Below are 72089 nucleotides of genomic sequence, written 5' to 3' on the forward strand. Positions count from 1 at the left end.
CAACAACAATCATACAATCTTAACAAACGTATTGCAGTTTCAACTTCAACACTTTTTGCAGAAACCTGACAAAAAAATATATAAACTATTTGACAAAGCTTGTTTTATATCAGGAACTGAATTTATGGCATGTTGGTTCTACAAAGTCAGTTCATTCATGTTTAAAAGCAAGGAAATTACGTACACTCTACATTGTAGATTGTATATATTGCTCTTCTCAGACCAAAAGTAAGCCATTTTGTGTAAACTCTTATGAGGGAAGTATTCTGTCTCAGGATAATGGCTCTACCATTATGGGCTGGGATAATGGTATTTTATTAATTTAACTGAACAGCTTTAATGTATCAGTTTCAGGAAAGTGTTTTCTTTGAAATAGTTTGATCACTTTTTCAAAGAGGACATTGGGAATAATTTAGTTGATTATTTTCATATTACCTGCAAGCAAGCTCCAAGCAAAACTTGCCCAACCTTCTAATTTGTAAGCATAACTGTGTAGTGACCTCTGACAGTCAGTTTTGACTCTTCTTTGCTGTTTGGATAAAGGAAGTATTGTTGCTTTTGAGAAATACGATGTAAGTAAGAAGAAATGCAGAGAGGTCATTCAGTAGCATTGTACAGATCAGTGGAATTACTATCGGCCATTGTAATAGTTATAACTATATAACAGAGCAAGTGGAGGATGTGTATTAAAGTGTGAACTTTCCACATTTACACCACACCAAAAATTCTTTGAATTTAATAGAGTCTTGATAGAAGGCGGCATAAGTCTCACATAGGCTGTTGTGGCACATGGAATGATATTTCGGGCATACAGAGAATCGTCAGCACACAACCCAGAATGAGGGTGACAAAACATAAGCATCTAAAACAGAATCAAGATGAGAATGTCTCCTTTATCCATTGGGAGTTAACGCCAGACTCACCTTCTAGATTACTTATAATTTATGAAATAAGCTTGTTATATATGTTGTATGTGTATATTGATTAGTAAAATAAAAACCAAAAGAGGAAAGGAAAAGGATGGGAAGTTGTGACTTTTCTGAGAACACCATGTATACAAAACTAGAGTAAAGAACAAGGAGGGGGGCACCTGGGTGGCTTAGTCTGTTGAGTGTCCTACTCTTGATTCACCTCAGGTCATGATCTCAAGGTTTGTGAGTTCAAGCCCCATGTCAAGCTCTGCGCTGACAGTGCAGGGCCAGCTTGGAATTCTCTCTCTCCCTCCCTCTATACTCCTACTCTGTTCTCTCTTTCTGTCTCTCTGTCTCTCTCTCTCTCAAAATAAATTTAAAATTTTTAAAAATACTTAAAAACAAAGGACAAGGATGAAAGGAGTAGATATTAAGGAAGGATCTTCATTAAATTGGATAAGACCCTCCCTTCCCATTTAATCCTAGTGTTTAATCAGATCCTCCTCTTATTGTCTTCTCTTTGTGATCCAAGTGTGTTTTTGTTAACAACTTTATTAAAATATAATTCACATACTATACAATTTACCCATTTTAAATGTACAATGTAGGGTGCCTGGGTGGCTCAGTTGGTTAAGCATACCACTTCGGCTCAGGTCATGATCTCATGGTTTGTGGGTTTGAGCCCCACATCGGGCTCTGTGCTGACAGCTCAGAGCCTAGAGCCTGCTTCAGATTGTCTCCCTCTCTCTCTGCCCCTCCCCCACTCATACTCTGTCTCTCTCTCTTTCTCAAAAATAAATAAACATTAAAAAAATGTTAATGTATAATGCAGTGATTTTTGTTATTCTCAGAGTTGAGCAGCCATTGCCATAGTCAATTTCAGAAAATTTTTATTTCCCAGAAGGAAACCCCACACTTACTAGCAATCTCTGCCTATTCTTCCCCAATACCTCAGCCCTAGGCAACCATTAATCTGTGTGATCCAGGTTTTAAAAGTTGTTGATTTGAAATTCCCAGTATAAGAGTTTCAGTTAAAGAAGAAGAAAACATTCTGGAGGTAGTTGGTGGTGATGGTTGCACAACAATGTGAATGTATTTAATGCAATAGAACCATATACTTTAAATGATTAATATGTTATATGTATTTTATGACAACTAAAAATATCAGTAAGTTTTATAAGTCAGGATCAGAGAACTAAGGACAATTTATACGTGGCCTGCTCTCCCCCCACCAAAATAATAAAAAGCAGAGAAATTTTTTAAAACTGAAATTCCCATTATAATCAGAAAAATGTGACTATTCTCTTATAAATCAAAAGGACTGATATAAAACTGCATTTTTAGGTATATCTAATTATAGTTTCTTTTTTCTTTTTTTATTTTTTAATTTACATCCAAGTTAGTTAGCATATAGTGCAACGATGATTTCAGAACTAGATTCCTTAGTTCCCTTACCCATTTAGCCCATCTCCCCTCCCACAACCCCTCTAGCAATCCTGTTTGTTTTCTGTATTTAAGTCTCTTATGTTTTTCTCCCTCCCTGTTGTTATATTATTTTTGCTTCCCTTCCCTTGTGTTCATCTGTTTTGTATCTTAAAGTCCTCATATGAGTGAAGTCATATGATATTTGTCTTTCTCTGACTAATTTTGCTTAGCGTAACACCCTCCAGTTCCATCCATGTAGTTGCAAATGGCAAGGTTTCATTCTTTTTGATTGTTGGGCAATACTCCATTGTATATATATATACCACATCTTCTTTGTCCCTTCATCCATCGATGGCGCTTTCCATACTTGGAGTATTGTCAATAGATCTGATATAAACATTGGGGTGCATGTGTCCCTTCGAAACAGCACACCTGTATCCCTTAGATAAATACCTAGTAGTGCCTTGCTAGGTCATAGGGTAGTTCTATTTTTAATTTTTTGAGGAACCTCTGTATTGTTTTCCAGAGTGGCTGCATCAGTTTGCATTCCCACCAGCAATGCAAAAGAGATCCTCATTCTCCACATCCTTGCCAACATCTGTTGTTGCCTGACTTGTTAATGTTAGACATTCTGACAAGTGTCAGGTGGTATCTCATTGTGGTTTTGATTTGTATTTCACTGATGATGAGTGATGTTGAGCATTTTTTCATGTGTCAGTTGGCCATCTGGATATCTTCTTTGGAGAAGTGTCTATTCATGTCTTTTGCCCATTTCTTCACTGGGTTATTTGTTTTTAGGGTGTTGAGTTTTTGGTAAATTCTCTATGGATTTTGGATGCTAACCCTTTATCTGATATGTCATTTGCAAATATCTTCTCCCATTCTGTCAGTTGCCTTTTAGTTTTGCTGATTGTTTCCTTCGCTGTGCAGAAGCTTTTTATTTTGATGAGGTCCCAATAGTTCATTTTTGCTTTTGTGTCCCTTGCCTCAGGAGGTGTGTTGAGTAAGAACTTGCTGCTGCTGAGGTCAAAGAGGTTGTTGCCTGCTTTCTTCTCTAGGATTTTGATGGCTTCCTGTCTTAGTTTAGGTCTTTCATCTATTTTGTTTAATTTTGTGTATGGTGTAAGAAAGTGGTCCAGGTTCATTCTTCTGCATGTCACTGTCCAGTTTTCCCAGCACCATTTGCTGAAGAGACTGTCTTTATTCCATTGGATATTCTTTCCTACTTTGTCAAAGATGAGTTGGCCATACGTTTGTGGGTCCATTTCTGGGTTCTCTATTCTGTTCTATTGATCTGAGTATCTGTTTTTGTGCCAATACCATACTGTCTTGATGATTAAAGCTTTGTAGTATAGCTTGAAGTCTGGGATTGTGATGCTTCCAGCTTTGGTTTTCTTCTTCAAGATCGCTTTGTCTATTTGGGGTCTTTTCTGGTTCCATACAAATTTTAGGATTATTTGTTCTAGCTATGTGAAGAATGCTGGTGCTATTTGATAGGGATTGCTTTCTTGCTTTCTTTTTTAATGTTTATTTTGAGAGAGAGCACAAGTAGGAAAGGGTCATAGAGAGAGGGAGAGAGGGAATCCCAAATAAGCTCTGCACTGTCAGTCCAGAGCCTGATGTGGGGCTCAATCCCATGAACTATGAGATCATGACCTGAGCCGAAATCAAGAGCTGGTCACTTAACCGACTATGCCACCCAGGCATCCCTATATATAATTTTGTTTAAACATGATTTTCAAAAGGTTGTTTTTATCATCAGTATGGACCTATTAAATATGCCCCCCCTTCCCACTCTCATCCTTAACTTGAAGATTCAGAATACTTATTTTCTCTGAATCCTAGAGTTTTCAGACTAAGAGATTCTGACTCATTTTGACAGCACTTATGAGACACTAATGTGTAACTCAGAAAATAAATTTTTCAATATAATGTAAAATATATTTGCCTGGGGGATTGGACACTGTGTCCTCTGAAGAGTACATTCTCTTCCTATAAGTTACAGGGCAAGCCAAAATATCAGTAAAATGCCTTATACATGTGGGATCAGAACAAGGAAGCTGATTTTGTGGTTCAGACATTGAGTTACACCACTCTCGTGGTCAAATTGGTAGGCAGAATAACCCCCTACCCCCCTACCCCCCCCCCCCCCCCACACACACACCGTCCCAACAATGTCTGGGCTCTAATCTGCAGTCCCTGTTACTTTGCACAGCAAAGGATACTTTTCACATGTGATTAAGTTAAGTTCCTTGGATAAAGAGATTTATGGTGAATTTTCTGGTTGGTCCAATATAATCACAGGTTTCCCTATAATCAAAAAAACTCTTTGTGGTAAAAGGTAAATGGGATTATCCAAGAACTAGAGAGACTACAGCACATGGACTCAACCCACCATTGCTGCCTTTGAGGATCATGGCAGGGGACTATGAGCCAAGGAATGCTGGTGGCTTCCAGCAGCTAGAACAGTCAAGGAAGTAGATTCTTCTCTCAAGCCTTTAGAAGGGAATGCAGCCCTGGTGACACCTTGATCTGTACTTTGAGTCTCCCAGTGAGACTCATGTCAGACTTCTGGTATATGAAAGTACATGATAATAAATCTGTGTTGTTTTAAACCACTAAATTTGTGATAATTGGTTACCAGCATTAGAAAACTAATACACAGATGTAAGTTTTTTAATGTGTGGATCTAGATATTGAGCCTTGGATGGCTAGCACATTCTCTCTTAGAATAGTACCTGAGTGGGACTGCCTATGTTTGTCTCACTGACTCTTATTTGTATCTCAGGTACTTCCCTTAAAACCCTTTCTTGAATAAATTATCTATTAAAATACATTTAATAAGAACATAGACTTGAGGATTCAATGGGTCTGGTTTTGAATTCTGGCTTTGCCCATTATACTAGTTGGAAACCCTTGGACAGGTGACTTAATATTCTAACCCTTGGTTTTGATGAACAAAGTGAGAATAATCATAATACCTGTACTTTGGGGATGTTTGGATGTTTGGAGGATAAAAACGGATAATATGTGTAAAATGGCAAAATGCTTGTTATATAGTGAGCCCCTAATAAATGATAGCTATTATTTTTGTTACCATCTCTTAAAGGCTATAAGGCATTTGCCGATAGAATGCTTTCCAATACTTCCTCAGATATAAATGTATTACAAACTATATGTACTACGGTACAGCTCTTGTGTTTAGGTGACTATTCCACAAAGTTCTCTCCACAGCCCCTTCTTCCTGATATTGAGCCTCTATCCAAAAGCTTTCTTTTGGATGTTTTAACTGGTTAAAAGATGTTAAAACATCTTTTGGATGTTTTAATTGGTAAGTTAAAACTTTGGCTTCTAGTGTAATATGTAACACCATTTAATATTTATTTTCATCTAAGAGCTAATGTGAAATAGAATGCATTAAGGGAAACCTGGGTTTTTTTTTCCTACAATTAATAAAAATTCCTGACTGGAATTATGTCTTTAATATTTTTAATCCCTAATGTCTATCAAATGGCTGACGCATAATAGGTGGCAATAAATGTTAGTTGAACTGAACTAAACTGAGTTCTAAGCAGTTATTTCACAAGCTCTTCTGAATGTGTCCCTTTTGTTACTACTCTAATTTAAGTCTGTAATTTTTTGTACCCCACCTATGACAGTGGTTTTCAAACTGCTCTTTTTGCTACTTATCTTTTCCCTCTTTAAAAGACCTTCCACAGTACCACCAAACCAGGCAACGACTTTGGTACATTACATCCTCCCTATTTAGTCTTCTTTACCTTCGTCCCATTGCATATTGCCTAATAACCATATTCTTAAACAATCACTTCCCAACTTTTTATGTCATTTTTATGACACTTAGAGTTGATGATATTTCTGTGGCACACTAGGGTAGAAGGGAAATGACCTTATGGCTGAAGGGTTTGGACTCCAAGAGCTAAGCGTATTAACATCTCAGTGTACCTGTCACCCAGTTAGGGCACACAGAACTAGGAAGCTCTATTTAATCTAGCTTTTCAGACTGGATACAATTGGAATGTATCCCTTTACATAGCTATTTAATAAACACCTTAGCCTGTGTGCATGCTAAGCTATGTGGGAAAGGAATTGGGAGCACCAGATCAACTATTTCCTATAGAAACCCTCAGTTCCAGGTAGACAAATCTGTTTATCAGTCTCAAAATGAGACTGCTGTATTTCTTATACTTTTGCTCATGTCTTTTAGTGTTTTGAATGACCTGTTTTATCTTCTTTGTCTGAATCTTTGTACTGTCTTCTCCATGGTGCTGTCCCTAATACAGTTAAAATATGCAGTTTTATATGTTGTATTGTTTTTCATTACATCACTAACTCATTCAGTTTAGTGCCCTCTGTAAAGTTTGGATTAATTCTTAATTCTTGTTCAGTTATTTCCTATCATATTTGTCAATTTTTTCCTGTTATGCATGTTCCTATGGTTTTTAACATGTTTATGACTATTCACCAAAATATTTACCCTACTCCCTTTCCCTACAACTTTATATCGTATAAATTCTGAGAAATATTTAATACTATTACAATAAACATAAAATAATAGTCATTTACAGATATATTTGTTGGATAATAGCAAAAATTTTTTGAGCTCATATTTGGACCAGGTATTCTAATAGCTTTCCATGTATTTAATATATTTAATCTTTTTTTTTTTATTTTTATTTTATTTTTTTTTTTTCAACGTCTTATATTTATTTTTGGGACAGAGAGAGACAGAGCATGAACGGGGGAGGGGCAGAGAGAGAGGGAGACACAGAATCGGAAACAGGCTCCAGGCTCTGAGCCATCAGCCCAGAGCCTGACGCGGGGCTCGAACTCACAGGACCGCGAGATCGTGACCTGAGCTGAAGTCGGACGCTTAACCGACTGCGCCACCCAGGCGCCCCTTAATATATTTAATCTTAACAGCAGCCCTATAAATATAAAATCTGTTTGGTTCCCCATTTTACAAATGAGGAAATTGAGGCACAGATAAGTAACCTGCCAAAAGTTTTGCAGCTATTAAGTATCAATGCCAGGATTAAAATTTAATCAGCTAATGTAGGCACTCTTGATATAAAAGCCCATACTGATAACCATATATAATACTGTGCTGAAAAAAAGACAATTTGTAAATGTATGAGCAGACCAGTAGGTCCTGAGACTTAATACTAAGCTTTTCCACTAAGGTGAGTTAGGCTACATTATAGTTAAAAAGAGAAATAGTTACAAAGAATACAGAATCTGTAGAGTATGGTGAGTGGTCAGTTTTATAAAATTTGTGAGTGCTCAGTATTATAAAAACCTAAAGTTTTAAAGATTATTATTTATGGAGCACCTACTCTGTGTGCCATGAAATGAACTGGGTACTTTACATATATTGTCTCATATATTGTCTCTTTGTGCTGTGCTGCTTCTCTGATGATAGGGTGTTCTGGCAGAAGAGCAGAGCATAGGCAAGCAAGCTATTGCTAGGTTGTAATTAGAGCTGGGCTTAAATTTGGAAAATAGTGCTATGATGATGCTACTTTTCCCTTCAAATTAAAATTTGAGGAAGGAATATGTCAATATTCTGGAATAAACCCAGTAAAGGCAATATTTGTTGTTGCTAAACTATTACCTTGTGATCTTGTCTGAGTTTCTTTCCCTTTTTGTGCTTCAGCTTTATCTTCTGCAACCTATATGAGGTTAATAGGCATCTATTTATATCCAGAGATGTTTTATGATGTTAGGAGTAGTGTTTAGACTCTGGAAGTTAGTACTACATAAATACCATTTTTTAGTTCTTAGTCTGAAACACTGACATTTGACACCACCATGTTTTTCCTTTATAGCATCACACTTTCCTCTTTTTTTTTTTCTCCTGACACTAACAAAGAGATTTGTTCATAGAGAACTGAGTCTGAAGATGACAACTTTTCGTTGTGTCTCAATGGCTTCAGCTCCACATGCGGTTTCTTCTCTGTCTTTAATTAAACTTGTTTTTTTCCAGAGTTGTAGCTGGGAGCACTGTGTTGACACAACTCACTCTTGTACAGAGCAGATTAAAATGTCAGTGTTCTAATGTTCTCATCTGTGGGAAAAAGAAAATATTTGGGGTATTTTATTTATAACTTTTAGAAGGCTTCTCTGTGGAGAAAGATTACTTGTAAGATGGAAAACCATTTGACAGTTAAAGGGGCAGAACTCTAATAGTGGTCTAACAAAAAAAAGAAGGAGAAAAAGCATGAACACCTAATGACACTCTTTTCTAGGATTTAAAACACGTCTATTTCCTTCTTAATTTTCACTTAATTGTATTTAATTCCCTAGTGTCCTGCTTAATCTTTCCAGATGCGGTATATGCAGAATATTGACAGTTTCCGCAAAAGGCAGTTGGTCAGTCATTACAGGAAACATATTTTATGTGGAAGGGGACTACTAGTCAAGGGAAATGGAGTTGGTGTGTTGAGCCTTTAACCTTCACATCATAAGTCTGCATGTATCTATTTTTACAATGGAGTCATTAATATTTGCTAGTTATTTATTGGTGAATAGACCAACAAATTCATCATGCTTCAGCTTGAGACCCTTGTCGGCCTATCAGACATTCACAGGGTTTAAATGACATCAGTTAATTCTGGGTGCCATGCAAATTTTGGAAGCCGTAGTAAAGAGATGTATTTGATGTAAATGTATACAGTAGGGACCTAATAAGGGATATAAGGTATGAGCTAAGACTTATTGAACCCTTGCAGTGTATCTGAAATATTTGTGTTTATATGTATCGATGTATTGACTAATCTTCACAGCTCTATGAATAGATAATTTCATCTTGATTTCACAGATGGGAAACTGAGGTCTGTAAATGTAAAATAACTTGCCCCAAGCAACACAGGAAATAGAGAAGCTGAATTTGAATCCAGGGGATCTGATTCTATAGCTTCGTCTATTAGAGAGTTTCTGAAAGTAATGAAAGTCTCTGAAACTTTTGATACTGCAGTTTGGAAACTTTTACTCTGGCAGTGTTGTTAACTGACATGCAATATTGAGTAGATGAAGAAGATAAGTATTTAAATGACAAGGCACATTTCTTATGTTCATGTGATAGGGGTGGCAAGGCAAACTTTGGGTTTATCTTAATTGGCATAGGAATTATGAATTGTTGTGGTTTGCCCATATAAAGGCAAAAGGTAGCTTTCCAGAAAGGCAGACATTTAGCATTCCAAGTGCCCGCTCCATACTCCTGGTTTTGGAAGTTAGCTGCCCTCTAGCAGAGCATCTGCCTTTCAGACCTTATTTAGAGATTTGCCTGATTTGAGTTGTCCCCTGGGTTAACAGCTGCGGAATCTGTATTTCTTTGGCATTGCTCCCTTCTATGTAAATTACAGATGTTCTGTAATGCCCTTTTGGGCTGCATTTGGAAGAAGAGGAAAGATTGCAAGTTTTTTTTTTTCTTTTTAAAGTGACCTATCCTAGGTTCTCAGTAGGAGGAAATACATTTACTGAGTTTTTTTTCAAACCGTTTATGTTTCCATTCAATTGTTGAACTACTGTCTATAGCCCTGGTGCAGTGGGATCAATTTGTTGGCAAGGGTTATTCAAACATGAGCAGAATTTGTGTCCTCTTTGGATTAAAGTGCTAAAGCCAACAATAACAATTTTCATGTGGGAACTGGTGCTGGATACCCAAGTCAGATTGTACTTGGTGGTCTGTAATTTACTCTAAAAAACATGTATTAGAGGGGAAGGAGGGTTCCCCCCCACCCAGGTTTTTGTTTGTTTTCATTTTCAGTCTTTTGTTATTTTTTAAAAATATCTATTGTTTTTAAACAGACATTAGAGGTCCCTTGCATTAAGTCTCTTGATTTGGAGGTGGGAGTGTAGGGTAAATGAAATGAGACATATAATAGAGTTATTTTTTTAATTAACACTATATTAAGATACAATTTATATTTTAGTAAATAAATCTGAAGTGTACATCTTGATGAATTTTTGTACTGATTTCTTCTCCCATTTACATTTTATTTAACTTTTACTCTTTTAGGCTCTATGGTTGGAGGGAAAAATGATAGAATCTTGAAGACTGCTATTCTTAGTTTAGATTTTTGGATTTCAACTTCATTTGGACCCTCTTGTATCACATGGCACTTTTGCTCTGTGTTTCTAGTTCAGCTTTCCTCTTCCATTCTTTCAACAGTTACTTTAAGTCTGCCACTATCCTCAGGGCTTCTTTCTTACTATTTCCATATTACTTTTTAGCATGTGACCTTACCTCTTACTTCACCAAGAAAGTGAAGGCAGTCAGGAGAGAATTCCCTTATCTCCTATTAACCCCTCCTTTCTCCCCTGCATTTTAGAAACCATATCCTCATCTATCCTTCATGTCTGAAACTGTGCTTTCATCCCCTTCAATCTTTTCGGTGATTGCCTTTATCAATTTATCCCCATTTTCCCCTTAGCATCTCTATCGACTTCTTTTTCTAAGTATATATGCATAATTCAGAATTCTCAATTTAAAAAATTTTTTTTTCAACGTTTTTAATTTATTTTTGGGACAGAGAGAGACAGAGCATGAACGGGGGAGGGGCAGAGAGAGAGGGAGACACAGAATCGGAAACAGGCTCCAGGCTCCGAGCCATCAGCCCAGAGCCTGACGAGGGGCTCGAACTCACGGACCGCGAGATCGTGACCTGGCTGAAGTCGGACACTTAACCGACTGCGCCACCCAGGCGCCCCAGAATTCTCAATTTTAAAAAAAAGGTAATATAAAGTTTAGCTTTGACCCTGTACCATCCTCTAGTTACTATCCAACCTTTATCCTTCCCATCTGTTTCCATTTCCTCCTCTCTCATTTGTTCTTCTTCAACTGCAGGATGGTTTTTCCTGAAACCAGTAATGCCAAAACTAGCAAATACCTTTTGCCAAATCTAGTAAATACATTTTTGTCCCTTTTGAAATTCCTTTCTGTTGGTTCACAAACTCTGGAGCTTTCTGGGTATGATCTGAAACTGGCCACCTTAAGAGAAGGGCAGGAAGAGACCAAAGAAGTAGGAAGACCACACCAGATTGGTAGGTGGCAGTTTTAATAAGCAAGGAAATTTACTCATGGGCCTCTTCTTGAGCAGCCACAAGATGGGTAGACCTTCACACCTACCCACCAGAGACTTAAAATTATATAGAGGCCATAACTGGGTTCAGACACAGGTCAGTCCAGGTGGTCTCATCACCTTTCCCTTGGAAGGCTATGTCCTTGGAACAGTTCCCACTACAAGAATGGTAGGCAGTTCATACATTCCAAGGACTGGGAAGGAGGTGATGACCATCTGATTGCCCAGGTCCAACCAGAGGGTCAGCCCGTAGTCACAACCTCTTGATTATCTCCTCTGACACTTTCTTGATGTCATTTTTGCGATATTTCCTTCTTCCTCTCTAATCCCTCCTCAGACTCCTTTTGTGAACTCCAGTTACTCTGCCCCTTCCTAAATGTACATTTCCAAGATTCTGTTTTTTTAATTTTATTTTTTATTTTTTAAAATTTACATCCAAATTAGTTAGCATATAGTGTGACAGTAATTTCAGGAGTAGATTCCTTAATGCCCCTTACCCATTTAGCCCATCCCCGCTCCCACAACGCCTCCAGCAACCCTCAGTTTGTTCCTCATATTTATGAGTCTCTTTTGTTTTGTCCCCCTCCCTGTTTTTATATATTTTTGTTTCCCTTCCCTCATGTTCATCTGTTTTGTGTCTTAAAGTCCTCACATGAGTGAAGTCATATGATTTTTGTCTTTCTCTGACTAATTTCACTTAGCATAATACCCTCCAGTTCCATCCATCCACGTAGTTGCAAATGGCAAGATTTCATTCTTTCTGATTGCCGAGTAATATAACATTGTGTGTATGTATGTATATATATATATATATATATATATATATATATATATATACATACATACATACATACATACATACACACACACACACACACATCCATTGATGGACATTTGGGCTCTTTCCATACTTTGGCTATTGTCAATGGTGCTGCTATAAACATAGGGGTGCATGTGTCCCTTCGAAACAGCACACCTGTATCCCATGGGTAAATGCCTAGTAGTGCAATTGCTGGGTCATAAGGTAGTTCTATTTTTAGTTTTTTGAGGAACCTCCATACTGTTTTCCAGAGTGGCTGCCCCAGCTTGCATTGCCACCAACAATGCAAAAGAGATCTCTTTCTCCACATCCTCGCCAACATCTGTTGTTGCCTGACTTGTTAATGTTAGACATTCTGACAGGTGTCAGGTGGTATCTCATTGTGGTTTTGATTTGTATTTCACTGATGATGAGTGATTTTGAGCATTTTTTCATGTGTCAGTTGGCCATCTGGATATCTTCTTTGGAGAAGTGTCTATTCATGTCTTTTGCCCATTTCTTCACTGGGTTATTTGTTTTTAGAGTGTTGAGTTTGGTAAATTCTCTATGGATTTTGGATGCTAACCCTTTATCTGATATGTCATTTGCAAATATCTTCTCCCATTCTGTCAGTTGCCTTTTAGTTTTGTTGATTGTTTTCTTCGCTGTGCAGAAGCTTTTTATTTTGATGAGGTCCCAATAGTTCATTTTTGCTTTTGTGTCCCTTGCCTCGGGAGATGTGTTGAGTAAGAACTTGCTGCTGCTGAGGTCAAAGAGGTTGTTGCCTGCTTTCTTCTCTAGGATTTTGATGGCTTCCTGTCTTACATTGAGGTCTTTCATCCATTTTGAGTTTATTTTTGTGTATGGTGTAAGAAAGTGGTCCAGGTTCATTCTTCTGCATGTCACTGTCCAGTTTTCCCAGCACCATTTGCTGAAGAGACTGTCTTTATTCCATTGGATATTCTTTCCTGCTTTGTCAAAGGTGAGTTGGCCATACGTTTGTGGGTCCATTTCTGAGTTCTGTATTCTGTTCTATTGATCTGAGTGTCTGTTTTTGTGCCAATACCATACTGTCTTGATGATTAAAGCTTTGTAGTATAGCTTGAAGTCTGGGATTGTGATGCCTCCTGCTTTGGTTTTCTTCTTCAAGATCGCTTTGTCTATTTGGGGTCTTTTCTGGTTCCATACAAATTTTAGGATTATTTGTTCTAGCTCTGTGAAGAATGCTGGTGTTATTTTGATAGGGATTGCATTGAATATGTAGATTGCTTTGGGTAGTGTCGACATTTTAACAATATTTGTTCTTTCTATCCAGGAGCATGGAATCTTTTTCCATTTTTTTGTGTCCTCTTCAATTTCTTTCATAAGCTTTCTATAGTTTTCAGCGTATAGATTTTTCACCTCTTTGGTTAGATTTATTCCTAGGTATTTTATGGTTTTTGGTGCAACTGTAAATGGGATCGATTCCTTGATTTCTCTTTCTGTCGCTTCACTGTTGGTGTATAGGAATGCAATCGATTTCTGTGCGTTGATTTTATATCCCGCAACTTTGCTGAATTCATGAATCAATTGTAGCAGTTTTTTGGTGGAATCTTTGGGGTTTTCCGTATAGAGTATCAAGTCATCTGTGAAGAGTGAAAGTTTGACCTCCTCCTGGCCGATTTGGATGCCTTTTATTTGTGTTGTCTGATTGCAGAGGTTGAGACTTCCAATACTATGTTGAATAACATTGATGAGAGTGGACATCCCTGTCTTGTTCCTGACCTTAGGGGAAAAGCTCTCAGTTTTTCCCCATTGAGGATGATACTAGCGTTGAGTCATTGTTTTGTTTTTTTTTTGTTTTTTGTTTTTTTTTTTGCGTTGAGTCGTTTATATATGACTTTTATGATCTTGAGGTATGCTCCTTCTATCCCTACTTTCTTGAGGGTTTTTATCAAGAAAGGATGCTGAATTTTGTCAAATGCTTTCTCTGCATCTATTGAGAGGATCAAATGTTCTTGTCCTTTCTTTTATTGATGTGATGAATCACGTTAATTTTTTTGTGGATATTGAACCAGCCCTGCATCCCAGGTATAAGTCCCACTTGGTCGTGGTGAATAATGTTTTTAATGTATTGTTGGAGCCGGTTGGCTAATATCTTGTTGAAGATTTTTGCATCCATGTTTATCAGGGAAATTGGTCTATAATCTCCTTTTTAGTGGGGTCTCTGGTTTTGGAATCAAGGTAATGCTGGCTTCATAGAAAGAGTTTGGAAGTTTTCCTTCCATTTCTATTTTTTGGAACAGTTTCAAGAGGATAGGTGTTAACTCTTCCTTAAATGTTTGGTAGAATTCCCCTGGAAAGTCATCTGGCCCTGGACTCTTGTTTTTTGGCAGATTTTTTTATATTACTAATTCGATTTCCTTACTGGTTATAGGTCTGTTCAAGTTTTCTGTTTATTCCTGTTTCGGTTTTCGTAGTGTATATGTTTCTAGCAATTAGTCCATTTCTTCCAGATTGCCCATTTTATTGGCATATAATTTCAGATAATATTCTCTTATTATTTCTGCTGTGTTGGTTGTGATCTCTCCTCTTTCATTCTTGATTTTATTTATTTGGGTCCTTTTCTTTTTGATCAAACTGGCTAGTGGTTTATCAATTTTGTTAATTCTTTCCAAGAACCAGCTTCTGGTTTCATTGATCTGTTCTAGTTTGTTTTTGGTTTCGATAGCATTAATTTCTGCTCTAATCTTTATTAATTGCTGTCGTCTGCTGGTTTGGGGTTTTATTTGCTGTTCTTTTTCCAGCTCCTTAAGGCATAAAGTTAGGTTGTGTATCTGACGACATTCTTCCTTCTTTAGGAAGGCCTGGATTGCTATATACTTTTCTCTTATGACCACCTTTGCTGCGTCCCAGAGGTTTTGGGTTGTGGTGTTATCATTTTCATTGACTTCCATACACTTTTAAATTTCCTCTTTAACTTCTTGGTTAGCCCATTCATTATTTAGTAGGATGTTCTTCAGTCTCCAAGTAGTTGTTACCTTTCCAAATTTTTCTTGTGGTTGATTTCGAGTTTCATAGCGTTGTGGTCTGAAAATATGCACAGTATGATCTCGATCTTTTTGGACTTACTTAGGGCTGATTTATGTCCCAGAATATGGTCTATTCTGCAGAATAGACTGCACTGGAGAAGAATGTATACTCTGCTGCTTTAGGATGAAATGTTCTGAATATATCTGTTAAGTCCATCCGGTCCAGTGTGTCATTCAAAGCCATTGTTTCCGTGTTCAAGATTCTGTTTTTATCTGGCTCTTCAATTTTATGACAGTCTGGCCCATGTGTACAAGAGTTTAGTTATTGCCTGTGCTTTTTATGTCCTGATACTTACTAACGCTATTCCAAGTCCCTGTCTTGATCTACAACTTTCTGCCCGACAATTGTATTTGGTTGTGTCATAGACACATAGGAAAAACTGACATTATTATCTTACCCCAACATGGCCCTTTCCTAAACTAAGCCTACTTTCCTTCTCATAGTCTCTATCCTAGTTGGTGGCACCTTCTGCATTCATTCTTTAATTCAAGAGCTTTTTTTCTTTTCTTTCTTTCTTTCTTTTTTCTTTTTTTTTTTTTTTTTTTTTTCCTTTTTAATGTTCTGGGCAGGTCCTAAGTTCTGGAGTATAGAACTACAAGGACATTATCAGGTCCTTGCCCTTAATTACAGGGACTAATTAAAGAGACAGACACAGGAACAGAAAATTACATTATAACGTAGTGAATATAGCAGTAGAAGTGTGTCATATGCATTTGTAATGTAATACAGAAAGGGACATACTATGCAAATTGTAGATTTAGGAAAAGCTTCTTGGAGAAAGTGATGCTAGAGTGGAGTTCTCAGAAGTAGGAGCTTACCACAACTTCTCCCTTTGCCTTTTCCTTTCTCCATTATTAGCTAAGCCTAATAATTCTAGACTCTTAGTATCTCCCAAATGTATCCCCTCTTTATCACCCCTGCTACTGCCCTTGTTTTCAGGCATTATCCATTCCAGTGGATTATAGCAGCAGTCTCCTAATGATCTTCCTTTCTCCATTCTCAATATTCTCCCTAACCCCATCAATTATCCACATTGATACTATAGTAAATCTTCATAAAAAACAAAACAAAACAAAACAGAAAACAAATGCACAATACAATCGTGCCCTTCACAAGAATATATATCAAGTAACATATCATTGCGTGTATCACATTTTATTTATCCATCAGTTCATGGGCATTTGGGTGTTTTTCTATTTTTTGGCTATTAATAATTTGCTATGAACATTCATGTAGAAGGTTTAGTGTGGACATATTTTTTTCATTTCTCTTGGATTTATACTTAGGAGTGCAATTGCTGAGTCATACATCCTTTTAGGCACTGCCAGACTATTTTCCAAAGCAACTGCTGCATTTTATATTCCCACCAGCAATGTATAGGTGTTCTAGTTACCCACATTCTTGCCAGAATTTATTTTCCTTTTTTTTTTTTTTTTTAATTTTTTTTAACGTTTATTTATTTTTGAGACAGAGAGAGACAGAGCATGAGTGGGGGGCGAGTCAGAGAGAGAGGGAGACACAGAATCGGAAGCAGGCTCCAGGCTCTGAGCTGTCAGCACAGAGCCCGATGCGGGGCTCAAACTCACGGACCGTGAGATCATGACCTGAGCTGAAGTCGGACGCTTACCCGACCAAGCCACCCAGGTGCCCCTATTTTCCTTTTTTTTATGGATACCAGCCAATGATACTAATAGTAATGGATGTGAAGTGCTATCTCATGGTGTTTTTGATTTGCATTTCTTTGATGGCTAAGAATTTTGAGCATCTTTTTATGTGTTTGCTAGCCATTTGTATATCTTCTTTGGAAAAATGTCTACTGAGATCTCATTTTTAAAGTTGAGGTATTTATCTTTTTATTATTGAGTTATAAGAATTTTTTTAATATATTCTGCTTGTAAGTCTTTTATCAGATATTTGGCTTGCAAGTATTTTCCCCTTTTCTGTGGAATTGTGTTTTCATTTTCTTGATAGCGACTTTTGAAGCATAAAATTTATAAATTTTGAAGAATCTCAAAATACTTTTTTTTTTTTGGTCCTATGTACTTTTAGTGTCATATCTAAGAAACCATTGCTCAACCCAAGATCACAGAGTTTTATCCCCAAATTTTTTTTCTAGGAGTTTTAGAGTTCTTGTATTTAGAACTATGACCTATCTGTAAGTAGTTTTGAATATGGTGTGATAAAGGGGTCCAACTGCACTCTTCTGGATATCTAGTTGTTTTAGCACTCTTTGCTGAAAAGACTGTTTTACCCCCCCATTGAATTGTCTTGGCACTTTTGTAAAAAAAAAAAAAATCTATTGACTGTAAATATAAAGATTGATTTATGGACACTTAAATTTTTTCAATAAATCTATACATCTATCCTTATGACAGTACCGCATTATCTTTATTACTGTAGCTTTGTGTTAGGTTGTGAATTTGGAGGTATGAATCCTCCAATTTTGTTCTTTTTAAAGATATTTTTGGCTATTCTACATCTTTTGCATTTCCTTGTGAGTTTTTGGGTTAGCTTTCCATTTTATGGGAAAAAGCAGCCAATATTTTGATACACATTGAGTTGAACCTGCAGACCTATTTGGGAAGAATTGTCATCTTCACGTTGAGTTCTTCACTCCACTAATGTGGGATGTGTTTCCATTTATTTAGGACTTCTCTATTTTTTTTTGACAGTGTTTTATGCTTTCACTGTATGTTTTAAATTCTTTATTTCAAAGTATTTTATTCTTTTTGCTGATATTATAAATGGAATCATATTAATTTCATTTTTGGATTTTTCATTTTACATTTATTAGAATTGTATATATTATATAATAGATTTTTGTATATTTATCTCACTGAACTGGTTTTTAAGATCTAATAGATTTTCTTATCTTAGAATTTTCGATATACAAGATTATGTCCTCTACAAATAGGGATAGATTTACCTTTTTGCTTTCAATCTGGGTGCTTCTTCTTTTCCTGATTAATTACCCTGGCTGGAGCTTCTAGTAGTGTTAAATGCAAGTAGTTAGAGTGGACATCCTTGTTTTATTAGGGAGAATGCTTTCAGTCACTCATACCATTATGTATGATGTTAACTGTGCATTTTTCTTGGATTCTTTTTATCAGGATGAGTAAGTTCCCTTCTATTCATAGTTTGTTGAATGTTTTCTTTTTAATCATGAAAGGATGTTGGCTTTTAACAAATGCTTTTTCTCTTTCTATTTAGACAATTGTGTGATTTTCCCCCTTCTCTTGATACTGTGCAATTTGTGTATTACATAAATTGATTTTGGGATATTGAGCCATTCCTACATTGATATGATATAATATGACATATATATATATATATATATATATATATACACACACACACATATGGTATATATGTGATAAATATATAAATAAACTGGGCATCATATGTAATCCTTCCTATGTAGTGCTGGATTCAGTTTTCTAGTTTCCTCTTCTTTTTTATAGTATTTCTAGTATTTTAATATAGAAAGTTGATCTGTTGATTTAAGATCTTTTTTAATAGAGGCATTCATTATAGCTATAAACTTTTTTTATTGAAGTATAACTGACATATAATGTTATATTAGTTTCTGGTGTACAACATAGTGATTTGAGAATTCTATGCACTATTGGGCTTACTATGATAAGTGTGATTACCATCTGCCACCATACAAAGTCATTAGTGTTATTGACTATATTCCCTTTGCTGTATTCTCATCCTCCTGGCTTACTTACTCACTTTACAACTGAAGTTTGTATCTCTCGATTCTCTTTACCTATTTCCCATCCCCTAACTGATGGCAACGATCAGTTTTCCATATTTATAAATCTATTTTGATTTTGTTTCTTGGTTCATTTATTTGTTTTTTATATTCCACTTGTAAATGAAATCATATGGTATTTGTATTCCTCTGTCTTACTTATTTTGCTTAGCATCATACCCTCCAGGTCCATCTAAGTTGTTACATGCTTTAATGACAAGATTTCATTCTTTTTTATGGCTAATATTCCATTGTGTATATATATACTTCATCATCTTTATCCATTCATCTATTGATGGACACTTAGGTTGTTTTCATATCATGGTATAGCTGTAAATTTCTTTGTTAGCATTGCTTTAGCTGCACCCCATAATTTTCCCATATTTTTTTCTTTTTTTTGTTTTCATTATCATTCATCTAAAAGTATTTTCTAATCTCGTTTGTTATTTCATCTTTGATTAATTGACTATTTAACTGTGTTGTTATTTTTTGCATATTTGTGAATTACACAAAATTTCCTTCCATTACTGGTTTCTAATTTCAATCCACTCTGTATGATTCAGTCATTTTAAATTCATTGAGTTACTTTATGCTCTAATGTATGGCCTGTACTAGAGCATGTTCCATGTGTACTTGAGAAGAATATGTATGCTCTGTTGTTGGATGGAATGTCTTATAGATGTCTGTTAGGCCGTGTTAGTTGGTAGTGTTATCCAGGTCTTATATTTCCTTGTCATTGTTTATGTAGGTGTTCTCTCTCTTACTGAAAATGAGGTATTGAAGTCTCCAAACACTCTTTTTTAATTGTCTATTTCTCCCATCAGTTCTGTCAGTTTTTTTACTCACAAACTTTGTGGCTTTGTTGTTAGGAGCATGTATGTTTATAATTATTAAATGTTCCCAATGGATTGACATTTCTACCATTATTAAATGTTTTTATTCATCTCTAGTAATATTTTGGCTTTAAAACCTACTTTGTCTACTATTAATATAGCAGCTCCAGATGTCTATGGCTTCTGTGTGAATAATATATCTTTTTCTATCCTTTTACTTTCAATCTGTTTAAAGGGTATTTCCTGTAGAGAGGTATAACTGATTTTTTTTAATCCAGCCTGACATCTGTGCATTGTCATTATAATAATACAGCTGTGCAGTAAATTGTTGGTTGTGTTTCATTGCCTAAGTAAATCCCCCAAATATAATGTTGCTCATGGAGGCTTAATATGGAGTACTTTCTGAATTTATTCTTTTTCCTGTCCCTCTTCTAGCATTTTGAATGCTGCCATTGTTAGAAACTAAAGCCAGTGTGCCTCATATCATGTAGGTTGTCTGACTAGTAAAAATGTGAGAAAACTAGGGTGTTCAGTGTTAGCCATTGTTGGATTACATTGAGTCAGTAAAATGTAACATATGTATTATGCAGGACTTTTTTTTTTCTTTACCAGAATTCTCTCTTTTCTAAACCTAACAACGTAACAGTTAGAATTTTGGCTTTGGAGTTGCCAGGAATAACTTTGTTTTACATGTATAATTAACCAGATTGAGTAACAGGGCAAAAGAACAGAATTTATTTCCACACTGTGGTAATAATAAAACTGTTACTAATTTTGGAACTCCACATTATTTCCATAGTTGGATATGTCTTAATAAGGGAGTGGCTTCCTCTCTGTAACTTAAGGTCACACTAAAAAACCTGCTTTTGCATGAAGCGGGTTTAACTTATTTTCTAAACAAAATAATTTTTTCAGCACAGGATGCTTAGGTACTTATTTTTCTTCAGGGTACAATCTAGAATCTGTTAGTAGGAAGGTAAAGTTCAGAGTTCCTGCTTTTGTTGATTCAGTGCTTTACAACCTGAAATGTTCCTTGGGGCAAACTGTTTCTCAATTGCATTTTCCTACCTATGCTCTGAAAATGATAATTATACACCATAGCTGTGAGGTAAATTCAGTGTTATATCCTGCTTATTTAAAACCAAGGATTTTGGGGGTGAGGGGAAGGTACTGGGAAAGAAGTACAAAAATATAATTTAAGCATTTTATAATCCAGACTTTTATGTAGTAACATTTAAAAATAGAACTATAAAGTGGTTTCTGGGTGATATTTTTAGATTTCTGTTTAATTTTTGGTTGAGAATATCAATATTCCATCAGTTTCTTTGCATTTCTTAAATAAAGGCCCCAAAGAGTTCAAATTTTAACACTTTTGAGAGTATTTGTTGCTTAATTATGTATTACCCTCAAACTTTTTTGGTCTGTGTTCACTGAAATTTTAAAGCAAAATTAAAAGAGCACCAAATGCTAAATACTTTATCTAGCAGTACCTGATATTTTTTATGTGGAAAAGCTATGTAGCTTAAACTTGATGGCTGACCACTTTCCCAACAGCCAGGCAACAAGTCCTTCATCTAAGGGGAATCTGTAATGTACCTGACATGGTCTCTCACATCGTGGTTAAAGAAATTCAAGAGCTGCTTGGAAACACAGACTTTTTTCTTCATGTCTGTAAGGAAGAAACCAGAATTAGAAGAAGGAGTAATTGATAGCAGTTAAATACTAGAAAATTTATCATTACATATACTTACTTAAAACTTACTCTAATAATATCTTTCAATATAGTTTATGGTTTATTTAAGAAATATTTGAGGGTCTGTTTAAATGGAGACATTTATCTTCATTTTGGTCTCCTAGAAGGTGAACCTTTTTCTTATATTTGGGGACTCCTCTGTATAAGGCCAAGTTCACCTGCCACTGTAGAAGCTGAATATGCTTATATTCTCAACCTTCTTACAAGGAGTGCAGGCCTATAACCTAAGCTCTGCTAAACAGAAAGAATTTTGGATCAGATCTGCCTGGTGAAGGTCTAGAATTTTTTTTAATGATGGGTTATGGCAGCAGAAGCAGTGAGTAAAGCAACATCTACTTTCCAGGCATAGCAACCCTTATGTCACTAAACTCCATTTTGGTGGTATCAGCTGCATCCAGAGCAGACATCCAGAGCCAAAGATGGCAGTTTTCTCACCAGACTGGTTCTGCAGCATGCTTCTTTGGGCTTTGTTTCTGACTGGGTAGCCTATCTGTTTAATTAAATGGGTTGATGTCTATTGCTTGCCCTCAAAATCCCTGTCTAATATAGCCCACCCTCTACCAAATGTTCTAGGCATTAGGGTTATTATGGTGAAAAGAAAGACAAAGTCTAGTGGGGAGAGACTAACAGTGAGTAAAAATACAGACAATACACCTGGATGGCTCAGTCGGTTGAGCCGCCAACTTCGGCTCAGATCATGATCTCCCCGTCCGTGGGTTCAAGCCCCGTGTCAGGCTGTGCTGACAGCTCAGAGCCTGGAACCTGTTTCAGATTCTGTGTGTGTGTGTGTGTCTCTCTCTCTGCCCCTCCCCTGCTTGTGCTCTGTCTCTCCCTCTCCAAAATAAAATAAACCTTTAAAAAGAAATACAGACAATACAATTTAGTGGCAGGAAGGAAATAAACAGGGATAGATACGGGAGGAGGAGATTGGAGATGGGAGGCAAGGGATCCTTAAAAAGGCTAAGAAAGTGGGGTACCTGTGTGGCTCAGTTGGTTAAGCATCCGACTCTTGATTTCAGCTCAGGTCTTGATCTCATGGTTTGTGGGTTCAAGCCCTGCATCGGGCTCTGTGCTAACAGTGCAGAGCCTGCTTGGGATTCTCTCTGTCCCACTTTGTCCCTCCCCTTCTTGTGCTCTGTCTGTCTCTCTCTCAAAATAAGTTAAAAACAAAAAAGAAAAATGAAAGTAAGATGATTGCCCTGAGACTAGTAGGCTGAGAGGAAGAGTGAGCTGAGTGAAAAGGAAAGGGATATGATGAAAAAGGATTTGCAGCCAGAGACAACCACATTTGCAAAGCAGGTGAGAATGAACTTGACTTAATTATTAAACAAATCAAAAGGAGTATTGTGGCTGTCAGTTATGTTTGTTTAGCTTTTATTAATAGAATTTCTCTTTTTAAAGAAAAATTCATTTGATATGGAAATTTATGCTATAATCGATGTCTCTATTAATTCTCATGTAACACTTTTTAGACCCAAAAGCTACCTTAGTATCACCAGGGAAGCTTTCTGTAAATACACATTTCAGCATTCACCCAAGGAGAATCTAATCAGTCAAGTTTGTTAATCAGTAGTAGTAGGCTATAATGTTATATGGGGTAATACTGGCTGCACAGCAGTAACTTACTTTAGGTTTGGGTAAATCACAAGGGAGTAACAGCTCTGGTTACTACAAATGGTGTGCATAACTCATGCATTTAAGATTGGTATATACCACTTTACTTGACAGACCTAAGGCTTTTACTTGACTAGAAATAAAATGAGAAAGTAGCCTTTCTTTCATTAAATTTTGCCTTTTTATGTAGAGGTCTATGCTAGTTGTCTTCTGCAAAGTGTAAGGTTATTGCTGATAAAAAATCACAGGTGGGGTTTTTTTTTTTTTTTGGTCTTTTTTTTATTATTATGTAGGACCCACTTTTTCTCCAGAGTCTCCAGGGATACTGTGGAGTAGCTTCAGGCTTAGTTAATTTGAAGGAAACCCCAGTCCATCTTTTAATTAATACATATAATATTAAATATATCCTACAAAAGGGTCAACCTAACTAAAGAACTCTGAGCAAAAGGTGTGCTGTGTTTTAATTATGAGGCCGTATGTGACTTAGAGTTCTAAGTCAGAACCAATGCATGCAAGTAGGAGCCATGTTATGCTTATTCTGATCACAGTCAGAAATTAGATAATTTTTCTACTGGAGTATAAAATTTTACCAGAAAATCTTTTGCCAAAAATCCAACATCATATTCAAATGTGAGAAAATTGTTTTCTCAGATCCTTTGTTTGTCATGCTGGTGTCTAGTACATTTTACCACACTTTACTCCCCCGAGCTGGGAATAAACATGGCACTTCTTTCTGAAACAATACTTTCCCTTGATGCTCGTGATATAAATCTAATTTTCATATGGAAACAAATATAGGTGTTTCTGGACTAGGGAAAATATTATTTTTATAAAAATGTGTTGTAAATATGTAATGACTTATTAATTGTTTTAAAATACTTAAGCAAATGCTCCAAAATGTTCCTAGTTTTAATTTCCATTATTGTACATATTAATTGTTGTAACACATAAACAAATTCTTTGGAGCCTCAATAATTTTAAGAGCATAAAGGAAGTCATGAGACCACATAGTCTGAACCACTGGACTAAGTGAAAGACTACTTTGTCCTAACTAAGCTGGCATTTATTTGTAACAATCTTGTCCATGAAAGATATTTATAACTGTTTATTTCAGTTTGACTTTTACTTCTTATTTTCTTTAAATTTTGCAGAGTTCATATAAAGTAAAGACCTGGGCTGAGAATAGAAAGTGAGTAAGGATGCAGGTATGTTCCTATGATAAGAAAATAATTGAAAGTATTAAGAAGTGCCAAAAACTATCTTTTGTTTCTCTGATAGAAATTAGTAATATTTGATACATTATAAGCTTCTTTAAAGAAGTATATTTTGAATATATCAATGTTTTATTTTTCTTTAAAAACATTAAGTTAATTTTTAAGGAAACTGTTTTAAAATAATTTTTAATGGTAACACATTTCTAGTTTTTAGAAGTCATGGGGAGAATGATTGTATTTATATTTGTTTTACTTCTAAGCCTGTAGGAAATGGTTCTGTATATACTTCAAAAGTGATGAGTTGATCATTCATGTTAAACCTTTTTTTTAACTTTCTGATATTAAAAAAAAATAAAACATTACTTTTTAGAAAGATTTCCCACTTCTTTTTTTTCTGAAAGAACTTTAAAAATATAATTGTCAGTTGCAAGAATAAATGTCTCACCAAAACTCATAGGAATATAGACTTTTGAGAATTATTTCACCATTAATTGAAAAATGTCTGTGGAAACACTTGTTAGCATTTCAAGGGGATGAATATTTTTATAGTTTAAGCAGGCATCCTATTCATGAATATTAGGCCTAAGGCTTGAGAACATTTGGGAACTAGTTAAATTTTGAATAAAGTCAAATTCTTCTTTTCCAAAAGCAGTAGCTTTAGTGACCATATGTTGAGAGTCACTACCAAGAAATGACAGGAAGCGTCAATGGTACTGCTTGAGAGAACAACAAATTTCAAAAAACTGTAAGAGGGTAAAGAAGAAAAAGTGAGAGGTGTTTGTGGTGGAGTCCTTTGGTAGTATCTGGTGAAAATATTCTAAATAATTCAGGGCCATTTTATGTTTTAAGAACTAACCAACAAATAGGGCCAGCAAATCTCTACTTTGCTTAGCTGGTTAGCTGGTTAGTCCCCTAGGTCATTATCAATATCATTGATCCTCTGAGTGCGTGGGTGAGGTTGAAAGAGGAGGATGAAGAAATACTTGTTGATCACACCAGCTACATATCAGATGTTCGTTTAAGTGCTTTGATATCTTTTTTTAATTTTGGAATAAGTTTAGATTTATATGAAAGCTGTGTATCTGTTACTACATTTCACTTTCTCATGTTATCATCTTATCTGCTTGCTTGCTTTTAATTCTCGCAACCAATCCTTGAAAGAAGCTACTGTTATTTTGTTTTCCATAAGAAGAAACTTGGGCCGCATTGTGAAGAATAACTTACCTATTAATTCAACAAATTTTGAGGGCATACTGTGTGATAGACATTATTTTAGGGTAGCCATGGGTATATAAGTCTAAGATGTTATGCCTGCCTTCATGGGGCTATAATATTTATATTATTCTTTGTAATACCATATCAAACTAATTTCCTTTTTGTGCCTCTAGGAAGTCCTTGTAAGAAAAGCACTTAAGGGTGAAATAATACTGAGTATCTCCCTACCACCCCACATTTCCTCAAAAACATCTGTATACTTAACCACCTTCACAAACTACTCTGTAATGTTAATGTATGCCACTTAGGATTTCTGTTCATCTGTTATTGATATATGTTGTCATCCTCTAAACATTCTTTGTTATAGCCTAACTATATTGGCTCTTTGGTAGTATAGGTTATATGAAAATATAATTCTTAGCATCTTAAGGTTAGATTTTCAGTGAAGGAATACAACCTCAACTCCTGTTAACTGTAATGGGAATCCCGTGACTACCTTACCACACCCCTCACTGAAAAAAGCTACTATTCCTGAGGGGGTCACTGACCTTTACATCCATTATAGAAGTATGAGAGGAGCGGGGAGGGAGAAGTACGTTAAGTGATAGGTTAGCCACAGAGAGACAAAAGAATAATCAGAAGACTTAGGAGCTGGGGGAAGCTTATGAAAGAATGGGGAAGTGAGATTCTTGTAACAGGGATCCCCGCTGTCCTCTGTTTTCAGTGTAGCAAAGCAAACCAGGCCCCTGTGGACGCTAGTACTAAAGAATGAATTATGGACCTGAATAGTAATGTGTTGGTGCTAATGATTTCATCAGTGACCATGGCCCTTGTCATTCCTTTGTGTGTGTGTGTGTGTGTGTGTGTGTGTCTGGGGTGATTTCTTTTATTAAACAACCTATTTGGCTTAAAAAATGTAGTTTTTCCAGAGTCATTTGGTCGTCATGAATTTGGCAATGTGAAAAATGCACTTTACATATTTTTCTGCAGTCATACTCAGTAAAAAAAAAAAAAAAAAAAAGGTTACATCATTAATTTTTGTGTTTAGTCCCATGCACATACAGCTTTTAGCCTAGCCCTTTTTCTTTCAGTCTTTTAGACCTTCCTTCAAATTATTATATCAAAAACTGAATTTTTCACTTTTCTCTCTAAACTTTTTTTTCCACACTGCTGCTATAATCATTTAATTCATTCTCATACATCAGTTTTTATAACCTTATGTAGGCAATCAGATTTCCTTTTGTTCATATTTACATTTTTTGCAGAAAGCAAGATTTTAATCTTGATACTTTTGAGTAATACCTTTTGTGGCAGTTACGATTTATAATAGACTCCTACTTATCACGAGAGATGTTCTACCACTATTAAGGCTAAAAGCAACAATGAATAATTTTTTGTAGGCCTGTTACTTGTTGTTACTCTGACCAATATCTAAGATTTAATCCAAACTTCAGTTTCATTTTAGAAGAATATATGCTTTTCATGCTCTCTCTTTCCCAACTGCATCTTTATGTCATGAATGTTTTTCCAGAATCTCATGGTCTTCTCAAAACTTATTCTGATTTCATACTACTAACTTCAAAGTTTTCTAAGATTCTCTCTTGGGATCCTTTAAGGAGTTGGTTGGAATGGAGGCAACCAAGAATTATTATTCAGTCTGTTCATCAGTATGTGACATTGGCCAGCATCTTACTGAAGACAAATGATCTCTTAGTTTTAAGTTAAAAATCACCTAATTCTCTTGATACTCCACTAAATTCCAACCTATGAACAGTGGGGATGGAGATACAATGCTATGCTATGCTTTACTATGCTAAAGTACACTACAGTAAATGAAAAGTGCAAGAATGGGCTAGTGTCCTCAATTTGCGTGAAGATGTGTGTGAGAAAAGTGTACCTGGAAGATGTGGCTATCCTCCAAAGAATATCTTTTGTCCCCAAGAGTACCCCTTGGCACTAACAATAAAGAGCAACTTTGAGCTGGTAGTATGCAGTGGAAGATGAAGTACAGAATTAATAATTATCTGTAAGTCTGGATGGTCAACTGGATTCATCTGGGACATCAATCTGTTTTTTTATTCTTCTACCACTAGAGCATGACCTTTATGCAAGTGATAGAATTTGCATTTCTGTTAAGCTTAAGACTTCTAAGAAATCCCCTTTCTTTTCTACACAGGGTCAGTTTAAGATCTCTCACTGAGACTTCTCACATTGTCTTATATACTGAATACTGCTTGCTAAGTTTAGATTGCCAATATCTATCTACTGGTTTTATCTTATAGAAATTGCATAAGCAAATAATTCTGTTGCCATTTTCCTTAAGGTGTGTATATGCCTTTCAAATACTTGGTTGGAAACAGAAGACTGTTCCTGTCTTGCTCATATGGGTAAAACTCATTTACTGTTTTTCCTTTTAAACTGTTAGCTCAAGTGACCTTACACACGAGTCCCAGCTGTGCATTAGCATTGCTTGGGGATGTGTTTGTATCTTTTGTCTAAAAATACCCAGCCGGTAGGATTCATGATCCATGAAAGCTAATTGAAACAATTTCTCTTCAAGTTTTGGCAAGTGAAGCATGCATTATAAGCATTAATATCTATAAATTGAATTGTTAATGAATCTAGACACTAATAATGAATGCAATTTTGCAAGCTTAACTAGAAACACTAAAATTATCAGGATCTGGAGCAGAATTTTCAATCATTTTTGCTTATTAAATAGCAAAGCTATGCTTTTAATAAGCTAATCATTTTTATTTGACCCCATAGGAGTAGCTCAGTTGATTAGAAACAGGTTTCTAAAAGCAAAACAATGTTGTTTTTCTCTTACTGTTTTAACCACCAAAGCACTGAAATTTTAAGATGGATATCTGATCTCACAGTCTGTGTCTTCTAATCACATTTGTACATATATTCAATGCTTTATGAAATATTTACTTATTTCATTTCTCCTATGTTATACTGTATGTCAGATATAGCTATTGATATAGGTAGAGATCTCTTCAGTTTTTAAAACAGTCAGTGTCACACTCAGTTTAAACCAGTGGTTTCATTTCACATGCAAATATCTAAGATTTCATTATCAAGATGATACATTGTTGAGCTTCATGGTTGCCTGATAGTTTTATTGTTTTCTGAGACTTAGTAACTCCTTTGATATATATTTCCATTTGAGTATCAACTCCTATAACTGCAGAGACCCAGTTTAAAAAGCAGCAAAATTTAGTAGGTAATGTTAAACAACAATGAAGTGTTTCCTTCCTAGTGCTTGAGTGACTTGAGATAGTTAAGTCATGCACTTAGGGGCATACTTAGTGCCTTTCAGTAGCTGTACATCATAGAGTTCCCAAGTGGCTTGAAAGAGTTAATGCGCCTTTCTGTGTTCTTTCAGTTACTACTCAGGAATGACTTAAGCACAAGGGGTAGTGAAACAGTACTAACTCGGAATTTGTGACATCTCTTGTGTATATTCTCATAGAGGTGACTGAAATCAGGACTTAAATTACCTTTTCCAGTGGCTTCCTACACCTACAGATTTAAGGATATTGGCCATTCTTTGGCTTTAAACTATGAAAAACTAAGAAGCTGAAGTGTAGAAGTTGAGTCTGATAGTAAATATGGAGTTCTGCTTCAGAGGCTATGGATTGGAACTTTTATGGAAACAGAGGAGCAGGGTTGTTAGGTTTCTTCAGTATTGGTTTTTTTCTTCATCATTACATATTCCTCTGACTACCAAATTTGAGAAACTACACATTAGGAGAATGAAATGTATGACAAATATGTATCATATGGAACTTCTGAGGAATATGGTATGTATTGCATTACAATTAATGAAATTGTTTTCAGGATTTGTCATCCAGCATAGGTATGACAATTACGGCATGCAGGTTTTTTTTTCCCCCAGTAGCTATTCACTTCACTTAATGAAAGCTCATACCTGGATTTTCTTAAAAATGGCTTCATCAAAATGGCACTTGAATAGTCTTACTTAGAGCATTTGTACTGTTCTTCCAAAATGGTGATAAGTTTGTGTATGTGACTGAATCAGCCCAGGAAAAACTTCGTAACCACAAAGCTCAGGAAGAAAAACAAACAGCAAAACAAAAATCTTCCCCAACAAACTGTTCAAAGAACACTCATTTCGTAGTTAATAAACTTTTACTATTTTCTGGGATTTTTAATCAAGATTTTAAAGTGTTTTGTATTGAATTTAGTCTTTCTTTACCTGTAAGAGATAAAATCTGGGTTGCCTATATTTTTTTATACCACTAAGTTTTTATTAAATGATTCCCTGGATTGCAGTCCTGCCTGGATTGGACTACCTAGTTTTATTAACTTCTTAGAACATCTAATGTTTTTAATGTTCTTTTTTTTTTTAAAGGTTTTTTAAATGTTTATTTTTGAGAGAGAGAGAGGGAGAGGGAGAGGGAGAGGGAGCGTGAGTGGGGGAGGGACAGAGAGAGAGAGAGGGAGACATAGAATCTGAAGCAGGCTCCAGGCTCATCAGCACAGAGCCCGACGTGGGTCTCGAACTCACAAACTGCAAGATCATGACCTGAGCCGAGGTCGGACGCTTAACCTGTAGAACATCTAATTTTCAACTGTATAAAAATCTTCTGCAGAATTGTCAGATGGTAACCTTTTGACATGGCTACTTGCAGCAGAGAAATAATCTGTGCTCCTGGATAAGCAAGTTTTTTGCTTATTCAAAACTTTCTGCCATTATTTGGTCAGTTTCATGGAAATTAATTCCGCAGACAAGTCTTAATAGTTAAGATCAACCTGTTATAAGTAAGTATACTTTAGAGTAGCACAGGAATCCTACTTTTCTTTCTTATCCAAATATTTGAAAATTTTTTTCTACATCAGTTCAGTGTTTTGAAGTTTTTGCAATATTCTGTCCATGTGATAGTCTGATTTAGAAAGATGACTCAATATCTTCGTAATAAAATTTATTTCTATTTTTAGTTAGAAGGAAATGTGCTGCATTATCACTGCAATATTTGATTTCACACTAGCTCTGTTTCTCAAAAATGTTTCTTTTTCTATCTGTAGTGTTATATATAGAAGGGCCAAAATATATGTTACACTGAATGACATATTCCATTCCAAGGCAGAGTATAGTTGAAAGGATGTCTCTAAGTGTTTTCTTTTCTTATAAGTGCTTTAGGAATATAGCATCCTATAAAAGAAATTAAAAGCAGTAAATGAAACATGAACATAAGAATAATTCATATTGTGAGCTTAATTCTTAAAATATATTTTTCATAAAATATAATATTACCATCTTCTTAAAATAGCCCTTTGTAGTTAAAATAGTAGAACTTGAGGGTTTGTAATTTTTAAAAGTCTATTTATTGATGCATACTTTAAAATTACAGTATTAATAATTTTATATTAAATCCTGAACTATACCTAAAGGTTATGGTTAAACATGACCAAGAACTAGAATTCTCTTTAGATCCTCTCCTCTGTGCTTTTCACAGTCTCTTCCTATGACTTATATATGATAAAAAATCAGTGGGGAATACTTTCACATTACTTATATGAGGATCCCAGAAATCCAAACATATATCAAAATGGATAATTATGATACTTGGAAGTTATGATTACTTGTTAATAGTGTTCTGAGAAGTTAACTTAAAAGTGCCTTAATGACATTATGTTCCTTATGACATCATTTACTTTCATCATGACCACCTGTTTGCCTCCTTTGCATTATAGTACAGACTTTAAGTACATTGCAAGACTATATCAATTATAATTTTATCTAAAAAAAAAAAAAAAGCAAAATAACTTTATCTAAACTACCATAGATTAAGCCAGTATTTTCTCATAAAATAAGTAGCCCAGGTGTAGACAGTTCTGAGCTGTTCACCTACTTGAGGAAGTCATCAAGGACCTAGGTTCTTTCTGGCAACTTCCTATTCTTTCATCTTTAGTTTGCAGCTTTGTTTTTTTGTATTTGTTTTTGTTTTGTTTTGTTTTTAGTCAAAATGCAGGCATTATATCTACATTCCAGGTAAGAAAAAGGGAGAGATAGCTAAGGAAAAAATTCATCTTGCTAGACTTGTGTTTATCAGGGAAGAGAAGCCCTCTTCAGGAACTTATAAGTCTTATTGCTAGGACTGTCATTTGATCACTACTAGCTGTGAGGGGAATCTGGAAAGGTGAGAATTTTTTTAAATTATATTTTCCTTTTTTTTTTTTAAATATCCAATACATTCTCAAAATGTCAAAGTGTAAATCTATAAATCTGTGAAAACCTCCCTTTCCTATCACATCTCCATTCTTCCACTTAAATGCCTTTCTACCCCACTACCACAAAATAGGGAACAGCTGATGTTAGTCTCTTTTTTCTTCTTCTAAAAATTTTAAAAATGTATACTCAAACTGATTCACATATGTCTTATCCTCCCTTTTTTAATTAATTAATTTATTTTTTAAATGTTTATTTATTTATTTTTGAGGGAGAGGAAGAGGGAGAGACTCCCAAGCAGGTACCACATTGTCAGTGCAGAACCTGATGTGGTGCTCAATCCCATGAACCATTAGATAATAACCTGAGCTGAAAACAAGACTAAAATACTTAACCAACTGAGCTATCCAGGCACCTCTCCCCCACATTTTAAAAAACACAACTGTTGTATGAGGTAAGGATCTTTAATTTTCACATAGCTCCCCCCATCAAACTAAACCAAACAAATAAATGCAGGATTCTTTTAATTCAAAGACTAATAACATCTGCCATGGATTTAGTTATTTTTTGTCTGCATGGAGTCCAGTAGTATCCAGATAGCAGTGAAACTTTTGATTCTTTTTAGCAACTCGTAAAGGCATAAATGTTTTTCAGAACAGATACCTGAATTGTGTGTGTAGCAGTGCTTTGTACAGAGAAGTTGATCAATAAATGTACAACTCAATTAACAAAACTACTATTTGGTAAATTGCTCAAACCAGAAACAAGGGGTCATCCTTGATTCCTCTCTCATGATCCTCCAGATGCCTCTCTTTCTCTTATATATCACATCTATTCAGTAAATCCTACTGGCTTTATCCTCAAAAGATATCCCAAATACCTCACCCATTCTGCCACTACCTCTCCCCTGGGCCTGATGACCATACTCATCTCCCTGCTTCCCTTCTTGCCCCTTTAAAGACCTTAAAAATAAATTATTTCCCTGCATAAACCTTTCCAAAGGCTTTCAGCTATAATTAGAATGAAATCCAAAGACTATACAGAGCCAGTGAAGCCTTTGGGATCAGGTGTTTGTCTACTTCTTATCTCCTATCACTCTAAACTTTGTTTCTGTTGAAATTTGTTGGACGGAAATATTGCTCCTGCCTCAGTGTCTTTGCATTTTCAGTTCCCTTTGCCTAGAATGGTCTTCTCTTAGATGCATGCAGAACTCTTTAGTCAGCACTCAGCTTACATGACACCTCCTCTTGGCAACTTTTTTATCATCTATTCTGCTCTTCCTATTTATACTCCAATATTTTCTATTCCGTTCCTCTATTTTCCTCATGACACTCATACTATCTAAATATTATGGTTTGTATACTTGTTAACTGTTTTTTTCCCCACTAAAATGTAAGGTCCTGAGTTCGGGGACTTTGTCTTATTTACTTATTCATTCTGCATTGTGCCAGATCCTATTTTTTTGTGCTCAGATAATAACAATAAACAGAATGTACAAAAATTATTTCCTTCATGGAGATTTTATTTGTATATGTGTGTGTACATGTGTGTGTATGTAGGAGGATAGATAAAACACAAAGAAGTAAAATATAGAGTACTTAAAGTCCTATGAAGAAAAATAAGAAAAGGAGATGAGGATCACCTGGATGTTGACAGTTTTCAGTTTCTATTTGCTATGTTCACAGTAATGTGTATAAGAAACCACCTAAAAATTAGTGAGTCACAACACCAGACTTTATCTGTGGGTTTTCCACTGTTCAAATGATCCTGGCTAGATTTGGTTGCACTTTATGGCTGAGTTTCAGGTATGTTTCATGTGTCTCGCATTTTTCTGGCATCAGTGGAATACCAGATGATGTTATATTCAATGGCAAAAAGTATGAGTACGTGAGACCAGGCCTGGAAGTGCAAGCCATTTTAAGTCTGCTTGAACCGTGTCTCTTAACTTCGCAATAACCTAGACAAATCATCTGGTCAGGCCTAATATCTAGGGGCAGAGGAGTACATCCTGGCCACTATGAGGTCAGAGTGTGGATATGTAATACTGTTGGAGAAGAGTGAAAGATTGAGACTGAGAACGTAACCTAATGTAAGGCCAAAGAAGTCTTTGGTGTCAATTGAGTCAAGTGAGAAGTGAAGGAGGGAATCATCTGGATATTTGGGGAAAGAATGGTCCAGGCAGACAGAACACTAAACACAAAGTTTTTAAGGTGGGAATATGACTCTCCTGTAAAGAGGAACAGCAAGAATCAGGTCAGTGTATGCAATGGAGTGAGTGAGAGTAACAGACAGAAGGTCAGAGAGACTGTGGAGGATGGAGGGAAGGTGAGCTTGTAGATCAACTAAAAACGTGAGCTTTTCTCAGAATGAGATGAGAAGCCTTAAGAAGGTTTTGAGCAGAAACGTATGATCTGACCAGGACAGAGCCTGGTATAGGGTAATTTCCCAGTATTTATTTGTTCAATGAATGCATGATGAAAATACTGTGACTTCAGTAAACCTTCCCAAAATAATGAAAGAAAAATACTTAGAGTGCAAATGGAGCAAAATAACCAAAGCCTGAGAAATAATAGTTATTAACAATAAAATAGAAATGACACATAATAAGGAGAGATTCTAGTGAGAAAGCAGTAAGGTATTGCTTGCCAAGTGACAGCCTTTGGTGAAATCTTTGAGTGGAACCCAAAGAAAGACCCATTGTGTTTGAAATTGAACTCCTTGTCTAGACAGTGCAAGAGTGAGCTTGGTGGCCATCCTTTAGGAATCTAAAGGGGTTGGAGGGCTTGTAAAATGATGGGAAGGAGGTGATTTTAGATAAGAACATTTCACTGTAAATTGTTAAAGACCTGCACATATAGGAAGCACTTAAATACTTATAGACCTAAGAATATAATTGAATTGCATAGTTTTCGACCCTGACCCAAAGAAATCAGGCAAGACTTAAATCATGTGCTACGGCTCCTGTTACCATATGCAATTAAAAGAAATTTGTCAACTTCACCAACCCATGATTTTAGTTCCCTTCCTGGCCTAATGGGCCAGCTGTTTCCAAAACAACAATTTTATTCTTTTGTCCATCTCTCTTGTGTTTTGCAGCATTTCTATCAGAAGAAGATTCTTTTTTTTTTTTTTTTTTTTTTTTTTTTTTAGCACAAGCAGGGGGTAGGGGCAGAGGGAGACAGAGAGAGAATCTTAAGCAGGCTCCATGCTCAGCTCAGAGCCCGACATGGGGCTGGATCCCATGACCCTGGGATCATGACCTGAGACCAAATGAAGAGTCAGATGCTCAACTAGCTAAGCCACCAGGCGCCCCACTACCAGAAGATTTTTAGAGATAGAAATAGTTTTTGCAAGACATTTACTTTCTGGTTGGTTATCTAAACTAGCCATGAAAAATTTTCCTCAGCACTGTGAAGATTATTTTTCTGAGTATCTTTTGCTTAAGATTTTTAACAAAAGTTAAACTGGTCTGAAAATCTCAGTTCTCCTTTCAGCCCTTGTTTTGTGCTTTTCTTGTTCATCTTTTAAAGATAACAGTTGATCAACAAAGACAATATAAATCACATTTCTTTGATGTCATAAATGTTCTTTAATCAAGTTATACTTTAGTTTCAGAGAGAACTTTGGTTCATATTCAGACTTAGTCTGGTATTAGAGTTTACACTCTGTACACTGTACTGTCACATCACACAAGTTTTTAAACACACAGATTCTTATAATGATTTTATAATCAGTAATTATCTGTAATCACTAACATATCACATTAATATCCTTGCTCATTTTGGCTTTGTTCACTGTTTCCTCTTGGGTTTGATGTTCTTCTTCTTAGAGTACATCTTTAATATTGCTTCCAACAAAGGCTGTGGATAGTAAAATTTTCATTTCTATATGTCTGAAAATACTTTCTCCTCACCCTCTTACTTATATGATGAAATTTAAGTTTGCATTTATTCTGTGCTCCACATTTTAGTAATATTTGTTATTAATGAGACATCTGTTAATCTGATAGTACTTTTTTTTTGTAGATAATGTATTTTCTGGAAAGTAGCTCTTGTTTTTCTCTTTTTTCCTTAATGCTCTATGGTTTCATTACAATGTGGGTCAGAGTGTGATTTTTTTTTTAACTCCTACATGATGCTCGGTAGGAGTTTATACTCTGGCAATTAGTATTTTTCTGTGTTTGGAACATTCTCAGCTATTATCTGTTCATATGCTGCTACTTGAGTTTTCTGTACTTTTTTCCTGGTGCTTCTTATTATGTTAGAACTCTGTATTTTATCTTCCATTTCTACTGACTTCTCATTCATATACTCCCTTTTTATTTCTCTTATTGCCCTTTGGGAGATTTCTTTACCCTAATTTTGGAATTCACTAATTCTCTCCTTAGCTTTGTCTAGTGAACTATTTACTCATATAAATGGATTAAAATTACAACAGCCATTTTTCATGCCCAGTTCATTTTAATATTTTTCTATTTTATGATCTCTTTATTATTTTATTAGCTCTCTTTCTTCCCATTGGCTCTTTGGACATTCATAAATTTAAATTCCCTCTTAAATGTTCTGCTACCACTATCTTCCAGGGCGAATGAAATGTCTTTGAGTTGCCTTTATTGACATCAGACTTTTTTTTTAAGTAGTTGTTAAAATAATCAAATATTTTGTTCATATAAAAGAGAATAAAACATCGATATGTGGCTATAAGAGTAATAGAAAAACATCCACATACATACATACTACCCAATTTAGGAAATAGGACATACCAGGGGCACCTGGGTGGCTCAGTTGGTTGAGCATATGACTTTGGCTCAGGTCATGATCTCACAATTCATGGGTTTGAGACCCGCGTGGGGCTCTCTTCTGTCAGCACAGAGTCCACTTTGAATCCTCTGTCTCCCTCTCTCTCTCTGCTCCTCACTGCCCCCCCCCCAAATAAATATAAAAAAAAAGAAAGAAAAGAAAAAGGACATACCAGTATTTTAAAAGCACCTTTGTGTCAGTCCCCTGTTATATCACCTTTGTTTCCTCAGAGTTAACCTACCATCCTGAATTTTGTTGGAATGAGTCTATTGCTTTCCTTTAGAAGTTATCTATGTATGGATACAGTCTTCAGTTTTGCTTGATTTTGAACTTGATATGTTCAGAAGCATCTTGTATGTATCCCATGCTGCTTTAAGTATACAATTATGTTTGTAAATTTCACTCATGATGAATGTAGCTACAGTTTCCTTTTCATTTCCACTGCTGTATAACATTTATCCATTTCATTATTGGCGGAAAATGAGGCTTTTTTATGGTTTATGCTTTTACAAACAATGCTGCTAAGAAAATTTTTATATAGGTAAATGATGTACACATTCATCTAGGCTGTATTTTCTAGGCTGTGTTCACCTAGGAATGGAATTACTGAGTCAGAGAATAATAAGTGCTTGTTCAGCTTTATTAGAAACACCAAACTTATTTTCCAAAGTGCCTATACTGGCTTTTGCTTTCACTAGCAGTATGCATGAATTCCTCTTGTTTCACATTCTGGCAGAACTTAGATTTGTTAGGATTTTTTAATATTGTCATTATTTAATGAGTCTTACAAGTCTGAAATGGTATCTTTTGGTTTTAATTTGCAGTTAACTCATAATATTGTCATATGTCTACCAGCCATTTGTGTTTTCTCTGAAGAGCTCTTCTCTTTTGCTAACTTTTCTGTGTGTTTGTCATTTTGTGTTGATTTGGGGAATTATTTATATATTTTAGATGTAAATCCTTTACTATTAGATTTATACATATTGCAAACATTTTCTTATGTTGTGTGGCTTATCTTTAAAAGTTTTTTACTATGCTTTGTTTTACAAATTTTCTTAATTTTAATATGATCCAGTTATCAATCTTTGTTTTTCATTTCATTTCATTTTATTTTATTTTATTTATTTATTTTTTTATTTATTTTTGAGATAGTGAGAGACAGAGCATGAGCAGGGGAGGGGCAGAGAGAGAGGGAGACACAGAATCTGAAGCAGACTCCAGGCTCTGAGCTGTCAGCACAGAGCCCGACGTGGGGCTTGAACTCATGACCTGAGCCGAAGTCGGATGCTCAACCGACTGAGCCACCCAGGCACCCCTTTGTTTTTTATTTTTAATAGTGCTTTTGGTCTTTTGTTGAAGAAATCCTTCCCTGCTTTAATATTATAAAATTTTTGTTACGAATTGTCTTCTAAAGCTTTTGTAGTTTGTCTCTCACTTTTATGACTGTAATCTGCCTGGAAGTGATTCACTGTATAGTGAGAAATAGGGAACCAGTTTCATTTTTCTCCATATTGAAACCCAACTGCCCCACCATGGGACTGGTTAGTCTAATAACCTTTCCTTATTTATCATCAGTGCCAGCTGTGTTATAAATGAAGTTTTCATAATAGATGAGTCTGTTTCTGTGTTCTTTTTCTCATTGATCCCTGTGCTACTGCCATTGTGTCTTTATCTTGGCTGTAATAAGTGTTGGTATTAGAAAAAGATTTTTAGTAAAACAGTTCCCCAACTTGTTCTTCTTCATGAGTGTATTGACCATTTTTTGCTTTTTGTTTTTTCGTATATATTTTATAATCACCTGTCAAATTCAAGGAAAAATCTATTAAAATTTCTTAATTTATAGATTAATTTGGGGGAGAACTGCTCTCTTTAAAATACAGAATCTTTCTATCCATAGACATGTTTTATTATCTCTCCATTTATTTATATCTTTCTTACTGTCTTTTAATAAAGTTTTACAATTTTTTCATAAATCTTTTGCATGTTTTTGCTGTATTGGTAGCATATATGTTTTTGTTGCTATTATAAATGGTATTTATTATGAAATATTTTGAATATACAGATAAGAATGGAGAAAAATATAATGAACACCTATGGACTTAATCTCAGCTTTGTGAAATATTAGCACTATACCTGATTTCCTGCTGTTGCTCTTTCTCCTCCAATTAAGCATTGTGAATACAATTACTCTTCCCACTGTGTTCCTCTCCTATCTCATTCTCTTCCTTTCCTCCTTCTTTACTGTTTTACAAATCCAGTGTTTTCATTCTAATATATGTTTTTATATTTCCACCATGTTTATGTATCTGTGAGCAATATTAAGTATTGCTATATGTGGTTTATAATGTGAATAGATCAATGCTTTTTATTAAAGCAGTAGGGTTTGTTTTGTTTTTTTGTATTAGTAGCAAGTTGTCTCTAAAGAAGGTCTTTCTACATATAGTATTGACAGTTCTTCTTTTTCTCCTCGGTTCTTACTAAAACATTCTATCTTTGGAACCCATACTATTTTTCTCTCTGAGAAAGTTCTAGAGAGAGAAAGGTATAAACTTTTCAAATGAAGGAGATTTGATCTTAATCATGTACATTTCCTCACTGACATTTTCATGTCATATGAGAAATAATTGAGTTAATTATTTTAACTAGGTTAAATGGAATTTGCTACCATTGACATTGGGAATTTTGCTACCATGACATTGGGTATATGAATTGGGCATTTTGCCTCATTCACCCATAGCCCCACTTCTCATACACTTGAGCAAAATGAATAAATGATAAGCAATTGACAACCTAAATTACATATAGTGTATTACAAATTCCTTAAACCAAGATAAGGCTGGATTTACACAAAAATTTTCTCTTTAGCTTTGACACTGAAGATAAAGAAGAAAGGCAAAAGTCACTTTTTTGCTTGGTTAGTTGCTATTGTCTAGAAGTAAACTGAAGGATTTTCTTCATTGAATTAGAAGTCTGGTTTAGCTTTCTCTGGTTGTGGATTTATCCTTTCCCAAATTTAAACTAATTCAAGTGATGTTTTTCCTTCTTTGAGCTAAATATCAACCCATTTGCATGTTTCAAGGAGTGATGCATGGATGCATATCTACTTTTGCTCTCTACTACTGTAACGCTTATGTACATGTCTAAAGGAACTAATTACTGCTTTGCCCGAAAAGAGTATAATAGTTTTACCCATGGGTAAAGGAAATCAATGGACATTTAAATGGAGCACTTCATGAAATACCTTAGAATTCATAAGATAAATTCCAAATACTGACTTCAATCACATCACTTTTTCTATATTAATGGCACTGTTAGAACAAATAAATCAAACCAGGATTATTTGTTTTGTGGGTCATTTTAATAAGACAAGTTAGGTGCTTTATACAAAGATCTATTTAAATAGTAACTCAGTGTTTATAGTCTTTTATAAAATATGCTGAACCAAGACTGATAAAATTTATTAAAATAGAAATTTAAACCACACACACACACCCAAAATTACCTTGTTTTAGAAGAAAGTAATAAAATCAGAGAGGGAAACTTATTCTAGAAGATAGAATAGAAACTGGCTGTTTAAAGAGCTGTACATAAAGTCACACTGTCCCCATAGTTCTAAACATAGAGGGTAACTTTAATTTTAAAATCTGAGAATTCAAATATTTTATCCAATGAATAGTAAATATTTTTATTTCCCTTCCTGAAAACTGTCTTTACCTGGGTTCTGGACATAGGGAAACACTACAGTAGCAATTTCTGACTGCTAGCTTTGTGACTACCCTGTGTATGTATGTATGTTGTCATGAAGCAATTACTGCAACATTTCTTTTTGTCTTCATCAGAGATAGAGAGCAAAGGATACACGGTTGCTTAGATGGAATCTGCAGGCTCAAAAAACGATGCCTGAGTTTGGGCTACTTTAGTAGTAAATGGGGATTCCTGTGAGCTTGTCCATCTGTACCTTTTTAATCCCTTTAGGTATATAGCAAAGGCTTCCTGCCATGTTTGCTTTAGACACAACTGTAAGGGTAAAGAGAAAAAGACCACAGAAACTCTTTGTTTCTTCGTTGTCCTATCTAGATAAACAAGGGCTTGCTGTCTCAAAGGAGACTGCATATATAGAAAGCCAAGCTGTCTATATAACCTACCAAGGACCTCTGACTCCAGTCCTTTTTGTTTTATTATACCTATTTATTACCTTTATTTTTTGTGGTTAAAATATTTTTTAAATAGGGAATGTTTAGACAGTATTAAGTTTGAAAGGGAAAAATAGTATTCATGGAAATGTAATACTACCTTTATATGTAAACCACACAGGCCTCTTCTCCAGAAGCAACCACTAGCACCAGTTTCTGGTGTGTTTTTCCACAGATGTTATATGTATATGTAAATATATAAAAATACATAACACACACATACATCCCTGCTTAGGATTCTGTCTCCCTTCTCACTCTCTCTCTCAAAATAAATAAACGTTAAAAAAATTTTTTTTAGGGGAGCCTGGGTGGCTCAGTTGGTTAAGCATCCGACTTCGGCTCAGGTCATGATCTCGCGGTTCTTGAGTTCAAGCCCCGCGTCGGGCTCTGTCCTGACAGCTCAGAGCCTGAAGCCTGCTTCAGATTCTGTGTCTCCCTCTCTCTCTGACCCTCCCCCGTTCATGCTCTGTCGCTCTCTGTCTCAAAAATAAATAAACGTTAAAAAAAATTTTTTTTAAATACATAACACACACACATACATTCTTTAAAAAGCACACACCTGCACTTATGATAGTATCCTTTATATATTGTTGTACACTTTGCTTTTATAACTTAACAAGACATTTCAGTTCATGCCATGTTAGTACCTGTAAAGCTGCCACATTTTAAAGAAAACACATCATGCTATTATGTAGACTTTATGTAACCAGATCCTTCATTTCTAACATTTAAGTTATTTGTAGTTTTTTTTTAATTAATTCTGTTTTGATAGAGATCATTATATGATGGTGATTTTGTGTATGTATGTCTAGTAATTGCTACGTTAAAATGTATGTGTATCTTACTGTTTTTCTCTATTAGTGCTCTGTTTTTCTAATTGAGTGATTTCCAGTCATATAGCCATTATTTCCTACTCTCTGCTTTTCTTGGTTTAAATTTGTGGGGTTTTGGGTGTTTTTTGTTTTTTACTTTTTAAAAAAAATTATTCTGTTTTATTTATTTTTGTCATGTAAGCTCTACAGCCAACGTGGGCCTTGAACTCACAACCCTCAGATAAAGAGTCACATGCTGTACTGACTGAGCCAGCTGGGCACCCTGAGTTTTTCTTATTTATTTGTTGTTTTTACTCTAGAAGCTTAGATAATTGATTTTAAACCTTTTCTTTTTCTAATGAAAGCTTTTAGAGCTATAAATTTCCCTTCAAACACTACTTTAGCTGCATTCTAAATCTTTCAAATATTGTGTTCTTGTTATTCTTCATTTCAAAACATTTTGTGATTTTCCTGGGGTTTCTTATTTGACCTATGCGTTATTTAGAAGTATGTTGTTTTAATGGCAAACACTTGGAGATTTTCTAGATACCTTTTTGTAAGTGATTTCTAATTTAATTCTGTTTTGGTAACAAGTATACAATTCAAATGAAAAATATTGTACAATTTCAGTCTATTTAAATTTTACTGTAATTTGTAAGTATTCACTGAGATACAGCATATGAACTGGTGAATGTACCTTTTGAACTTGAAAAAAATGTATATTCTGCAGCTTAAAGATTTTCTCTTCTATAGCAGTTAATTTGGTCAAAATGGTTGTTGAAGTTTTCTTTTCTCTACTTTTCTTAAAATTTTTAATTCCAGTGTAGTTAACATACAGTGCTATATTAGTTTCAGGTGTAAGATAAAGTGATTCAACAATTCCATATGTCACCCAATGCTATTTATAACTAGTGCCCTCCTTAATACCCATCACCTATTTCACCTATCCCCCCACCCAACTCTTGTAACATCAGTTCTCTATAGTTAACAGTCTATTTCTTGGCTCCTCTCTCCCTCTGTCCCCCCCTCTCCCTCTCTCCCTCCCTCCCTCTCATTCTCTCTCCTTCCCTCTCCCTCTCTCTCCTTCCCTCTCCCTCTCTCTCCTTCCCTCTCCCTCTCTCTCCTTCTGGCCCTCTCCCTGTCCCACTCCCTCTCTTTCTCCTATGTTCATTTGTTTTGTTCCTTAAATTCCACATGAATGAAATCATATGGTATTCGTCTTTCTCTGACTTATTTCACTTAACATTTTACTTTCTAGCTCTATCCATGTTGTTGTAAATGGCAAGATTTCATTTTTTATGGTTGACTCATCCATTGTGTGTGTACATATATCACACCTTCTTTATCCATTAATCTTTCATGGACAGTTAGGCTGCTCCCATAATTCGGCTATTGTAAATAATGCTGTTGTAACATAGGGGTACATGTATCCCTTGGAACTAGTGTTCTTATATTTTTGTAGAAAATACCCAGTAGTGCAATTACTGGATCATAGGGCAGTTCTATTTTTAACTTTTTGAGGAAACCCCCCATACTGTTTTCCATAGTGACTGAGCCACTTTGCACTCCCACCAACAGTGTTCCTTTTTCTCCACATCTTCACCAACACTTGTTATTTCTTATGGTTTTGATTTTAGCCATTATGACCGGTGTGAGGTGATATCTCATTGTAGTTTTGATTTGTATGTCCCTGATGATGAGTGATGTTGAGAATGTTTTCATGTGTCTGTTGACCATCTGTATGTCATCTTTGAAGAAATGTCTGTTCATGTTTTCTGTCCATTTTTAATTAGGTTGTTTGTTTGTTGAGTGTTGAGTTTTATAAATTCTTTGTTTTGGATGCTAACACTTTATCAGATACATCATTTGCAAATATCTTCTCCCATTCTATAGATTGAGTTATAATTTTGTTGATTTTTTCCTTCATTGTGCAGAATAAGTTTTTTATTTGATGTAGTCCCAATAGTTTATTTTTCCTTTTGTTTCCCTTGCCTCAGGAGACATATCTGGAACAAAGTTGCTACAGACAATGTCAGAGAAGTTACTGCCTGTGCTGTTTTCTAGGATTTTTTTGGTTTCAGGTCTCTCATTTAGGTCTTTAATCCATTTGGAGGTGACTTTTGCATGTGGCGAAAGAAAATCATCCAGTTGCATTCTGTTTTGTATATAGCTGTCTAGTTTTCCCAACCCCATTTTTTGAAGGGACTGTCTTTTTCCATTGGACATTCTTGCCTACTTTGTTCTGGATTAATTGACCATAAAATTTTTAGTTTATCTCTAGGTTTTGTGTTCTGTTCCATTGATCTATATATCTATTTTTGTACCAGTACCATACTGTTTTCATTGCTACACCTTTGTGATATAACTTGAAGTCAGGAATTGTAGTACCTCCAGTTTTGTTTTTCTTTTTCAAGATTGCTTTGGTTCTTTGGGGTCTTTTGTGGTTTCATACAAATTTTAGGATTGTGTGTTCTAGTTCTTCTATTCTCTACCTTTTTTGTCTAATTTTCATAACTTACTGAGAAGGGGATATTAAAATTTCTAATTATGATTATGGAATTGTCTATCTTATTCCTGTCAGTATTTTGAAATGTATTTTGAAGCTTTGCTGTGAGGTGGATACATATTTACTATTGTTGTGTCATCTTGATGAATTGACCTTTTATCATGAAGAGATGTCTTTCCTTATCTTTGATCATATTCCTTGTCCTGAAGTTGATTTTGTCTTATCTGAATATAGCCAATTTAGCTTTTTTATGCTCAATGTTTGCATGGTATTTTTTTATTCTTTTACTTTTAACCTGTCTGCACTTTTATATTTAATGTGTGCCCCTTATAAATATTTGTTCTTGTTTTTTATTGTGTCACAATTTCTGACTTTTAGTGAGAATGTTTTGTCACTTACATGTAACCTTTAATATGCTTTGGGTTAAGCCTACCATCTTGTTATTTGTGTTCTAATTGTCTTTTCTTTGTTCTTTTTGCTTTCTTTCTTGCCTCCTTTTGAATTAATTGATAATTTTTAATATATAAAAACTGGCTTATTAGTTGTCTTTTGTATTGCATGTTTAGTGTTTACTCTGGAGTTTACAATGTTCATCTTTAGATTATCACAGTCTGCCATCAAATGATACTATGTTACATCACATATAATTTTACTTCCCCCACAATTCTTTGTGTTTTTGGTTTCATAATTTAAATTTTATTTATATTATAAACCAACTGTACAATGTTTAAAGAAATTGAGATATGGAAGAAAAATACATTTTGTGTTTACCCACACATTTTTCATCTCCAGTGCTCTTCATTCTTTGTGTAGATTTGGTATTTCCTTCAGCCTGAAAAACTTCTTTGAACATTTCTTGCAAGGCAGGTCTTCTGACAACAAATTCTCAGAGCTTTTCTTTGTCTGGAATATCAAATGCTGTATTAGAAAAACATCTTAAACTACAGATTTTAGATAACACTGTTGATGGTTCTAGATAAACTACCTGATTTCCTTGCTTTCCTTACCCCTCTTTATTCCTAGCTCCCCTTGAAGCCAAGTGCTTCATTTCCAAATTACAAAATGCCTTTAATCATTAACCAGTTTGGAAAATGAGAATTTATTAACCCTTTCCAGACTACTTAACTTCACAGCTTTGTTCCTCTTTTGTCCCAGTTTTTAAGGAATGCCAGTGTGTCAAATTCAATGTAGGTGATCTGCTTAGAAGGACTCTAGTTTCGTCTGCTTTGAAGATTTGGTAGGGTGGGCTCAGTTATGTCATTGCACTACAGGTCTTTTTAGGAAGAGGTAACACGAGGGCATGACAAGGCACTCTGTAAGACTAAGGCTATCTTTTGTTTGTAACATTCTCTGTAGTGATTAATAGTTCTATTGTTGGACATGAGCAGTTGAGACCATAAAAGGAATTGAGGGGTTTTCAAGTTAGACAATATTTATTTCCCTAATTTACAGTTTAACATCTTTTATCTCTTGATGTCAAGATAAATAACCTTAGTAGAAGTGTATAGTAACCAAGCTTATCTCCATCAACTTTAGGAGACTGTTCTCCAACTGCCAGTCTTCTCTCATTCTACATGGAGTCCATCAACAAAACTTGTCAGGTCCACCTCCAAAATATATCCCAAATGTGACTACTTTTCTTTACCTGTTGTGCTCCCGCTTAGGCCAAGATACTTTGTTCTCATATGTACACCTCTCTAATAAGCCTCTTACCTATCTCCTTGCTTTCATTCTTACCTCCTGAAAATCTGTTCTCAACACAATAGCTAGAATCATCCTTTTAAAATGAGTCAGATCATATCACTTCTCTGCTCAAAACCGTCTAATGGTTTGCCTTTGCACTTAGAACAGCTTCCCGTCTCTCCCATGGCATATAATGCCCTTCATAGTCTGGTCCCACCTCTCAATGCCCTCCATTTAACCCGTCACTGATTCTGCTCCAGGCACACTGGCCTCCTTGCTTTTCCTTGAATACCAAGTATGTTCCATTTTCTGGGCTTTATGCTTACTGTTTCCTCTGCCTGAATGAATGTTCTCTCAAATAGTCTCAGAGTTCACATCATCTATTTACAGAAGGCTTTGCTCAAATTTATATCACAGAACACTTCTAAAGTAGGAACTCTCCCACTTTGCCCCCTTGCTAGTGTTGCTCTTTATCCCTAATAAATGAAGTGTAATATCAAGAATATAACTCAGGCTAAGTAAGGATTTTTAGCAGAAGTTTTTTCTGGTCATGTATGAAGCATATGTATACATTTTTAGTGTGCATTGTATACTTCTTAAGCAACTGGTTTACTACCTATTGTACATTATTAATTATATAACTGACAAAGTTACTGGAAAACTTAGGCAGTGACAAAAACAGTTATTAGCAAACTTTGTAACCTACCAATAGTAAATGTGTATCCCTACATTATAAATTCATTATTTATGATTTCATTCTGTTTCCACCTTGTTTTTCCATCTTTTGTTTCACTTTGAATTTATTTTCTAGTATTATGTAGTGTTTTTTTTAAACTGTCTTAAATTCTTTCTGGAACAAGGCAGAATATAAATAAATACATCTAGAAGTTACAACATTGTGACAGAAGTGTAGGTGGATAGAAATGCCAAACAAAATTGGATAAGTTCTGTCTTTCATATGGCCAGCAGAAAAAAATGCATAGTGACATTAACAAATTTTAATATATAAACTTATGGAAGAGATTTAACTTTTTAGAGTAGAGAACACCTATGGGATAGTGTGTCCAGTGTATCTTTTCTAGAACTTTGTCTTTCCATTCTAATGTTTAACATATCTCTTGGTCCTAGATGTGCACTTCAGGAATAGCCAGCTATTTGTTAAGTTGGACACAGGTTCCCACCTACCTAGGCATACTTAATATGCCCAGGAACAGATAAATAGCTCATTAGTTGGGCCAGTGAAAATCTTTGCTAAGAATTTTGGATTTGGGCCTGAAAGACTAAGATTAAAGCTGTGAAATGTTTACTTCCTAGCTCTAGACAGCCATATTTTTCTTTATGTGGGAAAAGTCAGACTACAGTGATATAGGGGATTAAGCTGGCCTGTGGAGATAGATGGGATCTGAGAAAGAATGTGTATAGATTCTAACTGTGCCTTGTCCTTCATTTTATATAATTCTTTCTCACACTCCATAAAGACACCCCAGTATTATTTTAGTAAATTCCTCATTTTGCTAAGCCAATTTGAGATAGTTTTGGTTATTTCTAACCAGAAGAGTCCCAACTGATTTAGGTAGTTATAGTTAAGGTGAGTAATATGAAATACATGTGGGTATAGATCCATATCTTTCCCGACCTGAAACTGAGAGTCTGCCCAAAAATACAAAGCTCTTATTTCTAGAATTAAATTATGAAGATATACAAATTGGTGAGTAGTTAAGAATATGTAACAGTTTTCATTAAAGCAGTTTTCTTCAGGTTTAGACTATTTCAGATTTTTTGTTTAATATTCTTATTTCAAAATCTGATGCCTATTCTTTTGTAGGAGGCAATGAAGTCAGAACTAATAATAATATGAGGTTATATTTGGATTAAGAAGCCCTTGTAATAAAATGAACTTTCGTGTAATATACATCATTTCATGTGACTAAATGTTTGCCATGTCCCTAGGGACAAAGATTTTATCACTGGCAGAGTGTAGCAGCAAGAGCTTTCCTCTTCTCTTGCAATCAGCACTTTGTTTAATGTTTAAAAATATTTGGCAAACACAACAGAAGAAAGGTTGTAGGTGTTACCTTTAATTGGACTTTAAAAATTAATATGGTGAAACAGTATGCTTGGGTTTGCCCTTTTGCCATTGACCAGATAGAAGCCTGAGTACATATATGAGCTCTTATTTTGTTCTTAATGAAGGTAGAAATTATTTGTTCTAAATGGTACTGTGACTAGTTACATTTTTAAGTTGTGTGTGTGTATGTACACAATCTATGTTCAATAAAATATAATGACTTAATGTATAACAGAGGAATTAAATAAAAACAGGTGATCACAGACCACATATTTCTACTAATAATCTCAAAAATTTTCCCCCAACAAAGATGCTAGATGCAGGAAAACTGATTAATTTTGTTTGTATCTCCTAAGCCCATGGCAACTTCTAATGGATGTACAAATGAGACAGCAAAACAGAGAATACAAAGTAGTCATGATAACACACAAAGTGAAATTTTAATTTTTGACTTTTTCAATTAACTAAAAAGTCAAAGCACATATTTCTTGTAGCTTCAGAATTAGTTTGATGCGACAAGGTAAATGAGGGTCTTTCTTGATGAGAACTATGACTCTTGACTTCTCTCTGGAATTAATGTTCCAAGCCACCAGTTTATGTCACAGCCAGCTCCATTAAGAAAGCTCTTCTACTCTTTAAGTACTGTTATGATTTCTATCAAGACAGAAAAAGTCTGGGTGATGAACTACTTTTTTCTAGTATATTGGGACTTGGATTCCTTTAGTGGGGTCCAACATAATCCATGCAAAGATTGTTATCTGCTCGTCAGGGCTTTTCACCTAACTGAGGAATTGTTTATAATTCCTACTAAATTTGCATCTGGAATCATGAGCGTCCATTGGGCCTAATGATAAAAGTATAGAGTTAGAATTCCAGCAGAACTGAGTACAAATCATTACTCCTTCTGTTAATAGTTGTACATCCCTGAGAAAATTATTTAGCTTCTCAGTCTTGCTTTTCTTATCTACCACAAAAGGTTGTAATAAGATATTGTATCCAAGCTATTTTATACAATACCAGGCATTTTTAGTATCCCTAACACTGCTTAATTCCACCGTGTTCCATATCTCTATCTTCCTTGATTATGAATCCAAATACTAGCCCCTGTTGTAGTCCTTTTTTTTATCTTAAACTTTCATCCAAGTAATGCTCTGTGCTTGGTCTCATGATCTTTGAATGCTTTTCCTCCTCCACAACCTTTTCATTGTGCCCTGTGGAACTTGTCCTATGAGAAAAAATTACCTTAGTTCTTCAGCCTTTTTATAAAGTTATTCTTGCACTGGTTTCACATTGGGAGCTACCTTAAGAATTTGATTACCCCTGGATCCCTCTTGAGTGGAAACTACTTTGTCTTCCTTGTTGTACATTCACATTTCTGGGATGTTGGTTGCTCAGTATTGTTCAGTTTCCTTTTTTCTGCTTATAATCCACCACTCCTCTATCTTCTGTAAAAAATGATCCCATGACTACAACTGTCTTTCAACAGTCTGACTATCTTGCTTTCTTGTGGTCAACTACCAATCTCCAAATTACTTTTCTATTTTAAATAAGGGCTTAGGGGCGCCTGGGTGGCTCAGTCGGTTGAGTGGCGGACTTTGGCTCGGGTCGTGATCTCTCGGTCCGTGAGTTCAAGCCCCGCGTCGGGCTCTGTGCTGACAGCTCAGAGCCTGGAGCCTGTTTCAGATTCTGTGTCTCCCTCTCTCTGACCCTCCCCCATTCATGCTCTGTCTCTCTCTGTCTCAAAAATAAATAAACGTTAAAAATAAATAAATAAATAAATAAATAAATAAATAAATAAATAAATAAATAAGGGCTTATACCAGGTTGAGGGTCTTTTTCCCTATTTTTGTATTATTTTGTTGTTCTAGATGCCATCGATATACTCATTGGAGATGTCTTATCTGATAACATAATCACATAGTTTCCTGACATCCTTAACTTCAGTTACCTTCTGTATCTTGATGATTCCATCCCTGAAATCTCATCTGCTATTGTACAGTGTATGGAGATATTGTACAAATCAGCCAGTGAATTATTTCCTACATGTATTCCATCTCAGTCCACCCACATGAAAGCCGTTATACTGCTATAGCATGCCAAAAATCACTGACTACTAATTTTGTCCTTTTTGACAGCCAGTTGTGAGTGAATCAACCCCAGAATCTCACCCTCAGATGTACTTTCGGGGACCACTTCTGTCACCACTTCTCTGAGGTGAGAAGAGAAGCACCTCAAGAAAGCAGAGCTTAAGAAAGATTTGTGTGCAGTGACTTTTTAAGAGAGTACTCTTCAAAAGAAAGGAAAGCAGGAAAGGGCAGAGGAAGAAGATAGGCAAAGATGTGATCTCAAAAGAAGTCTAGCCTTAGCTTGATCCCATAGGGAGATCTGGGATGTGAATGGTACCACAGAATTATTCCTTTTATGGGACAGTCCCTCTGCGAGACCAAAATGGAATGGCTTGGCTTTTGTAACCTTGTATTTGTTACTTAACTGTGTGGGCCTCCCAAGTTGGTTGGTTCTTATAACCCAGATATTACTGGGCAAAGAGACTCACTGACAGGAGTTCCAATTTTAATTAGGTTCCTAGTGTTCCATTGTAGGATTGCACTTGTATTGGTTTCCAATTTTTTTCTATGGTAAACCAAATGTTTACAATATAAATCATTCTTTAAATAATGGAGCACATGTAATTTTTTTTAAAGCAATAACAGTTGGCAAATATGAAAAAACCCTAGATCATCAGCTTTTTACTGTGTAATGCCTCTACAGTTAAGGATGATTGAGTTAAACTTTGGTTTAAAAGAAAGAAGTCTGTTGAAGTTGTGTGGATCTAGAGATGAGAAATAGATATTAAGATGGAATCAAATATGTAAGGAAAATCTTGATAACTAAAAAAGTAGAAGTTTAAATTTGTTAGAGAATAAATATAGTTCTTATGTTTAGGTAGCCACATGAATTTTCTAATCCCTTAATTAATATATTGAAATGTAAGGCTTGGCTAAAAAGTAGGTTGAGGGATCCTCTTATTGGTTCAAGTATGTGAAATCAGACCTATATGCCACAATTAGGCCATAATAAGTAATATAAGAATGTGTATATACTCATAAATGAAAAAGAGGCAGCACAAAAGAAAAAAAATACTCTCCAAAAATAATTAAGTTAAGGGAGATGGTTTATAAAAAGAAGAAAAGAAAGTTGTATGTAAAGCTAACACTATGGAAAATTGAAATAAAAATTGTATGCTTTCTTCCAAGATTATTGAGGACGTATCATAAGGTATCTCTGTGGAAAAGTGAAATACTTAGAAAAAAGTATTCTGAAAAACAATACCTCTTACCTATATGGATGTATATATGATTATATAAACAGAAAAGATCATCTCTTTCCATAAAATTCATAGAAGCTCTTATCCCTAAGGGAGAGAAAAAAAAAGCTGTATTTAAGGAGCTATTAACGTTACTGGTAGTGACTTTTTTTAAATCTGGGTAGTGGGTTGTGTATGTTATTTCTAATATTATGTTTTCAGAACACACCTTTAGAAGTCTAATGTGTTTCCACATAAAGATATAATTAAAAAATAGGTTTCAATACAACAAAATAATTTTAAATAACCAATAAATTAAAAAGAAATCATAGTTATAAATGTAAAGGAGGAACAAAATAGTGTTGCCCAGCTTATCTGAACCATGAACTGGTTCAGCTTACCAATTCCAAAATATTTAAAATAGAAGCATTCTAAGTTAATTTATAATTTAATATAACAGGCTATTGTCTGGTAAATCAGCATCTAAAATTTAAACTCATTGCACAACAGAATTTGGAATAAGAAATATTTGATAATTTTATATTACGGACATGAGAACATCATACTGAGGCTTCCATGATGTTCGACCACATTTAGGAAATGTAGAAATGGTAGAAGGGAGAAAAGTGGTTGCAAAAGCATTGTCAATCTTGAGATAAATTGTCATAAAGGTATTTAGCATTAATATTAAAAAAAAAAAAAGCATTGACCCTGAGCATGATTCTGTTAGTCCACCATCAACCACTCCTAAAATAATGAAATAAATACCAAGTGGCAAAAAAGTGGTATATTCTTAAGACTATAGCAAGACTATAAACATTAAGCTGCATTAGAGTTTTAAAAAATGAACAAATCATTGTAGAAGAACTTCATTAATGATTTATAAGAGAGGATACACATCACGTTAATTAAATTCACAGATGATACTAAATTGAATAGTGTTGACAAAACCAGTGAGGACAGATAAAAGGGACCTAAAGTGGTTAGAAATATGGGCAGGAAATGAAATGTGATTCAACCTGGAAAAATGTAGCTGATACATCTGGGAAAAAATAATCAGAAACACAGCCATTCAATTGGCAGGATATATAGTACTTGGAAAGCAGTAATACCCAGAGACTTTGAGATGATAGTGGGTCGCAAATTATATATGATCTTGTAATGGAATATGAGCGTAAAATCAGTCAATGAGATTTTAGTCTGTATATGCAAAAGCTTCATGTCATATGGCTGGAAGATAAAAGTTACTTAAATTGTACTGCTGAGATCACAACACGAATACCAGTTTAAGTCATAAATGCCTCAATATGTAAATTGAGTAGTACTCAAACTAGAAAATAAATGCATAATGGGATTTGGACTCCAAATTAAATTTGAAGGAAAGATTAAAATAACAAAAAAAATATTTGTCCATCTCTAAGTCCAGTTATGATAACATTTGAAAAATATTTGAATAATGTAAACATCATGGAATCCAAGTCATTTTTAAGGGTAGAATAAGGAGTGTATAGTCAAGTAATGGGATGAAATTAAGTAACAGAAACTTAAGACTGAATCTGGGAATTGTTTCCTGACAGTGAAATCTATTAGTCTCTGGAATGGATTCCCTAGAGGAGTGAGGGGAAGTTCCATTGCTCTAGTCATTGGACTAGATCAAGGCTTGGACAACACGTTATTTTTAGAAAAAGAAAAAAAAAAGGTAAAAACTAATTTGACCATTCTGCATTGGCAGGGATGCACACAATAGCATTGCTGGGTCTCATCTAATTGTCGTAGATGGTCTCAGACTTTCTGGACATATCCTGTAATTTTTTAATGAATGATTTCTAAAAGACCAAATTTATATTTTCCAGCTCATGGACTTCAGTTTCCTGGATTATTTTTTCTTCCAAGTCCTAGGAATGCTAGAAAGAAAATACCCCTCCTTTTCCCTGTTGATGAGATATGGCCTTAAATATTCCAAGCCTTTGGGATCAAATCAGATGAGGTAGCTGAAGTCTCACTTACACCAGTGCATTGAAAACATATTTTTACTGCAGTTTTGCAACCACAACTATGCAATATATAAAAATTCATTCACTTCCTTTTCTGGGTTAATCCACAGAGAGATTTTTACCAGATGGTGTCCTGGAGGTACTATTTACTTTTAGCAAAGCAATATAACTGAGTTTGAAAAATATAAAGTATGCATTTCATCCCAACATTAAAACATTCTGTCAATTGTACTCTTAAATTATCTAGGCTAAAGTTTGTCTGTAACTTTATTCTGTGTCATAGCTGACTGAAATGAATGCGGAAGAATACTTGTAAATGACAATTGATTTTAACCCAAAGCGTGATTCTTCCAAGCAAGACAAATTAAAATTAGATTTTGTGCCAGACTTTAAGAGGTAAATTTTACATACATGTATACTTGTTTTAAGGTATATTACACACGCACACACACACGCACACGTGTGCTCACGCACACACCACACTATATTTCACATTAGTCCTTATTATTTCTGTAGAAAAAAGTAAAGAAAATAGGGGCTCCTGTTCTCAAAGTGCTTAACAGCCTAGCTGGAAAGAAATATTTGAAAAGCAAATATAGGCAGTGCAGATATATGTGAGTTATTTAATACAAGCATTTAGATGGAATTGTACAAATTATGTAGAAAATGACAGATTTTATTCTGTGGATTAGAGAATCTGTTGAGTTCTAATAAGAAATAAGCTGGTGAAATGAGACTAAAGTTGTAATAGAGAGTGTATTAGAGTTCTCTAGAGAAACAGAATCAGTAGGATGGAGATTTGTTAGGTAGATAGATCAATAGATAGATCGATAGACTGATCGATAGGTATAAATCAGTCTATGTTTATTGTGATGATAGAGGTTGGCAAGTCTAAAATCTACAGGGCTGTTGTTCCAATTCAAAGGCTTTCAAGCAGAAAGGCCCAGTATTACTACAGATTGAAGGCCATCAGGCAGGAGAATTCTGTTTTCCTTTGGGGGAGAATCAGCCTTCTATTCCATCCAGACCTTCAACTGATTAGATGAGGGTCACCCATTTTGGAGTGCAGTTTGCTGTACTCTGTGTACTGATTTAAATGTTAATCTCATCTAAAAACATCTCATAGAAACACCCAGAATGTTTGACCAAATAATCTGGGTACCACATGGTCCAGTCAAGTTGACATGTAAAATTAACTGTCACAGAGAGTGAGAGGAATTTGAGTTTTAGAGAACAATTGTAAGTCTTTGAATAGGAAAATAACATGATAGAAATAGCACTTGAGAACTATTCTAATAGCACTAAATAGAAAAGACGAGAGAAGCCGACTTGATTCTAGAGAAGTTGGTAGCTTTGGATAAAGAAAGGAAGGAGAAGATCCAAAAGACATTTCTAAAGGGGAAAGGATCACACCTTGTTCATGAACTATGAATGTAAAGGGAATCTACTAATTCGTACTTAAAGATATCAATCTGGTGATTTAGAATTAAGTAGAAATGGGGACATTGAAAAGATTATTTATGCTTTATTTCATTACCAAAAAAGATTTCTTTTGTACACTCCTGAAAAAACAATTTTGAAAACCACAATTTTGTTCCTCTTCACCCTTAAATATATAAAAAAGTATTTTTTGAGAAAAATAAATGATCACATCTGATTTTGGTATAATTAAAGTGTAATGTAATATGTCATATACAATTAAATAATATAATAGATTTTAGGTGTTAATAAGCCATCCAAGTAGAAGCAACATAAATTACATAAGTACATGAGAGTCCAACACTGCACTTTTTTTCTTAAGTAAGTAGTATTGCTCCAGGAATGCAGCAATCACTTTCTACTATCACAGAACTAGGGCACCTGCTTTTTAGTTTGGGGATATTTACATTTTTTTGTTTTTGTTACAAACAAAATTCGAAAGTCCCTAATCCAAATAGGTAAGAAAAAAAAAACACATAAATTAGAGGTAAATCTTGACTTTAGAATCATGCACACTTTTAAACAACATGCCCTTAATCTCCGATCCAAAACTCATATTTGCTAAATAGATATCGTATGTTTGTATGTTACTAACATAAAATACTTCTGAGTTATTATTACAGGCTAATAGCCTGTCGGGTAGCAAACACTTCAACTCGCAGAGTTTTTACTTTGTTGTATGTATTCAATTATTTGTGCTGCTTTTTGCAGGAACTTGTAAATTCTTCTTCCCCAAACCCTGTACGTTCCTTAGATGCCAATACTGAAGAAAGTGCAGGAATCTGAGTGGTAGAGGTCTGAATCTCCACTCAGCTTCAACCAGACCAGATTATTTTTGTTGTATTGAGTTTCTAAAAAAAAAAAAAAAAAAAAAAATTCTTTTGTCCATTCCTGAAAAAACAATTTGAAAATCACAATTTTATTTCATTTTACTCTTAAATATATTAGAAGTATTTCTATATTTGACAGAAATATTTGTCAAAGAATATGCATAAAGGTAAAGCTATATTCTAGATATTTTATAACCTGTATATAGCTCTTGGGAATAGACCCCTTTTAATAACATAAAACCATGATTCCACTTTTTTAAACAGAATTATTGAAATAACATTCTCACACCATTCAATTCACCCATTTAAGGTGTACAGTTCCATGGTTTTGATTATAATCACAGTTATGGAATTATCACCATAATCAATCTTAGGACATTTACATCACCCCAGAAAAAAATCCACTCCCCATTTACCCCTAACTCTGCCAGCCATCTTAGCCCTAATCTACTTTTTGTCTCTATGGATTTATCTATTCTGGACATTTCATATAAAAGGAATCATATAATATGTAGTCTTTTGTGACTGGCTTCTTTCACAAAACATCATGTTTTTGTGGTTCATCCATGTTGTACCATGTATCAGTACTCCATTCCTTTTTATTATTGAATAATATTCCATTGTGTGTATATTACCACATTTTATTTTTATGACATAATTTTCACACATTAAACTTGCATTCCAGGTTTTAGAAACACATGTATGAGGGCAGATTACATGTAAACCATGTAAAATTTTCAGTTGATTCAGAAATGATATGCTAAACATTGTAAGAAAGGCCGAAAGAAAGTTAAATGATCACTATCTTAAGAATACTGTTTTAGGCACATGAAAAGATGTTCAACGTCGCTCCTTATCAGGGAAATACAAATCAAAACCACACTCAGATACCACCTCACGCCAGTCAGAGTGGCCAAAATGAAGAAATCAGGAGACTATAGATGCTGGAGAGGATGTGGAGAAACAGGAACCCTCTTGCACTGTTGGTGGGAATGCAAATTGGTGCAGCCGCTCTGGAAAGCAGTGTGGAGGTTCCTCAGAAAATTAAAAATAGACCTACCCTATGACCCAGCAATAGCACTGCTAGGAATTTATCCAAGGGATACAGGAGTACTGATGCATAGGGGCACCTGTACCCCAATGTTTATAGCGGCACTCTCAACAATAGCCAAATTATGGAAAGAGCCTAAATGTCCATCAACTGATGAATGGATAAAGAAATTGTGGTTTATATACACAATGGAATACTACGTGGCAATGAGAAAAAATGAAATATGGCCTTTTGTAGCAACATGGATGGAACTGGAGAGTGTGATGCTAAGTGAAATAAGCCATACAGAGAAAGACAGATACCATATGGTTTCACTCTTATGTGGATCCTGAGAAACATAACAGAAACCCATGGGGGAGGGGAAGGGAAAAAAAAAAAAAAAAAAGAGGTTAGAGTGAGAGAGAGCCAAAGCATAAGAGACTGTTAAAAACTGAGAACAAACTGAGGGTTGATGGGGGGTGGGAGGGAGGGCATGGTGGGAGGGAGGGCAGGGTGGGTGATGGATATTGAGGAGGGCACCTTTTGCGATGAGCACTGGGTGTTGTATGGAAACCAATTTGACAGTAAATTTCATATATTAAAAAATAAAAAAAAAAATAAGAAAAAAAAAAAAAAAAAGAATACTGTTTTATGGTTTACTAAGCTCCTTCCCATATTTTCTAATATTCTAACTTTAGTATTCCTTGGATAAGCCTCCTGTTGTTAATCCCAAAAAATTAGGACTTTATGCAAGTTATATAACCTTTCTGGGACTCAATTTACTTATCTGAAAAATGAGAATGATAAAAATAGAAAAGTATAAATGAAATAATATGTACAGAGTGTTTAAATGATACCTGAAACATAGTTATTTCTCAATTTAGTACTCTAAGGTCAGAAAACTAATTTATTGCCTCCCAGGAACATGCTTTATAATATAGCCACTAGCCACATTTTAGATGCTCAGTAGCCACAAGTGACTAGTGTCTATTGTATTGGACAGCACAGATAATATTTGTGTCATCATAGAAAGTTCTATTTAACAACACTGCTATAGGAACTTAAAATGCAGAATTATGGATAGGACATGTACATTGCTACCAAACAAGGAAGAAAATTTCAAGGGAATGATTTTGACAGTATCACATATCCTCACAGTGGGTTGGGATGTCTTCCTTCTGTAACAGACAAAGCCTGTGGAGAAGATGCTACTTGAGCCAGACCTTGAAGTATAGGAACACAGAAAGGAAGGGGATTATTTAGTAGTATCAGATTCATTGCGTATATATACCAAAGCATGAGGCATTTAAATGAAGAAAAGGATTAATGGGAGAGTAATGAAAATAGTATTAAGGAATTAAAGAAGGATTATATTATAGAAGATTTTTTCCTTGTGTAAAGTGTTTTGTGCTTTCTGTCAACACTGGAAGTCATCAGATTTTGAGAAGGGAAAGGATGTTAAGTTCTATATGACAAAATGGTTAGGGTGGATCACAGTCCAGAAGAATTATTGAGATGTTGCTACAGGCCAATTTCGGACAGTCAGCAGCCTGAATTATAATAATGACACAAGAACACAAAGGAAGGTTTGAAAGAATACAAAAGAAGAACAATCATTGGTTGGAGTGGGGGAGACTTGATGAATGACTGGGTTTAGAGAATGAGGAACCAAGAAACTAGAAAGATCTGAAGTGTGGAGCCTATAAGAACAAGAAATAAGATGCCACTTTATTTTTTTTTTAATTTTTTTTAGAGCATGAGAGTTGGGGAGAGGGGCAGAGGGAGAGAGAATCTTAAGCAGGCTCCATGCTCAGCATGGAGTCCAAGTGGGATTTGATTCCACGACTCTGGGATCATGAGCTGAGCTGTAATCAAGAGCCAGACGCTCAACCAACTGAGTCACCCAGGTGCCCCAAGATGGGCACTTTCGAGTAAAATATGTTAATTTCAATTTTAGACCAAAAAGGAAAAATTTAGACCTGGGAATAATTTGTTTCTGTCTCAAAGATTAAACTAACTCATTTTCAAAGATGATGGTCTAGTTTTAAAAGAACTAGTATTATTTGAATGCCTTTTATGTAGCAGGCACCATATGGAGTGGTAATATACTTTATCCTTTTTAACACTAACTTATAACAGGGGCACCTGGGTGGCTCAGTTGGTTGAGCATCCGACTTCAACTCAGGTCATGATCTCGCAGTTCGTGGGTTCGAGCCCGCATTGGGCTCTGTGCTGACAACTCGGAGCCTGGAGCCTGCTTCGGATTCTGTGTCTCCCTGTCTCTGACCTTCCCTCCCTCTCTCTCTCTCTCAAACAAAACAAAACAAAACAAAACAAAAAACAAAACAAAACTTTAACACTCACATATAACTGTTTAAGGTAGGAGTATAGTAATTATCCATATTTTATAGAAGAGAACATTGACATTGAGAGAGGTTAGTGGGAAGGAACCCACTACTTGTTAGAATCTTCCTATTATTTTTTTGTTAGTGCAATTCTAATTGTTAAAAATTCTTGTTGAAATTTGTTTCTCTGTAACTTTACAATCAGGTCTGCTTGGGTTCTGTGAAGTAACCAAACAGTGCCATATCCTCTTCCCTCTTCTAAGCCCTCCCTCCCATTCCTTTGCCCCAGCCCAGAAAGGTCTTCACATATTTTAGGACCTTTATGTCTTTTCTTTCATCATATCTTTTTTTTTAATGTTTGTTTATTTTTGAGAGAGAGAGAGAGAGAGAGCGCGCGCGCTCACACACACACACAGACACACACACACACACGGGGGGAGGGGCAGAGAGAGATGGAGACACAGAATTCAAAGCAGACTCCATTCTCCGAGCTGTAAGCCCAGAGCCCGAAATGGGGCTTAAACCCATGAACAATGAGATCATGAACTGAGCCACCCAGGTGCCCCAATCTTTCATTATATCTTCTGATGACTAAGCATCCTAACTTCAACATTTCTTCTTAAAATCTAGGTCTTGTACCATTCATCTTTCTTATTCCCTTCTTTGGATTCACTCTTGTTGGTCACTGCCTCTCCTGAAAATGGGCCCTGAATAAGTCATGGTATTCCTGGTATGGTTTGATCAATGTAAAATTCAGGACAACTATTTCTACTACATATACAGGCATTTAATGTGTTGATGTGTTGGTGACTAAGGGGCGTGTCAAATGAAATTTTGAACCAGAATCAGAAATTTAGCATTGGTACTCTTTTGCTCACTAAGTATTTATTTCATACCTACCATATGGCAGATACTTTTTAGGTGCTCAGAACTAAAGATAGAATTTTAGTGGTAATTGACCTTAGAGAGAGATAAAAATTGACTATATATGCATATATCTTTATATATCTTTAAGGGAAAATAGTACACCAGGGACACAGATTGTTTTTCAATGACTTTCTCTGATAAGAGGGAGCTAGGGAAAAGGAGTGAGAGAAGGATGCTGAGTATCTAAATGAAGCAAAGAAAGAAGAGAATTTCAAGAAGGGGTAAATGGTTAACAGTGTCTGGAACTTCATAAAGGCAAGGGAAATCTGAGAAAATAAAGAGATTCTTGATTACTTTTTGTTTAATGAGAGTGATTCAAGCTTTTAAGAGATTAAAGTTTTAGTGTTAAGAAGAGGGAAGTAGAAATCTTATGAACAGAAAAAGAGAGTAGGCTAAAGAAGATAGTAAGAGACGCATATAGATATTTTTTAGGTAATTTTTAGAATTATCCAAGTTTACTCTGTTGTTTACTTGAAAAATCAAACAAGTGATAATCCAGAAAATTCTTTAAAAGTAGCAGGATGAGGAGAGACTGTCCCCCTCAAATGTTAAACATAGTATAAAGGTAAGTTGATTTAAATAGTGTGGTAAGAACACATGAAACAGTAGAGCAATTGATTAAATAGAAAGTACAGAAGTGGACACAAATACATAGGAAATTTAACATAAAATAAAAAGGTGGTATTTTGAATTAGTGTGAGAAAACTGGATTATTCAATAATAAATGATGTGACAACAGGGTAGCCATTTGTATACATACAAAATGTTGGATTCTTACCTCACACCTCACACCTTACAACAAAATTTTCAAATGGTGCCAAGATTTAATCTTGAAAAATGAAAACATAAAAGTACTAGAAAAAACCTGGGATTTTTTTTTAATTACAGAGGTAAAAAGGACACAAACCTCAAAGTCATAATGAAAAGATTAATTAATTTAATTAAACAAAAAATAAAAGAGGGGTGCCTGGGTGGCTCAGTCAGTTAAGCATCTGACTTTGGTTCAGGTCATGATCTCATGGCTTGTGGATTTGAGCCCTGCATCAGTCTCTGTGCTGACATTGTGGAGCCTGCTTTGGATTCTCTTTCTCTCTCTCTCCCCCTCTCCCCCTCTCCCCCTCTCCCCCTCTCCCCCTCTCCCCCACTCCCCCACTCCCCCACTCATGCCCACACTCACTCTCTCTCTCTCAAAAATAAATAAATAAACTTAAAAAAAATAAAAGACAAAATTTCATGATTAAGAACACCATAAGCAGAGCAAAAAGACCAACTATAAACTGGGGAAATGTATTTATAATTTTATATTACAGATAAAAAATAATGTTAATATGGAAGAAGCTCTTATAATCAATAAGAGAAATACCAACCATCTGAAGAATATAAATAAATGCTGAGAAAGGAAATACAGTGACTCCTAAAATCCTGAACTGATGCTCAGTTTTTCTTAGAAGAGAATTTTGAAATAAAACTACACTGAGATACCATATCTCACTTATTAGATAGGCAATGGTAAAAGTATTGATAGCATTGACAGGTGGTGAGGAGGAAAGGCATTCTCATAAATGGAAGTCAAAGTGGGTAAAACATCAAGAAAGCAACTTGTTAGTAATTCTCCAAACTGTACATGTGCTTGCTGACCCAGGAATTCTACTTTCAGGAATTTATCCCAAAGACAGACATACCCACACATGAAAGGTTCTAAGAAGCATCCTAGCAGCATTGCCTGTAAATACCAAGAGTGTAAATAAGATAAGTGTCCACCAGGAGAAGACTGTTTAAAGACACTCTGATTAAAGTCTGTGTATAGTTTATAACTAAGGAAGTATATTTATCATTATAACAGAGAAGTCATGGTGATTCCAGTGTGATTTTCCCTCGCATGTTAATGCTTTGCACCAAGTAACAGTGGCTCCAAGTGCTTTTTTTGTGCTGTGCTTCCTAGTCTATTGATAATGACTTCAGCTTGAACATTTCCTCTAACCAGCTCTGATTGTTGAGGGGCCTACAGGCTGGAAACTGGGAAGAAGAATGTCTTAGTTTAGGTTCCCCAGAAAAGACTCTCAGATAAGGATCTAGGTACTTTATTTTGGAGGTGATCCCAAGAAACACTGCTAGATGGTGCTGAAAGAAAAGAACAGGTCACTAGTCAATAAAGGATGCAATATCAAGTTAGGAGTCCTGTGTATAAATTCTGTCTAACAGGGGAATATAGATGCTTGAGTTATCCTACTCAGATACAGGGTAGATTCGCACTGAATCCAGTCAGTCTTTGGTTGACAGCTTGTACTTGTTTTTGTTTTTAATCCCCCTGCCCCTCCAGCCTGCTGCACACAAGGGCAGAGTGGCTTAGGAGAAAGTCCTTAGGCTGTACTAAGCCCCCTGTTACAAGCAAGGAGAGGAGTTGTGTGTGGGGAGGAAGGGGCAGGAAGGCAAGAAAGAGGGATAATATCCACTCTGTAGGCTGCAAGATGGGATGAAATCTGCTACTATAGGCTGCGAGAGATAACCAAGGCTAAAAGGACATGGACGGGGAGTTTGCTTAGTCTCCAAGTCTGCAAGCTCTCTTTCTTCAGGATAATTTTCCAACAATATTTTTCTCAGCAGCCTGATTTTGCAGAAACACAGGTATTTCAGAACTGTTGGGGCAGAAATACCTGTATTTGTTGTAGTCATGCTGCTTAAATGAAAGATGGGACTGCCTAGTTCAGGCACAAGTGCCTGTGCAGTGCAGCTGTTTAAAAGGTTTTTAGATGGATCAGCCCTGTATCAACTATTGGAAACATTTCTGAGATAAATGAAGCACACACATACCATGGAATAAAATAGTGTGAAGAATGTGTTTAAAAGACAGCTACTCTCCAAAAATCTGTGCTACCCTTTGTAAATTTGGGTAGGTGCCAAGCCAGGGACTATATTTCCCAGCCTCCCTTGCATCTAAAAGGACCATGGGACTGTTATTTCCAGGGGAATATGTGCAGAGTGACCTGCTGACTTACGGGCAAGGTAGTTGAAAAACAGGTCTTCTCTCTTATTTTTCCTCATTTGCTGCTGAAGTAAAGACTGAAGCCCTGGGCTATGGCAGAACTTGGGCTCTTGAAGCACACATGGAAGGCTGCCTGCCCAGTGAATGTAGGACTGTCATGTGTATGCAAATCAACCTTTGGTTTTGCTAAATCACTGAGATTTCAGGGTTTAATTATTACAGTAGCTAACATTACCTTATCTAAACAGTATATTGATACTTGAATGTTCTATAAAATTGAATATATAAATATATGCTTCCATATGTACAGAATGTGATTGAAAGAATACCTAAGAAACTAGGACTGGTGGTTCATTCTGGGGGTGAATGATGTTTAAGTTCAGCGTATGAAGGAGAGTTACTTTTCATATTCTACCCTTTATATCATATTGTTTATATGGAGTATCTTGCCAAAAAATAAGGATAAATATTTGAACTTAGGAGAGAATGGTGAGAATATTAAGGATACTGGAGGAATAGGGAGGTTTTGAAGAAATAAGTTCCTAGATGTATAAAGTAGAAAACTGAGTCAAAGGTGTATAAGTTGACAGCTTGGAAAAACTTGTAAATGTGTAAGTCATTAATAATTACTCATCATCTGATGTGGGAAATAGCAAAAATAGCAGTTTATGTTTCTAATAACAAAAATACAAGTGAAAACTATACTGACACACAATTTCTCGCCTATCAGATGGACAAAAAAACAAAAGTTTGATAACTCTTTCATTTGGCAAGGCTGTGGGGAAACAAGTATTCTCATGTATCAATCATGAGAGGAGGAAGAATCTGGTAAAATGTTCCCAGCATAACCTTTGATCCAGCAATTCCCCTTCTGATAATCTGTCCTACAGGTAAACCTGCAGAGGTACAAACTGGCAAAATATACAAGGTTATTTTTTGTAGCATTGTTGGAGGAATACCAAACTGGAAATGACTCAATGGTCCAATAATAAGAGATTAGTTGAATAAACAATGCAGCACACACACATGAAAATAAAGTTCTCTATGCCAGTATGGAGATATCTCCATGACCTATTAAGATGGCAGTGGGGGGAAAGGGAGGGACAAAGTATAGACGAATGTGTATTACATGTTCCTTTTTGTAGGAAGAGTGGAGAAACAATTTATACATTCATATTTGTATTTCCTTATATTTTTGAGAAGAAACTAGAAAGATAATCAACTAATAATCAGATGGTTTCCTATAAGGGATGACTTGACAAGAAATGTGGAAATATGAACAGTGAGAATGATATTTCTCTGTTAATATTTTTATATAGGATTGACTATTTAAAATTTTTCATTACAGACATTATAGACAAGAGAAAGTAGAATAATGAACCTTCATACTTATCACCCAACTCCAATATTTATAGATGGCCCATCTTATTTCACTTATAACCCCATATTCCTATCCCTTCACTAGGTTATTTTAAAGTCAGTGTCAGACATATTTAATTTGTAAATATGCATATATATTTCAGTGTGTATCTTTAACATATAGGAAATATTTAAAAAAAATTGTTACACTAAAAATTACAATTCCTTATATCTAAAGGAAATTGAAAGAACAACTAGAGTACATTTTTATAAACATTACCTTATATTCCAGCTGCCCTATTTTATTCTCTGCCTACTGAATCTGAATTTATTGTCGGGCTTTGTAGTATAATTTGTTGATAAATTTCCATTTAGAAATAATTTTAATCTCAGAGTAGAGCTGTAAAAATATTACAAAGAGTTTCTATATTCTGTTCATCCATATAACCAAATTGTTAACATTTTACTGCTTCTGCTTTGCATCATTCCCTTTCTCTATATGAATTATGTGCATCTATTTATGTATATGTAAGTTTTTTGAACCATGTGACAGTATGCAGATATAATGTCTCTACCCCCAAAATACCTCAGTTTGTATTTCCTAGAATATCTTGATACAAAGACACAGGGGAAACTAACAATGCATAATAAATATAATTATTATTTAATCTACAAACCTGATTCTTATTATGCCTATTTTTCCTTGTAATAGCCTTTATAGCAGATAAAATAATATTTTTTTCTGAATCAGGATTCAATTCAGGATCATAAAGTGCAATTTTTGTCCTCTTAGTCTCATTTAATTTGGAATTGTTTCTCTGTCATGTGTTTGACATTTTTTAATGAGTATAGGCAGGATATTTTAAAGGATAGCCCTCAATTGGGTTTGTCTGGTGTTTTCTCATGATTAGATTCAGGTTATGAATTTTTGGCAAAGATATTACAAAAGTGAGGTACCTTTCTCAGTGCCTTGTCTTGGGAGGCATTTGATGTCTTTTCATCTCATTACTGTTAATGTTATCTTTGATTATTTGGTTTAGGTGGTAGTTGGTAGATTTCTCCACTGTAAAGTTACTATTTTCTCCCATGTAATTAATGAGAATTTGTGGGGAGATGTTTTGAGACCAGAGAGATCTCCTTTCCTCATCAACTTTCACTTACACATACTGATGATTTTTGCCTGAATCTCTTATTGCTGTGCTATTTGCCAAATAGTGACATTCTAACTCTCTTATTCCTTCTACATTTATTAGTTGGTGTTCTATTCTAAGGAAAAACTTATCTCCAACATAAGAATAAATTTATATCAATTAATATGGACTTGGATTTCTCATTATTAGAACCTCTTCAGGCTGGCTTTTGCGTCTCTTTCAGTGTCTGTAGCATTTTTTTTTTCAACGTTTTTTTTTATTTATTTCTGGGACAGAGAGAGACAGAGCATGAACGGGGGAGGGGCAGAGAGAGAGGGAGACACAGAATCGGAAACAGGCTCCAGGCTCCGAGCCATCAGCCCAGAGCCCGACGCGGGGCTCGAACTCACGGACCGCGAGATCGTGACCTGGCTGAAGTCGGACGCTTAACCGACTGCGCCACCCAGGCGCCCCTGTAGCATTTTTTTTTTTAAATCACTTCCTTGCTTGCTGATATAACAAGATATTCCAGGCTCATCTTATATATTTCTTCCCTCAGTCTTAAAATAAGCCATTCTCCAAGGAAACGGTTTCTTTTAATACTTAAAATCAAGATCTGCAGACTAAGCATGTTAATTATTTCAAGATTTTCGATTCTTCTGGGCCCAATGTTGACTTTTGAATCATGTAAGTGTATTATCTTTTTAAAAATTATAATTTAAAAATTTAGACCTCAAATACACCTGAAATCACAAATTGATTGTAATATACCATTAGGAAGAGTATTTATTTTTTTTTAACTTTTTAAACTATAATTTTATTTTTTTTTCAATGTATGAAGTTTATTGTCAAATGGGTTTCCATACAACACCCAGTGCTCATCCCAAAAGGTGCCCTCCTCAAACCCATCACCCACTCTCGCCTCCCTCCCACCCCCCATCAACCCTCAGCTTGTTCTCAGGTTTTAAGAGTCTCTTATGCTTTGGCTCTCTTCCACTCTAACCTCTTTTTTTTCCCCCTTCCCCTCCCCCATGGGTTTCTGTTAAGTTTCTCAGGATCCACATAAGAGTGAAACCATATGGTATCTTTCTTTCTCTGTATGGCTTATTTCACTTAGCATAACACTCTCCAGTTCCATCCACGTTGCTACAAAGGGCCATATTTCATTCTTTCTCATTGCCACATAGTACTCCATTGTGTATATAAACCACAATTTCTTTATCCATTCATCAGTTGATGGACATTTAGGCTCTTTCCATAATTTGGCTACTGTTGAGAGTGCTGCTATAAACATTGGGGTACAAGTGCCCCTATGCATCAGTACTCCTGTATCCCTTGGGTAAATTCCTAGCAGTGCCATTGCTGGGTCATAGGGTAGGTCTATTTTTAATTTTGTGAGGAACCTCCACACTGTTTTCCAGAGTGGCTGCACCAATTTGCATTCCCACCAACAGTGCAAGAGGGTTCCCATTTCTCCACATCCTCGCCAGCATCTATAGTCTCCTGATTTGTTCATCTTGGCCAATCTGACTGGCGTGAGGTGATATCTGAGTGTGGTTTTGATTTGTATTTCCCTGATGAGGAGCGACGTTGAGCATCTTTTCATGTGCCTGTTGGCCATCCGGATGTCTTCTTTAGAGAAGTGTCTATTCATGTTTTTTGCCCATTTCTTCACTGGGTTATTTGTTTTTCGGGTGTGGAGTTTGGTGAGCTCTTTATAGATTTTGGATACTAGCCCTTTGTCCGATATGTCATTTGCAAATATCTTTTCCCATCCCGTTTGTTGTCTAAATTTTAGTTTTGTTGGTTGTTTCCTTTGCTGTGCAGAAGCTTTTTATCTTCATAAGGTCCCAGTAGTTCATTTTTGCTTTTAATTCCCTTGCCTTTGGGGATGTGTCAAGTAAGAAATTGCTGTGGCTGAGGTCAGAGAGGTCTTTTCCTGCTTTCTCCTCTAGGGTTTTGATGGTTTCCTGTCTGACATTCAGGTCCTTTATCCATTTTGAGTTTGTTTTTGTGAATGGTGTGAGAAAGTGGTCTAGTTTCATTCTTCTGCATGTTGCTGTCCAGTTCTCCCAGCACCATTTGTTAAAAAGACTGTCTTTTTTCCATTGAATATTCTTTCCTGCTTTGTCAAAGATTAGTTGGCCATACTTTTGTGGGTCTAGGTGTGGGGTTTCTATTCTATTCCATTGGTCTATGTGTCTGTTTTTGTGCCAATACCATGCTGTCTTGATGATTATAGCTTTGTAGTAGAGGCTAGTCTGGGATTGTGATGCCTCCTGCTTTGGTCTTCTTCAAAATTACTTTGGCTATTCGGGGCCTTTTGTGGTTCCATATGAATTTTAGGATTGCTTGTTCTAGTTTCAAGAAGAATGCTGGTGCAATTTTGATTGGGATTGCATTGAATGTGTAGATAGCTTTGGGTAGTATTGACATTTTGACAATATTTATTCTTCCAATCCATGAGCAGGGAATGTCTTTCCATTTCTTTAAATCTTCTTCAATTACCTTCATAAGTTTTCTATAGTTTTCAGCATACAGATCTTTTACATCTTTGGTTAGATTTATTCCTAGGTATTTTATGCTTCTTGGTGCAATTGTGAATGGGATCAGTTTCTTTATTTGTCTTTCTGTTGCTTCATTGTTAGTGTATAAGAATGCAACTGATTTCTGTACATTGATTTTGTATCCTGCAACTTTGCTGAATTCATGTATCAGTTCTAGCAGACTTTTGGTGGAGTCTGTCGGATTTTCCATGTATAATATCATGTCATCTGCAAAAAGCGAAAGCTTGACTTCATCTTTGCCAATTTTGATGCCTTTGATTTCCTTTTGTTGTCTGATTGCTGATGCTAGAACTTCCAGCACTATGTTAAACAACAGCGGTGAGAGTGGGCATCCCTGTCGTGTTCCTGATCTCAGGGAAAAAGCTCTCAGTTTTTCCCCATTGAGGATGATGTTAGCTGTGGGCTTTTCATAAATGGCTTTTATGATCTTTAAGTATGTTCCTTCTATCCCGACTTTCTCAAGGGTTTTTATTAAGAAAGGGTGCTGGATTTTGTCAAAGGCCTTTTCTGCATCAATTGACAGGATCATATGGTTCTTCTCTTTTTTTTTGTTAATGTGATGTATCACGTTGATTGATTTGCGAATGTTGAACCAGCCCTGCATCCCAGGAATGAATCCCACTTGATCATGGTGAATAATTCTTTTTATATGCCGTTGAATTCGATTTGCTAGTATCTTGTTGAGAATTTTTGCATCCATATTCATCAGGGATATTGGCCTGTAGTTCTCTTTTTTTACTGGGTCTCTGTCTGGTTTAGGAATCAAAGTCATACTGGCTTCATAGAATGAGTCTGGAAGTTTTTCTTCCCTTTCTATTTCTTGGAATAGCTTGAGAAGGATAGGTATTATCTCTGCTTTAAACGTCTGGTAAAACTCCCCTGGGAAGCCATCTGGTCCTGGACTCTTATTTGTTGGGAGATTTTTGATGACCGATTCAATTTCTTCGCTGGTTATGGGTCTGTTCAAGCTTTCTATTTCCTCCTGATTGAGTTTTGGAAGCGTGTGGGTGTTTAGGAATTTGTCCATTTCTTCTAGGTTGTCCAATTTGTTGGCGTATAATTTTTCATAGTATTCCCTGATAATTGTTTGTATTTCTGAGGGATTGGTTGTAATCATTCCATTTTCATTCATGATTTTACCTATTTGGGTCATCTCCCTTTTCTTTTTGAGAAGCCTGGCTAGAGGTTTATCAATTTTGTTTATGTTTTCAAAAAACCAACTCTTGGTTTCGTTGATCTGCTCTACAGTTTTTTTAGATTCTATATTGTTTATTTCTGCTCTGATCTTTATTATTTCTCTTCTTCTGCTGGATTTAGGCTGTCTTTGTTGTTCTGCTTCTATTTCCTTTAGGTGTGCTGTTAGATTTTGTATTTGGGATTTTTCTTGTTTCTTGAGATAGGCCTGGATTGCAATGTATTTTCCTCTCAGGACTGCTTTCGCTGCATCCCAAAGCGTTTGGATTGTTGTATTTTCATTTTCCTTTGTTTCCATATATTTTTTAATTTCTTCTCTAATTGCCTGGTTGACCCATTCATTCTTTAGTAGGGTGTTCTTTAACCTCCACCCTTTTGGAGGTTTTCCAGACTTTTTCCTGTGGTTGATTTCAAGCTTCATAGCATTGTGGTCTGAAAGTATGCATGGTATGATTTCAATTCTTGTATACTTATGAAGGGCTGTTTTGTGACCCAGTATATGATCTATCTTGGAGAACGTTCCATGTGCACTCGAGAAGAAAGTATATTCTATTGCTTTGGGATGCAGAGTTCTAAATATATCTGTCAAGTCCATCTGATCCAATGTATCATTCAGGGCCCTTGTTTCTGTATTGACCGTGTGTCTAGATGATCTATCCATTTCTGTAAGTGGAGTGTTAAAGTCCCCTGCAATGACCACATTCTTATCAATAAGGTTGCTTATGTTTGTGAGTAATTGTTTTATATATTTGGGGGCTCCTGTATTCGGCGCATAGACATTTATAATTGTTAGCTCTTCCTGATGGATACACCCTGTAATTATTATATAATGCCCTTCTTCATCTCTTGTTACAGCCTTTAATTTAAAGTCTAGTTTGTCTGATACAAGTATGGCTACTCCAGCTTTCTTTTGACTTCCAGTGGCATGATAAATAGTTCTCCATCCCCTCACTCTCAATCTAAAGGTGTCCTCAGGTCTAAAATGAGTCTCTTGTAGACAGCAAATAGATGGGTCTTGTTTTTTTATCCATTCTGATACCCTATGTCTTTTGGTTGATGCATTTAGTCCATTTACATTGTGTTATTATAGAAAGATATGGGTTTAGAGTCGTTGTGATATCCGTAGGTTTCATGCTTGTAGCGATATCTCTGGTACTTTGTCTCACAGGATCCCCCTTAGGATCTCTTATAGGGCTGGTTTCGTGGTGACGAATTCCTTCAGTTTTTGTTTGTTTGGGAAGACCTTTATCTCTCCTTCTATTCTGAATGACAGACTTGCTGGATAAAGGATTCTCAGCTGCATATTTTTTTCTGTTCATCACATTGAAGATCTCCTGCTATTCCTTTCTGGCCTGCCAAGTTTCAGTAGAGAGATCGGTCACGAGTCTTATAGGTCTTCCTTTATATGTTAGAGCACGTTTATCTCTAGCTGCTTTCAGAATTTTCTCTTTATCCTTGTATTTTGCCAGTTTCACTATGATATGTCGTGCAGAAGATCGATTCAAGTTATGTCTGAAGGGAGTTCTCTGTGCCTCTTGGATTTCACTGCCTTTTTCCTTCCCCTGATCCGGGAAGTTCTCAGCTATTATTTCTTCAAGTACACCTTCAGCACCTTTCCCTCTCTCTTCCTCCTCTGGAATACCAATTATGTGTATATTCTCTTTAGTGCATCACTTAGTTCTCTAATTTTCCCCTCATACTCCTGGATTTTTTTATCTCTCTTTTTCTCAGCTTCTTCTTTTTCCATAATTTTATCTTCTAGTTCACCTATTCTCTCCTCTGCCTCTTCAATCTGAGCCGTAGTTGCCTCCATTTTATTTTGCAGCTCGTTGATAGCCTTTTTTAGCTCTTCCTGGCTGTTCCTTAGTCCCTTGATCTCTGTAGCAAGAGATTCTCTGCTGTGCTTTATACTGTTTTCAAGCCCAGCGATTAATTTTATGACTATTATTCTAAATTCACTTTCTGTTATATTGTTTAAATCATTTTTGATCAGTTCGTTAGCTGTTGTTATTTCCTGACGTTTTTTTGAGGGGAATTCTTCCGTTTCGTCATTTTGGATAGCCCCTGGAGTGGTGCAGGACTGCAGGGCACTTCACCTGTGCTGTCTTGAATAACTTGCGTTGGTGGACTGGCCGCAGTCAGACCTGATGTCTGCCCCCAGCCCACCGCTGGGGCCACAGTCAGTCTGGTGTGTGCCTTCTCTTCCCCTCTCCTAGGGGCGGAGAGGAGTGTGGGGTGGGGATGGCCTCTCTGAGCTACTTGCACACTGCCCGGCTTGTGGTGCTGGGGATCTGGCGTATTAGCCGAGGTGGATCGGCAAGGTGCATGGGGGCAGGAGGGGCAGGCTCAGCTCGCTTTTCCTTTGGAGATCCGCTTCGGGAGGGGCCCCTCTTCCGTGGGCCTCTCGTCTGCGCTTGGCTCTGGAGACTCCGTTCTGCTAGTTTTCTGGCGGTTTTCTGGGTTATTTAGGCAGGTGTAGGTGGAATTTTGGCCACACAATTTTCAGTCTTCATAGCAGTGCTTGCTAGACATACTGTTTCTTGGTTTAAGCAGAGTCTGGCACAGCTGTTGTAAGTCTGTCTAAGTGAATTCTTCTCTGGTATTATCTTCCTAGGGGGTTCACCATTATTACAGTCTTCTCTCTCTGAGGAATTCTCCTCTCGTGGGCCTTACCCAAAACCCTGACACCGAGAAGGCCCTGCCAGCAGCCTCACGGAGTAGGAAGAGTATTTAATACAACATTTGAGGATGTAGACTTTTCAGTTGGATAACTCTGGGTTCAAATGTACCACTTACTAGTTTTGTAATTTTATTTCATTTACCTGCCAGTTGGAGATGAACATATATACTTCATTAGGTTGTTGTAAGGACTTAATGAGATGTAAAATGCTCATAATATAAATTTAACATAATATACATTTGAACATAGCTGTTGGTTTATGAACACTTATATTAATACTTAGCACACTATTGAACATTGTATTTAAGAATTA

At 35.7% G+C, this 72089-nt stretch overlaps 1 long non-coding RNA gene across 1 annotated transcript; it reads left to right on the plus strand.

Annotated features, from left to right (window-relative positions):
* The first annotated feature begins 24414 nt into the window (after positions 1-24414).
* LOC122208690 lies at positions 24415-50398 on the plus strand. The gene is made up of 3 exons (XR_006197326.1): positions 24415-24470; positions 28018-28081; positions 50090-50398. It is a non-coding gene; the product is annotated as an uncharacterized LOC122208690 (long non-coding RNA).
* Positions 50399-72089: the final 21691 nt, after the last annotated feature.

This window comes from Panthera leo, chromosome E2 (assembly GCF_018350215.1).
Source record: "Panthera leo isolate Ple1 chromosome E2, P.leo_Ple1_pat1.1, whole genome shotgun sequence".
NCBI lineage: Eukaryota > Metazoa > Chordata > Mammalia > Carnivora > Felidae > Panthera > Panthera leo.